Source organism: Nelumbo nucifera, chromosome 5 (genome assembly GCF_055504915.1).
Source record: "Nelumbo nucifera cultivar China Antique chromosome 5, China Antique-T2T, whole genome shotgun sequence".
Lineage (NCBI taxonomy): Eukaryota > Viridiplantae > Streptophyta > Magnoliopsida > Proteales > Nelumbonaceae > Nelumbo > Nelumbo nucifera.
Window position 1 is genome coordinate 55,488,947 of NC_142653.1, and position 72,089 is coordinate 55,561,035.

At 41.5% G+C, this 72,089-nt stretch overlaps 3 protein-coding genes across 3 annotated transcripts; 2 read left to right on the plus strand and 1 right to left on the minus strand.

The window, feature by feature from the left end:
* The first annotated feature begins 7,453 nt into the window (after window positions 1-7,453).
* LOC104596790 (uncharacterized) lies at window positions 7,454-9,779 on the plus strand. The gene has a single exon (XM_010258079.3). The coding sequence runs from the start codon at window positions 7,579-7,581 to the stop codon at window positions 9,643-9,645; it is 2,067 nt and encodes a 688-aa protein (XP_010256381.1). The 5' UTR covers window positions 7,454-7,578; the 3' UTR covers window positions 9,646-9,779.
* Window positions 9,780-16,960: 7,181 nt separating this feature from the next.
* Window positions 16,961-22,067, minus strand: LOC109114669 (uncharacterized). Its single transcript, XM_088888268.1, has 9 exons — window positions 20,644-22,067; window positions 20,148-20,242; window positions 19,529-19,971; window positions 19,313-19,411; window positions 18,729-19,216; window positions 18,394-18,570; window positions 17,603-17,897; window positions 17,300-17,479; window positions 16,961-17,197 (listed from the first exon to the last, which is right to left on the minus strand). Exons 1-9 carry the CDS (start codon window positions 22,065-22,067, stop codon window positions 16,961-16,963), a joined length of 3,438 nt encoding a protein of 1,145 aa, XP_088744394.1.
* Window positions 22,068-30,674: 8,607 nt separating this feature from the next.
* LOC104596914 (putative disease resistance RPP8-like protein 2) lies at window positions 30,675-32,876 on the plus strand. The gene has a single exon (XM_010258233.1). The coding sequence runs from the start codon at window positions 30,675-30,677 to the stop codon at window positions 32,874-32,876; it is 2,202 nt and encodes a 733-aa protein (XP_010256535.1).
* The last annotated feature ends 39,213 nt before the right edge of the window (window positions 32,877-72,089 follow it).

Genomic DNA, 72,089 nt, shown 5'->3' on the forward strand with positions numbered 1-72,089 from the left:
GTTAAATGCATGAGTAGAATCTCTAATGTCAATACACTATAAGGTAAAAATTATTAGCATATTGGTCTTTATGACCTAGGTTTCAAAATTGCCTTCTTTCTTCTTGTTGAGGGATTCTAGATATTGAGAGCAATTCCTCTTCTAGTGCTCGGTCTCCTTGCAAAAGTGACATTCATATGATGATTTGTCTTTCTTCTATTTCTTTTGCTTGACATTCATCCCCTGAGACCTCTTCTTAGCCTTTCAATTCTTCTTGCCAGATTTGTCTCATTTAATAAGCATGTCTATTGGCTTATCCTCTTTAATTAGTTCTTCAGCTCCTTGCAACATATTACCAAGCTCTTGCAAGCTAGTTGTTAACTTGTTTATATTGTAGTTCATGATAAACTGATTAAAGGATATGGGCAAAGGCATTAGTATTGGTGTCATCATCTAGTTGGGAGCCAAAAGCCTCTAGTTTGTTTATAAAACCTATCATCTTCATGATAAGTTAAGAATATCTTTGCAAACATTTATTTTATCGAATTTTCTCTGTATAAAATTGTTTAGTAAGGCATTAATGTAACACCAAACAAGAGAGTTATTCTCTTCCCATTCATGATATTTTCTTCTTATTGCCTTAGAGGCTTTATCAGGGGGGCGTTCTAGTACTAGGGCAATTTGGTCTAATTTCTTGGATGAGAGCATTGGGTTAAGGTTGCATATCTAATTCGCGTAATTAGGTCACTTGAATTTGTTGTTGTCTAATAGTTTAGTGAATGATTTGTATACCATTTCTAACAAATTGCACGAGTAATTAGTCCAAGATGTAATTATTATTTCATGTTTTATAACATATCATTTATGAGATTTTCCTCTATCTTATGAATTGAGACATTATTTATGTCTTTAAAAATGTGGAAAATCACCAAAGGTGCATAGGGCCAATTGTTTCAGCTGCATAACCCCATCACTTTTTGTGAACAATTACAAATCCACCCATCTTATGAGCTTTCCCTTTGACCCCAAGGTACTATGAGAGAGTCTTCTATTTTAAGATATGTTTCTCCCCTAATTAAGCAATTCCACTAGCTATCTCAATGAAACAGATAGCCTAATTTTGTAGTGCATCTCCGCCCACCAATTCAACTCATTTTTAGGTTAATGATAGAAGGCCTTTAGAGATATCGTCTCATGATATTCCCTATCTCGTAGCACTTATATTATCCATGAGGGAACAAATATATTAGTTCCTAAGTCAGATTTAGGTCTTACCATAGTGTCTTCCACTAACTTACATAAAGTTAGATTTGAATGGCCCCCAAATGGGCTAGGTTTGCCATGGGGTTCCTCTTTGGAGAGAAAATAAGAGAATGACCCATTAAAAGGAGATCATTTAATGATCCATGGACATCATGGCATTGATGTGCATTCAGCCATAATGGGTGTGGAAAGCCACATAACTTTTTCATGGGCCAAGCACTTATGGCCCATGTACGAATCACATTCACATAACACATTACATACACAATTTGTCAAAATCAAATTACATCTTATAAAACTCAAATCCATTTAGATTAATACATGGTCAGCCCACTAATGGACTTAATTATTTAATAATATTTACCTTAGTATATGAGCCCAACTGTAAAAAGTAATTTGGCCCATATAGCTATGTATACTAAAATGGGCTTGTCTTATTTTAATCTAGTTCTAATTAGACTTTACAAGAATAATCCAAATTGTTCAATGCAATGGGCCATCAAACCCTTGGCCTAGTTCCAAATTTGATCACTTAATTAATGATCCAAGGGGCTATTATTAGTCCCCAACCATAGGTTTGACTTATGTTAGTTTGACCAAAACTAGGTCAAATCGGCCTAGGATTTGGTACCCAAAACATGCATCAATCTACATAGATTATGATTTGAAAATTCACAATCATATTAGCAAATAAATAACAATTAATCAAATTAAATAACAAGGTCTGATAGTATGATGATCCGAATTTACTTTGAACAAATGCAAGAAGCCATCAAATTGCTATCTCCCCATCAATCTCCTTCTCTGTCTGTGATCTCTAGAATGTTTTTTTATGTAAATAAATTAGAAAACCCCTAATTTCTAATGCTTACATAAAAAAAGAGCCTAATACATTTTTCTAAAAAATAAAAGAAAAAATAATTATAGACCAAATAATAAAATAGTAGCATGGTGCACATAAAAATGTTGCCACCACCAAACCTATGAATTCAAGACTTCAGCATAGAATAATTCTAAATAATATCATAAAATATAAAGATTAATTTTCGAATCATTGGCCCCATTTTGAAAATTGCATTCTTAGAGATTATGCTTACTATGTCAAATCAACTAGGCTAGTTCGTACTAATTTAATCTTTCTTTCAAATCTGATTGATTCAGTTCAAGATATGAACCTTGTGCTCTAATACCATTGTTGGAAGGATTAGGATCCATCATATGGATGGTTAAACCATGCTAGATGGCTGGGTGAATTTCAAATTTTTTTAACCCATTCTAGGAACCAATTTCCTAGTGATTTTAAAAACTAAATTTTCTGGATCGATTTTGCATTGAATTAGACAAGATTTGAAATCAAATTGAGAGTAAGTTATACCTGATACAAAGACCATAAATTGCAACTCCCAGGGTGGAAGTTCATGCCCAATAACGATCCCAAAACTGGCATCCAAATGAAAATGGTGTAGTGTACGAGAGAAACCAATTCCTCAACTCTATTTTCAACAAAACTGCTATTCAATTTGCTTGGATCAAATGAGATGTGTGAGCTTGATTTATCCAACTTTTTTCTTGTAAAACTTAGAGGAAAAACTGATAAAACTTAGTTGTTAAAAAGACTAGATTGAATTAGAGTTTCTAGGGAAGAGGAGGGAAGAGGAGAGAGCAAGAGAGTGAAGAGAATAAGTTCTTTTTGCCCTCTTCCTCTTAATCCCCTTATATGAAGCACTATCCTATTCTAATTAGAAAATTGTCCAAATTTGGTTTGAATTTGGACTCTTTTAAGGGATAAATATTATCCTCTTAAGAGGATAGGTGCTCCATACCTAGAACTATGCACAGTTTTGACCCAAATCGACATGTTAACTAATCATATTAGTAATGAAGGGATGAGAGATCCATCATATGGATGGCTGAACCCTATAGGTAGGTTGGGCGAAATTTCAAAAATTTCTCTCCCATGTGGGAATTACATTCCCTGTTTTAGAAAATTGCACTTTCAATGATCAATTTTGAACCTAAACTAGACCAGATTTGAAACCAAAAGGTAGGAAAGGGATACACCTGATACAGAGTAGTAGTAACCCCCAACAAAGGTGTTCATGCCCAAGGAGAATAACAAAAACTACTCCCACTAAAGATGACACAGCATAAGATGGAGTAGAATCAGTAGGATGGCTCTTCAACAATAACCTGATTTTTCACCAAGAATCTGATGGAGGGCGAGTGAGCACGACTTCATATCACATTTTCTACCAAAAGATGATATCAAGAACTCTTCTTGATCACTCCTATAGGTGGAGAACGAATTGGCAATGGCGGCAATAGTAGGAGAAGGGAAGAGTAGAAGATGGCCTCAGTCCAAATATATGTTGTCTTCCCTCTTGAATTAGTAAGTCTGATGGATACTGAGGGATTAATTGGGGTTCACCCTTCTCCTCTATTTATAGCCTTAAAGAGAGGTTCTCCTAATCACTTTAGGAGTTTCCTAATCCAAATCTTGTATTTGGATCTGGACTCTCTTTAAGAGATAAGGATGATTCCTTATCTTATCTGTAGATAAAGATCAGCCCTCCTAATCTGATTAGGAGTTTCCTGATCTAAATCTCTATTTGGATCTAGACTCTCCAAGTGGATAGGGACAACCCCTTACCCTATTTGCTGATCTAAATCCCAGAACTGCCCCTCTTTAATTAATCTTATTAAGCCAGTTCGAATTGGGCTTTAAGTCCATTAAGTCCGTGTGCTCACTTATCCTCCAAACTGCTGCCTAGTTGATATCCTTATATGGCATGGGACCCAAACATTGATCTACACATCAGCCACATGGGTTCAGCCTAGCCTTTGTTAAAAGGCCTGGCCGAATTCACTATAGGAGACAGTGAACCCCTAAGACCATCACCATGGGCTCTTAATGGGCCCAACATTTACACTAAATGGTCCTTGGGTCAAGTCACCTTATAAAAACCCAAGGACTGTGGGCAGATCCAAGATTAGCTCATTAGGTATTACCCTCAATGGTCTTACACTTAACTTCTCAACCCATAATGATCAAATACTTCCCGACAAGAGAGGACCTCTCCCTCGGCTGTAAAGAATAGTGCTGCACTCTCTACTCAAATGGATCATGGGAATTAAAAACTTTTGCAAACAATTTGAATACACACACACACACACACACACGTATATGTCTATATAAATATATTTTGCAAAACACAAATTTCAACGGTTGAAATCGACTACTAACAGTTTTGGTTTTGATTAGAGAGAGTGCATCCCCAATCATTCACTTTGTCTGACAAAGGGGCTGATCCTGTCACTATGATCACCCACTTAGATGAATTCTCAAACTGTTCCAACATACCCAAGTTTTGACCCCCTCTAATGATCTCACTATTTAGAATATCAAAGACAACCCAATTCAACACCTAGTGCAGTATCATAATCGAGTCTAGGGGTCAGGTGTAACATTCCAGTTTTGCCCATCTATCTCCAAGGTCCAAGGCAATACTGGAATTCTGGTCCGATTCAAGGTTTCAAAAAAACCCACATTGCATGTACCTCAGGTCTCACCCTAGTAGTTGAGACAAGCCCCAACCAACTTGGCAATACATCAGTGTCAGCCTTGGTAGGATAAATCTCCTTAGATCTATCCAACGACTGTGAAGATTCTAAACTAACACGAGTCTTATATGTGTCCAGTTTAAGGGTATTACACATAAACATACCATAATAACATGAATCAAATATGTACTTTATTCATTTAAATGTCATAATATACATCATTCTTATTGAAGCTAAGGGCATACACTGTCTAACATGTAATTGGCTTTAGGCCCATTTGTGTTAAAGGCTCACATCCCTAAATGTTGCATAGCCACTTTATGCCTGATATTGTATGGTGTGGCACCCCACAAAGGTCTCACACAAGTCCCTGAGGGTTTAACTCCACCTCTAAAAGAGATTAGACCGAATGCACTACTTAGGGCAATAAACCCCTAAGCCAATCAACATGGGCTTAGTTTGGGCCCAACATTTACACCAAAATGTTCATTGGAATCAGCCACCTTATGAAGACCCTATGGTAATGGACTTATGTGAGATAAATCCAATTAGATAATCAGCCCTGTAATGGTCTCTTATGCTTAACCTCTCAGCCCATAATCATCAGAACACTACCTGATAGAGAAGGACATGTCTCCTGGTTGCAAGGTTCAATATCACACTCTCTGCCAGGGTGGATCCCGGGATTATAACCTTTTGTAAGAATTTTGCATTAAATAGCAATATAATGTATACATATATTTTGCAAAACCAGATTTCAAACATAGATGAAATCCATTACCGGTAGTTTAAGTTTCCATTAGAGAGAGTGTATATCCTAATATTCACTTTGTCCAATGAAGGGGCCAATCCTATCACTATGACTATCCACTTAGGTGATTTCAAACTACGTCAACATGCCTAGGTATTTGACCCTTGATGGATATCACTAGTTGGCATATCGAAGACAACTCAGTCTAACACCTAGTGCAGTACCATAATCAAGGGTCAAATACCTGGGCATATTGATCTGGTTGAATGCTTCTCGCAAGAACCCATTAGTTGTGCTTGGGGTCTAACCCTAGTAGTTGAGACAAGCTGCTGCAAGTGTTTGGTAGCACACCTTAAGTCTATCAAATGGTTGAGAATATTATAAACTAACAAGAGTCTCTTAAATGTCCAGTTTAAGGAGTAATACACAGAAACCATACCAATATGAATTTAAAAAACAATGTACTTTATTCATTTATAAATAAATATTTATGTACATCAGTTTGATTGGAGGTAAGGGCATATACAATCTAACAAAGGTTGCGTACAACTTTGACAACAACTTCCGATTTCCACTCGTTGGTAAGAATGAAGTTCAATACATGTTTATTCTGTCTAGCAAATTTCTATTCTTTTTGATAAATAAAACACTTTATGACACCTTATCAAAATATGAGATATTGGGTAGAAAACTTATGATCGGCCCATGCTAGGACTAAAGAAGAACAACTCTACGAGGCACATGTAAAACTATGAGAGAACATATTGGAGTTTTGAAAGCTCAGTTTGCAATTCTTAAAAGGATGGCACCTTTCAAATTTCTTGTTCATAGGGACATAGTCATTGCATGCTTCATCATCCATAAGAATTTGAGAAAGGAAGCAATAGTTGATAACCTTTTCAATAACTACAATTAGCCCAATATGAAACTACCTAATGAAGATGTAAAGGAAGTAGAGACAAGATAACACGACCATGGAGGGACATCTCATGGGCAAGTTTATGCATAGTTCATGATTTCATCGTGAGAGGAAACTTCACAAGAAATTGATCTTAGTTGTATACTTCAACTATTTACTAGAACTACTTACTTATTTTTAGTGTACTATTCTGATTATGTGCGTGAACAAATTTGTTAATATGTAAGGACAAATGGTTGTTAAGCATTTTCCAATCATTTGTGCATGTGGAGCTTAGCTATGTGGAACTTTAAGATATTATTTTCGTAATAACTAAATAAATTTTCATTGCTTTATTGAATTTATTAGTAATTTCAATATTATTTTAATTTTTAATTTTTATAAGTTTATTTATATGAATTATTAAATATTTTATTGTTTTTTAAGATATTATTTTTCTAATTATCAAATAATTTTCAATTTCTCTATGGAATTTACTAGTATTTTCAACACTATTTTATTTTTTAATAATTAATAATTACTTTTAGTTTTTTATAAATTTTAACCATATTATTAAATATTTTTTATTAGTTATTAAATATTTCATTACTTTCTAAGATATGCTTTTGCAAACCATTAAATATTTTTCCAATGCTTTATGTAATTTATCAATATTTTCAATATTATTTTTTTAATAATTAATTTTAAATTTTTATAAAATTGATTTATATTGGTTATTAAATATTTTATTTGTCTGATTAGTAAATTTTTTCCATTGCTTTATGGAATTTATAAGTATTTTCAATATTATTTAAAGTTTTTATTATGTATATTTAATTTTTACTTTTTACAATTTATAATATTTTAATTCTTTTAATTTTATTTATTGTTTAACAATTTCTTGGATGATAATGTATTAAATGGTGTGAACTGATGAATTCAAAGCTATCAAAGGGGTAAAGTAGTAAAATCAAACAATTTCATATTGAAGAATTGATCCACACAAAGAACATCTTTCTAGCTTTTTAGACTTCAGATTTGTCAAATGCTATGTGTAGATTCGAGGAGCTAACTTTTGAGCGAGTGTACAAGTTCTGCACTGGTCTTCACAGAGAAGAGGTGGATTATGGAGTTAATTCCTGCCAGCTTGATGAGATTGTGGAACTATTGGGAGCTCCGACTAACGGTTGTAGTCAGCCTCTCATTGCAAATCATTCTCATTTTCTTAGGTAACCGCAGAAAGTATATTACCAGAGACCTAGTTAAAATCATTCTCTGGCTTGCCTATTTGTCAGCAGACTGGGTAGCTACTGTTTCTCTCGGCATCCTTTCCAGAAACGAACAAGATTTCCTTGAAAGTTATGGTAAATTTCATCCTTTAGACCCAAAGATCGAGCTCAGCTCATTTTGGGCACCATTTCTTTTGTTGCATCTCGGCGGTCCCGATACCATCACTGCATATTCCATAGAAGATAACGAGTTGTGGTTAAGGCACTTGCTTGGATTAAGCATCCAAGTCGGAGTGGCAGGGTATATTTTCCTCAAGTCCTGGAATGGTAGCCTGATTTCGATTCTAACCATTCCAATGTTCGTCGTTGGAATTCTCAAGTATGGGGAGAGAGTATGGATTCTCAGATCTGCAAGCAAAGACCACTTTAGAAACTCTGTGCTCGGTCCTCCCGATCCGGGCCCTAATTATGACAAATTCATGGAAGATTTTGATTGTAAGAAAGCAGAAGGATTCCATGTGAGGATGGAAGAGTTGGGCGGAGAATCTCAGAGAGTGGATAGCATCAATGTCACTGATATTGACATTCCTACACTGATAGATGGAAGGCTCCCTGATTCGGACATTTTACCAGTAGCCCATTACTTATTCAAGATGTTTGAGCCCCTTTTCGCGGATCTGATCCTTAGTTTTCAGAATGGGAAAAAGAGCAGATCCATTATTCAGAAGGCATCTTCAGAAAATGCTTTCAGAATCATCGAGGCTGAACTAGGATTCGTATTTGATGTGCTCTATACCAAGGCTCCTGTTCTATACACTCCCCTGGGCTGTCTTCTTCGCCTTATCACCCTTTCTTTCACCGTTTCTACATCCCTGGTTTTCTTGGCCGCCGACAAGCATCGCTATTCTAACGCCGATGTGGTGATAACTTACCTGCTTCTGGCTGCAGCGATTTGTCTGGAGTTCTATGCAGTTATTGTACTAATCTCCTCAGACTGGGCAATAGTTTGGGTAACCAAGCACAAGATTCGAGTACCAACTTTTATCCGTCGAGTCCCTCTTCTACTCTCTCCCATAATCAACAAAAGGTGGTCCTATTCAATGGCACAATACGATCTATTGTGCTATTCCCTCCAACGAAAGCCAACTATACTTCCTGGAATCCGTTATCTGTTTCGCTTCTGTAAAGCCTTGGAGAATTACCATTATACGTCATTCGTTAATGTCCCTGGTGAACTCAAAGATTCCATCCTTCATCAGCTCAAGAACAAATCGGAAAAGGGTACAACTGATTATAGAGATTTCAAACATTTCTGCATGCCACTAGTTCAGTCTTGTATACCAGATGAAATGAAGGATAAATTCAAGAAGATCCACTGGAGTCTTGGTGTAGAATTTGACCGAACCATTCTTGTCTGGCACATTTGTACAGATCTCTGCTATTACGAAGAAGAACAATCAGGAAATAGCAATTCCCAGCGTCAAATGTGCAAGTTTGTATCTGACTATATGCTGTATCTTCTTGTCATGCGTCCCTTCATGTTGCCTAACGGAATAGGGTTGATCAGGTTCCGGGACACTTGCGAGGAAGCTAAGGAATTTTTCAGCTACAGACGATCAATAAAAAATGAAAGCCAAGCTTGCAAAATGTTGCTTAATGTGAACACTGAAGTTTCGCCAATTGAAGTGAAAGGAGAGAGAAGCAAGTCCGTATTATTTGATGCAGTTATCCTTTCTAAATGTTTATCATTTCTAGAAGCAGAGAAATGGAAATTTGTGAGCACTATGTGGGTGGAGATTCTCTGTTATGCCGCTAGTCAATGTTCTTGGACATACCATGCTATGCAGCTCGGACGGGGAGGAGAGCTTCTCACTCATGTCTGGCTTCTAATGGCACATTTTGGTACAACTAATCAATTCCAAATACCGGACGGCCACCCGAGAATCAAATTGATTGTAGAATGATAAGGTTGCTATACAACCAAGGGTTTGGGAGTTATGGGTAGTGGGGAAGGGTACCCCCGTTGTGTAGCTCCATCAAAGAAAAATTAAATAGCAATAAGGGTAAAAGATTTAAATATACCCTCAATTTTCAGAAATTGATATTGTAGGTACATGTTCACCACGACCGCAATGGCAATGAAGGCACTCAATCCATGCTATAGAGACACCCGTAACGAGTTCACAACTCGGTACAAACATGCAATGAGATCAAAGCTGTCGCAGATTTACGATGAGCTCAAAACCAACACAGACCTACGATGAGCTCAAAGCCATAACAAACCCGCAATAAGCTCAAAGCCACAACATACTTACGACAAATTTGAGGTCACAATGGACCTGCAATGAGCTTAAAGTCATCGCAAGCCTGCGATAAGCTCAGAGCCATCACAAATTGGTGATGAACAAAGTACAATGATCAGCTAGTATTGCTCATGAAAGGACACCCAATAAGATTAAGAAGGACATGTCAGACTAGCACTGACATCAACCATGCCATGCTAGTATAGGAGACCCGCAAAAGGATGTAGCACATGTGTATTATGAGAATCCTCAGACGAAATGTCTTGGGGAGATCTCATAAGACAAGTGGCAAACCCTTAGCAAGTATCCCCCTAACAACTGACACTGAATCAAAGATTCCTTTTCCAAATGGGAATTAAATTCTTTTGGCTCCTTCTTTTAGGACCTCAGGATCTCTCCTTATAAATGGAGACATGAATCATAACGGACACAACTTTGTTGATAGAAGTTCTTAGTCTATCCTTGTTTCCAGCCATCCTTTGTCCTTCAAGGAAACCACCACACTTAGCGTTGCCACATCACTCACATTAGAATCTCTAGTTTATTCCTTGATCACAAAGGATGGCCACCTATAGGATTAACCTTTCCCCTGTCTTTAATGAACAACCCAACGACCATGAGATCACCATCCCAAAGGTCGGAGACCAGATTGGTCAGGACTCCACCGAAAGGGCGACATCTAGATCTTGGCCAATAATGTGTATGACTTTGAGACCCGCTTTGACCAATTGGAGAAGATGCAGGTCGAGATGAGGAACACCCTACAGCTACTTTTGCAAAAGACAATGACAACCAAATATTCCCCATTCATGCCTGCCGGCCCCTTTGCATCTGCCCCTGCTAACCACCCTGGAAACTTGAATCCTGGAACAACTGAGCATCCTCCCAAAACCAACCTTGCACCTGTACCAGACACAACGCAGAAAACCTATTTCTCTGCCATTGAATAGCCCTATGTGGTCCCACGAGACAACATGATGATAGAGATACCCATCAGCCGCACTGAGATAAAAGAGTATGTTTAGGACTTAATGGACGAGAGCCACAACAAAGCCCAATCCACACTCGTACTCCATAATACATAACAAAGTGGTTCACCCTCAAACAAAGGTTGCCGATGGCAGACCTACACAATACAAAACAACATGCTGGAGAAGACCTTCTAACTTATGTCATGCAGTTCTAGAAGCTGACACATTTAGTCTTTGATGAGCATGCAACAGAGAAGAGTTTCGTGGAACATTGTGTGCAAGGGATGCACCCAGCCTACAAAATAGGGATCGAGAGCATTGAAGTTGAGACCTTCATCCTATAATGGAAGTACAAAGATGGAACAACACGTACTGTCACAAGCACCGCATCTCAACCAGTTTCAACAGCATCGCATTATGTGAGAAACGAAGCATATGCCGTCAACCTTAGACCTCGGAACACCAGGGGGTCTAACCAAAGGCCTTATTATCGCGGTAGCAATCAGAATCGATGGAATGGCCCTCTACCACCATACCCTCCCCCTTTCGCTTGTAGTAAGAGTGAAGTTATTATGACCATGAACAAGCAGTGGAGGATCGTGTGATCAACCTGCCACCACCACCACCTAGAGTTGACCCCGAGAAAGAAAGGCATAGAGGGAGGTGGTGCAACTTCCATCAGTTACCAAACCATGATCTAATGGACTATTTCGCCCTTTTTGTATAGAAGGTGAAATTAGATGGTTTTGTTAAGAGAAAGATGACTCAAGTTGCGACCGACCCCCTCCCTGTACATCCCCAAGGGGGTAGTATAAATGTAGTGGGAACGTTGGGAGGCAACCGCGCTGACATGTTGATTCAACGGTCCAAGTAGAGCCCAGATTTGTAGTAGTTCCTCAATAAGAAGGGGGCTAGTGACACAACACGATGACTTGCCATCAAGGCACTAGAAGAGGCCTTCAAGAGGCCTCTCAAACCCCATCACATGGACAGGTCCCATGTAGAGTTCACCCCAGATGACATGTTAGCCATAGACCTCCATCACAATCAGCCTCTGTACATCACGACCAAGAAAGGGAGGTATGGGATGCGGTGCTCATTGGTTGACCAAGGAAGTTTCGTGAATTTGATCTCCCTCCACACCTTGAAGCTTTTGAACATACAAAAAGAGACTGTTAGAGGGCTACCCATGGAGGTCATGAACTTTAATGGGAATGCATTTGTCACAAAAGGGTTGATTGAGTTGCCAGCGACTGTTGGACCATTTTGCATCAACTAAGAGTTTCAAGTAATTTCTGGAAGAACAACATGCCATGCCCTATTGGGGCGACCCTTGATACATGGCTTGGTGCTGGTCCCATCCACCTACCATCAATGCATAAAAGCCAAGCACAAGTGCTGCACTCTCAGGATCCCATTGCGTTCAACTCGGCAGAACAAAGATCCACCTCCAGGACAAAATATTTTACACATAGAGCTTGCTGAGGAAGGGGAAACCAGAGTGACCAAGGTAGAAAGCGCCCAACTACTGAACCCGGTGAATGAGCCTCTAATGGTCTTGAAAAGGAAGAAACAATCTAGGTGTGTATGGGTGATTGATGAAAATGGGGAAAGGTACTATATGTTTATAAATGAGTATAAGGATGTTGACACACTGGCCACAAAGAAGGCCATCCCGGAGGTATGATTTATTTTATTATTGCATAGTATAAATTTCAAAAAAAAATTAGTTGATCATTGTAATTTACATGACTTCGAAATAAGAAAAGACAAGCATACATATTCTAAATCTTGTCTCAATCAGAATTATTACACTACCATGAAGTCTTTGTGTAAGAACATTGTGATGGTCTCATCGCAAGAGAAATTTGACTAGACAAAACAAAACTTAATAGCCTTGAAGGTACAAAATAATGTACTTAAAATACTCAATTAGTAGTGAGAAAAATACTAAACTACGTCAGTAACAAGAACAACCTAAGATACAGTGGAATATTATGATGAACTCCACGTGCCCCCTAGTCACATGCAAGACTCCAATGGCGCTATGGAAGAAGCTCTAGAAGAAATTAACATGGCCATTGAAGTAGTAGAGAAAAGATCATTGTATGTGTCGTTCAAATTAGAGCATGAAGAAAGAAATAAGTTGTTAGATCTCTTAAGAGGTATAAAAACTTTCTTCTCTCCAATCACAAAACTAAAATACATGTCTAACACAACTAAACTATCTTTTTTTCTCATATCAATAGAATTCCAAAATGTCTTCGCCTGGTCGTACGACCAAATGCCCAGATTGGACATAGCATTAGTCAAGCACTCACTCTGCATTGATCCTAAGTTCAAGCTTATGAAACAACCACATAGAGTGTTCAAACCAGAAATAGTTCTGAAAATCAAATAGGAAGTTGAGCGACTCCTAAAAGTGGGTTTCATAAAGCCAATTTCTCACCCACAATGGTTAGCCAATGTTATTCCAATCAAGAAGAAAAATGGTCAACTAAGGTTAGTACCCAAATCCTAGCACTTTAGCTTATGACTATCAGTAAAGGACTAGTGCATTGACTTCTTCCCACCCCTACCCTAGGTGTTGTGTCGACTTCAGAGACCTAAACAGAGCCTTTACCAAGGCTAAATTCCCACTACCAAACATGAAAATCCTTATTGATGCCATGACCGGGAACTAGTTGTTTACCTTCCTAGATGCATACAATGGATACAATCAGATATATATGCATGGACCCTATAGATGCACCCCAAACAGTCTTCAAAACATCAATTGGGAACTTTTACTACAAAATGATGCCCTTTGGTTTGAAGAGTGTTGGAGCCGCATACCAAAGGGTGATGGTAAGCGTCTTCCATGATATGATGCATAAAGAGATAGAGTGCTATGTGGATGATATCATAGTAAAGGCAAAGAAAAGTGAGGATCACTTTGAGGTGTTGAGAAAAGTATTTACAAGAAGTTGGGCCTTCAACTTAAGACTTAACCCACTTAAGTGCGCATTTGGAGTAAAGTTAGGAAAATTCTTGGGGTATTGAGTTGACCATACCGAGATTCATCTAGATGAGAATAAAGTGAAAACAATCTTGGACTTGCCACCCCAAGCACTGAGTCACAATTAAAAACATTCTTAGGGAAAGTCTCTTACCTTAAAAGGTTCATCCCTGGTCTAGCACATATAGAAATACCCTTCTTAAGTTAACCAAAAGTCTACAGAGTATAAATGGTTGACATAGCATCAGCAAGCTTTTGACTAATTGAAGAAGACACTGGATAAAGCCCCAACCATGTCCCCTTCGGAGAATGGCCGATATTTTAGGTTATATATAGCATCCAACTCAGAAGCCATAGGATGTCTATTAGCCTAGGAGAATGATGAGGGAGTCGAGTGTCTGGTCTATTGCACTAGTAGAACACTAAAACCGATAGAGAAGAATTATTAACACATGAAACAATAGTGTTTGGAACTAGTTTTTGCTGTACAAAAATTCATACACTACATCCTAGGCCATAAGGTGAAACTGATCTTAAGAAGTGATCCAATCAAATACTTCATTAGCAGACCCCCACTCTCTGGAAGACTAGTGAAGTGGATGATGTAGTTAAGAGAATATAGGATCAAGTACACCCAACCTAGGGAAAATTAGATGCCAAGTAGTCACAGATCTCCTAGCTGCCTTCCCCACTAGTGATGATTTTCCCATCTCTGAAGAGATACCCGGAGAACTCCCTCTTATTATAGTAGTAGATGCAGAATGGATCCTAACGTTTGATGGTAGTAGTACCAACTCCTCCGCAAGATCCAGAGCCACATTGACTTCACCTACCGGAGACACTTCAGCATACTCATTCAAACTACAATTCCCCTATTCACACAACATCACGGAATATGAGGCACTGGTACTAGGTCTAACAGTAATAAGGGATTCTGGTGCAAAGAAGGTGAAAGTAGTATGGGACTCTAAACTAGTGATTGGAAAAATTGGAGGTAGCATGACGATAAAGGAGCTAACAATCCTTCCATACAAAACATTGATCCAAAAGTTGATCAGAGACCTAGTAGTAACCTACGAGCACCAAAACAGGGCCAAAAATAGGTATGTCGATGCACTAGCCACCCTGGGATATAAGACACAACCGAGTGACAACCCAATTACCATAACGACTTAGATGCAGTCTGAGCCATCAACAGAGAGATTTGGGCACTGGAATGAGACAAAGGACAACGCCAAAGAAGATGATTGGAGATATAACATAATACAAAAATAAGTAATCCGACGGTGGTGATGCAGGATAGCAAGATTATTTTGAAGTTTCAACTGGTGAATGGGGTGTTATGTATCAAAATGATAGATGGAGTAAGGGCGAGGTGCCTAGGACCGAAGGAAGTAGTAATGGTCTTGAATGAAACCCACAAAGCTTATTGCAAAGATGTAATGAGAACACTATATCAGAGGTTGCAAAGGTTGGGGTACTATTGGCCAAAAATGAAGGCAGACTCGACCAAGGTATAGAATGACTACGAGAAATGTATACCAGAGGTAGATAAGAATGAATGCCTTGTGCTGGGCAATGAGGACTAGCGAGACATGTAGATTGACTATATCCAAAATGGTATTACACCAATTGACCTTGTGCTGCAAAGAAAACTTCTAACCAAGGCCAAAAGGTTTTACTTGCAAGACAGAATGCTATATAGGAAGTCCTACATAGGGAAGCCTCTGCACTGTCTACATGGCCAGCGGATACAACGGCCAGCGAATGACCTCCACCCCATTATCACACCATGGCCTTTCCATACCTAGGTGATAGACCTGGTAGGCAAGATACATCCGCCTTCTAGAGGGTATTTTTTCATCATTATGGCCACAGATTATTTCACAAAATGGATGGAGGCCATACCGTTGAGGAGAATCTGTGTAGAGAATGTTGTAAACTTCTTAAGGCAACACATAGTCCATAAGTTTGGGGTCCCGATGAGGATGCTTATGGATAATGGGTTATCTAACAAGAACTAAGAAGTCTGAGACTTATTAGGGCAGTACGGAAGGCATATTCCCTGGTAGCCCTAGGAGCGATGCCATATTCCTTAGCAATCCCAGGTGCGATGACATATTCCATGTAAACTCCAAGTAGGCCTTGGCAATTCCAAGTGCAATGCCATATTCCCTGACAACCCCAGGAAGATGCTAGCAACCCCAGGAGCGATGCCATATTCCTTCACAACCTCAAGAAGGCCTTGGCAACTGCAAATGCAACGCCGTATTCCATGGCAACCCTAAGAAGGCCCTAGCAATCCCAAGAGTAATGCCATACTACTTATCAAACCCTATGAAGGTCCTAGCAACCCTAGGTGCGATGACACATTGCCTAGCAAGCCTAGGAATGCCTTGGCAACCCCAAGTGCAATGCCATATTCCCTGGCAACCCTAGGTGCGATGCCATATTTGTTGGCAACCCCGTGAAGCCATATTCATTGGAAACCCCAAGAAGGGCCTAGAAACCCCAAGGTGACGCCATACTCCCTAGCAATCCCATGGAGACCTAGGAGACACCAAGTGTAACTCCATTACTATATCAATGGCTACGCAAGGAATAAGTTGAAACCTTAACAGTCTAAGTGTGGTATCCTACCTACCAAAACCCACACAATCAGTCCTAAGAACTAGTAAGTCATTTCGTCTACATCACAAACAAATAATCAAATGCGAATGATAACACCGCATGGGGCAGGAGCAGATTAATGTGCCTGAGGATAATAGCCCTCTTATTAAACGGGCATAAATGCATGCCAAAATAACAAAATGGAATAACAATTACACATAAGCAAAAAATTATTTCCATTAGATGATATAAACACTAGATATCATAGAATAACAGGAGTGTTACATAATACAAATTTATCTTCATTCACTAATTTACACGTCTCACATCTTGGTGATCTCTTAAGACTGGCCTTTTGTTCCTGAGTAGCTACAATCTCTTCACGCTCCTCCTGTAATCATGATAGAACCTTTTGTTGGCGAGTGGCTTCATCGAGAAGAGCTGCTATCTTCTCCTCTGTCTTTGATATGCAAGCATCCACAACTTTTAATCGCTTGCGGAGCTCGTCCAACCACTTGGAAGAAATGGGGTTTGACTCCTTATAACCGGCCTTCCAGAATATGTGAGCCATACGAACCACCCACTCTTCAATCTGCTCCATCTTGAAGCCCATCGCAGTAAACGAAATGCATGTCTTCAACCATTAGGAAAATAGAGACCATGATAGTTCATCTACCGACTGGGAGATAATTGAGTTCATCAAACTCGCCATCATGTTCAAGGAGGCACTCATAACCACAGGCAGGAACTTAGCAGAAGGCAACCACGCCTTTTGAATAATCAATGATATCGTATTAGCAACACTACGCGATATGATGAACTGTTCCCGCCTATGAATCCCTTGAACTATGACAGGGTTAGATACCGCAAACCCAATAGGCACAATCTCTTCTCTTTCATAATAATCCTTCAACTCCTAGTGCATTGTTGCAAGCTTTCTGGTAAGATCCAAATCCCTGGTATGCAAATCTAGCTAATCAACTTTCGCACAAGATGGCTCAGCTGTGACTCTAGGATGTTTAGGACACTCCACTTAAACTTCAAAAGATGAAAGTTGAATGACTAAGGCATCCTCATGGACAACAGACTCCATATGCCCAATGAGGGAAGGCTCCCGCTCACATCTTGACTCGCCCATGACAGGTGCATCCACACTCTCACCAGCTACAAGATCCATGGGGGGCTGCTCTAATTCTGTGACAGGAGCATTAACTATGATACCAACGTCAATAGGCATGACATCCCCATCATGAACGTTACCCCCCTGACAAACACTTGAATCAACCACTGGAACACCCACGTTGCAGTTCTCCTCCCTCGGCAACTCTCCCTCTCTGACACATGGCTAAAGAGACTTTAAGTCTTCCACTAAACGCTTAATGGTAGATGATACGAAAGAGCAAGGAAGATATATGGGAAAATAATATTTCTTGATGATCTGAATTCAACAGGTTACAACCTATTTATAATAAGGCTAAAGATACAACTAGAGAACAAGTCAGCAACCTAAATTGGAATACAACAAGGAAAGAAAAATATGTACAGCTAGTTGGAGTGGAACTATATCTCCTAGAACTAAGGAGATAAAGATACAATCCTAAATCTAATGGAATACACTAACATCCCCCCTCAAACTCAAGATGGTAATGTATCAGTCATTTGGAGTTTGCTAACTAGAGTACAAAAGCGAAGAGGAGAGTGAGCTTTGGTAAATATATCTGCAGACTGATCCTGGGAAGGGACAGGAATAAGGTGAACAGTACCCTCGAGCACATGATGACGAATAAAGTGGCAATTAGTCTCAATATGCTTAGTGCGCTCATGAAATACATCATTGTGGGCAACTGTATGGTGCTACGATTGTCACAGTAAAGAGAGGTTGCAGATGAATGAGTGATTCCCATGTCATGGAGTAACCATCGTAACCATAATAGTTCGGAGGTAGTGTCGGCAAGAGCTCGATATTCATCCTCAGTACTGGAACGAGAGACAACCGTTTGCTTCTTACTATGCCAAGATATAAGAGAATCACCAAGAAAGAAGCAATAACTAGTAGTGGAGCGTTTGTCAGTAGGATCACTGGCCCAATCAACATTAGAATATGCGATCAAATGAAGAGAGGAAGAACTAGAGTAGTGAAGTCCATGAAACAAGGTGCCCTTGACAAACGGATGATGCGAAGCATGACAACATAATGAGTAGTGCGAGGGGCAGACATGAACTGACTCACAATATGGACAGCATACACAATATCAGGACGAGTAACCGTAAGGTATACAAGACTGCCAACTAGTTGCCGATATAAGGTACAGTCACTGAGAGGAGTACCATCAGTGGCTGAAAAATGGGCATTAGGCTCAATCGGAGTGTTAATAGTCTTAGTATTAGTGAGGCCGGCACAAGAAACAAGATCAGTGGCATATTTGGCCTGACACAGATAATATCCTGATTGGTTGGAGGAGACCTCAATGCCTAAGAAATAATTTAGTCGACCAAGATCTTTCATTTCAAACTGTTTGCTGAGAAAAGTCTTAAGAGCAGAAATGCCCTGCAAATCATCGCTAGTAATGATAATGTCATCCACATAGAGGAGGAGAAGTACACAACCCTGAGAGGTCTTACGAATGAACAAGGCATGATCATGAGTGCTAGACTGAAAACCAAACTGACAAATAGTAGAGCTGAATTTGGAGAACCATGCTCGAGGCGCTTGCTTAAGTCCATATAGAGCCTTATGGAGATGACAAACCTGATTAGGGGGATGATCATAACCAGGAGGGAGCTGCATATAAATCTCTTTAGAAAGATCTCCATTGAGAAAAGCATTCTTAACATCCATCTGAAATAGCTGCTAGTGCTTAGCTGCAGCAATCACAATAAGACTGCGAATAGAAGTGAGACGGGCTACTGGGGCAAAAGTCTCATCATAATCAATGCCATACTCTTGTGTGAACCCTTTTGCTACCAATCTAGCATTATACCTTTCAACTGAACTATCTGCCCGAGTCTTGATTTTGTAGACCCATTTACAACCAATCACGGATTTATCTGAACGCAGGTCAACTAAATCCCAAGTATGAGTGCTTGTAAGAGATTGGATTTCTTTTGCCATTGCTTTCTGCCATAGTGGATCAGTACTAGCCTCACGATAGGTACGAGGCTCGTATAAAGAAACAATGGTAGAGTAACAGTGAAAATCACGAAGAAGAATGGAAGGTTTAGTGACCCTACCAGAACGACGGAGTGGAGCATCAGAATGATCAAGGTCTAATTCAACAGAAGGAATCAAGAGTTCAGAAGAAAACAGAGCTGGAGAAACCATAGCCAAGGTAGATGCATCAGGAGAGGTTGCAGGTTGTGCAGTACTGTTAGAGCTATCAGAGGAAGTAGTTGGACCTACAGGTAAATCTTCAGGAAAAAACGAAATAGTAGGATCAGTAAAAATATATGAAGATGTCGTGGTAACTTGAAATGGGGAGAGACTTGAGAACATTTTGTGTTTCCAAAAGGTAACATGACGAGATATGCGAAGTCGTTGGGAAAGAGGATTCCAACACCGATATCCTTTATGTTCAATACCATACCCGGGAAAACAACATAAACGTGCTTTTGGTTCCAATTTGGTATGTTCATGAGGTTGTAATAGAACAAAACAAGCACAACCAAATACACGAAGATACTGGTAATCAGGGCAATGGCCATACAACCGTTCATAAGGGAAAATGTTACCAATAACAAGAGAAGGAATGTGATTGATGGTATAAACAACAATGAGGGCTGCCTCCCCCCAAAACGCTCAGGATAAGAGGAAGAGATTAAAAGAGCTTGGATAGTATCAAGAATATGCCTATGTTTTCATTATGCACGCCCATTTTGTTGAGAGGTGTCGGGACAAGATCTATGAATGATGGTTCCATTTTGTGAAAGAAATTGGGTAAGGATAGAATCTCGATATTCCATGGCATTATCAGTGCAAAATGTTTGATGATAGAGGAAAACTAAGTTTTGATCATGGTGGCAAATTGAATATAAATTGCAGGTGATTCAGATTTATTACGCATGAGATAAATCCATGTATACCGAGAGAAATCATCAACGAAGATCACAAAATAACGCGAACCACCCATGGTATTATGAGGCGAAGGTCCCCAAATATCAGAATGAATAAGATTAAAAGGTGCAGAAGAAACAGAATCACTTATATTAAAAGGCAAAGCATGATGTTTTGAAAGATGACAAGAAACACAATTAAGGGGTGTTGTTTTAACAGGACCCAAACATCCATTAGAAATTAAAGATCCTAACCTAGAGGTAGAAATGTGTCCAAGACGAGAATGCCAGACGCTAGAAGTGATAGCAGCAACAAGAGATGGTAATTGAAGCGATGATAGCTCAAACAGTCTCCCAACCTTACGGCCTGTCCCAATGATCTTCCCTGTCTGTGGATCCTGTACAGTACAACCGTGACTTGAGAAATGTATATCAAAACCAAGTTCACATAATTGTCCAACAGATATAAGATTTAGAGATAATTGAGGTACCAAAAAAGTATTAGGTAGTGACAAACGAGGTGTTGAAATAGCTCCTATACTTTTGACAGTTAAGGTTGAACTATCGGCAGTATGAACAATTGGTGCAACAGAAGGTTGGGACTTGGAAGTAAACAAAGATGAATTGGATGTCATATGATTGCAACAGGCAGAATCAAAATACCATGATGAGGTAGTACCTGGAGTGACGAACAAGATTGAATTAGAATGCATACCAGAAGCATGTTGGAGCTGGTGAAGAAGGGCTTGGAGGTCTCGAAGAGAAAATTTTGAAGAGATTTTATCAGAAGAATCCTCTGTGGCTGCAGCGGCAGTAGGACTCGAAGCCTGAGAACCCATGGATGAGGACTTTTGTCCAGATGCCTTTTTGGCTTGCAGGCGGCGGCACTCAGAAATAGTGTGACCAGTCTTCTTGCAATAATTGCAGAAACTCCGTTTTGAGGATTTAGAGGAAGTTGAAGAAGTACTAGATGTACCTGGAGTAGCAAGAACAACATCAGTAGATAGTAAGGATCGCTCATCTCGAAGTATTTTTAGTCGAGTTTCTTCAGAGAGCAAATCTTTGATCACAACTTCAAGGGAGGGCAATGGGCTACGATGAAGTAGAGTACCACTAATAGGTTCATACTCATCCCTGAGAATCATCAGAAGATGCCAAACACGTTGGCAATCACAAAGCTTAGAATAAGTAGTGGTCGCAGAGGTACTATCCCATTCAGGTTCACACTGTGCCAACTGATCCCAAAGAACTTGTAATTTAGAGAGATAACTGTGAATGGTCTGTTCAGGTTGCTGCTTCATACGGTGAAAACGCCTATAGAGTTGAAATTGATGCACATCATCAAAAATAGAATAACGAGCTTGTAAGAAATCCCATACCTCTTTAGGAGAGTCATATCTGCGAAATTCCAACTTGATGCTTACAATACAAGTATTGCGAAACCAAGTCAACATTTGATGATTTTTCCCGTCCCATTTTTCTATTCATTCAGCAAATTTATCTTCTGTTTCATCAGCAATTTTAGTGGGTTTGGGCATCTCACCAGTCACATACCGCCATAGAAGGCATCCCTTGAGAAAATTGCACATCTCTTGGGACCATAAATCATAATTTGAACCATCAAAGATAACAGTGATGGGATGAGAAATATGTTGAGCAGCTTCAGATTAATCCATGAGGAGAAACATTGAATTTTGGAGCAACACAAGTCACGGGAAATTCTCAATACTGACCTTAAACACAGGTTTCATAGCAAGCAGCTTAGGCACAAGTTTCGGTTCTGCTCACATGGGCTGCATGCTTTATTCAAGCAACGGGGAGCGCTTCTCTCCCAGGAGGGCCAGACGTGAAGAAATGGAGGGTGTGCTGTCTCTATGAGCCTTCAATCGAAGAATACTACACTACTCTCTTCACCGTCATATGGAGGTCAACCACCCTTATCTTGTTGGTCCTGATGACATCCACCGCTTCCACTCCGACGATTACGTCGACTTCCTCGTATCCATAAAACCCGAGACTCTCCTCGACCACACACACGCCTGCCACCTCAAGCGCTTCAACGTCGGCGAGGACTGCCCCGTTTTCGACGACTTGTTTGCCTTCTGTCAACGATTACGTCGACTTCCTTGTACTAGTGCCATTGTGACTAAGATAGAGAGGCGGAGAGCACAAAGGGAATGCAGTTAGTATATGACATGGTGATGGAGAAGAGAATCATCCGTGAACTCGAAAGCGGGATCTTGGAGTAGCTGAGATTTCAATTTGGAGTATACCAAGAGAAAGGTCGTACCAGTGCTGCTGTTAAGTTGAACCGCAGGGATGCAGAGTGAGAGTAGGGAAGATCAAGAACCGTTGAGCAAGAAGACGCGGAAGAGACCACCGAACTCAGACCAAATAAAAAATTGCAGAAGAGAAACGAAAACCGCAGAGGAAGCAAGAAGACGCGGATCACAACTCTGATACCATGATACGAAAGAGCAAGGAAGATATATGGGAAATTAATATTTCTTGATGATCTGAATTCAATAGGTTACAACCTATTTATAATAAGGCTAAAGATACAACCAGAGAACCGGTCGGCAACCTAAATTGGAATACAACAAGGAAAGAAAAATATGTATAGCTAGTTGGAGTTGAACTATATCTCCTAGAATTAAGGAGATAAAGATAAAATCCTAAATTTGATGGAATACGCTAACAGTAGATGTCACAGGAACACTAGCCATATTGACATCAAAAACTCCCTATGGAAAAATGAACAAGATATCATGAATATAGACAGGACAATACCACAAAGAAAAGACTAAACACAATGTATTTACACACACACCTCATTCACAACACTATTAGATGATGCTTGTGTGGTGACAAGCTTGAGGCGATCCTCCTTGACCCCTACCTGTTTCAAAATAAACGGCTACAAATATAGATTTAGTCCCAATAGGAAAGAAAAATAACAATTGTAAAGCAAACTGAGTCAGTCATTGGTACACTTACCAGTTCAAAAGTCCTTAAGTCCCTTCTCCGAGCGTGATGAGCTATTTTCTTAACCTGCCCACTTGCAATGGTGACGGTAACAATATTGGCAAATGGAGCACAAACCCCTGACAGCACGAACTCCACATCAGCCCTCTACCCCATTTCAGATGAGGGATTGGCACCATTTTGAGAAGCATCCTCTTGGAATTCATCATGGACTAGGAAATTCTGGATAAGCATGTATCTAGGCACAAATTTTGGTAGTTCCCTAGGCGTCTTTAGCTAGGTATGATTAGTAGGTAGGTTACTACTACAAGTGAGTCTCCTGCTCCTAAATTTCAGGCGTCAATTGTATGTGTATATATATGGTTGTGCCTTGCATAATGAAACAAGATTCTCCACAAAGACTATTCTTTCATGGTATCAGAGCCATAACGAAGTTGCTGAGAGAAACACCGCATTCGCTTGGCGTCAGCAGAGTCCAGACCTTGCACTCCAGTTTTTCCAGATCGGCACTGTAGCTCGTCCCCTCTATTCGAACCCAACCAAGAAGAGCAGCGGCGGAGCTACTGTTCCTCTTCTCCCTGTTCGAGCGGAACCAACAGCGGCGAGAACTGTTCCTCCTCTTCTCTCCCATTGGCAACTACGCCACTGGCAACTACGACACCGGGGATGTTGCGGAAAGCCTTCACAATCTTGGAACCCTCAGTGCCATAAACAATGAGAGGACCCTTGCGAGAAATGTATTGACGGTTCCTCATCTCACCCTTTCTTGGTCGGATCGCATGGCTATCCACATCGAGATAAGCACCGACCTGCTTGAGGATCTTGATCGCGGAAGATGTCTTCTCAACGCCTGCGGGTCATCAGTTTCAGATCCACTGCCGCTCTGGTTTTCAAGATGATGAACAGTGTCGCGATTTCTGGGAAGAACACAAAGAGGATGAGAGATGTTGCTCCATCGTGCGTTCCTTTTTTTGTTGCCATTGCCTCCGGTTTTGGGTTCGAAAGAAGACACTAATGAACAGTGGATTGGCTGCTGTTGCTATTTCCTCTGTTGATGTCTGAAATCGATCGACGGAACAAGAGAACTGGGACCCCTTGTCCCTGAATGGTATCGAAACTTGGGAATCAGAAATTGATACGAAGGACCAATGCTTCATATCAACTCGGGAACAAGAGAGAAAGCTTGTCGCTACAACTCCTCTTCCCGCCGCAGAGTCAAAATTAGAAGGAAGAAAAACCTCTGACACCTCTGTTGGTTGCCGCTGGACGGCACGACCAGTACCCCATGACTCAGTAGAGGTCTGATGGGCGGCGTGCTTGCTGACGACCGTCTTTCCTTTTTTTTTGATATGTTGACGTGAACGAAGTTGACAATGTCTGGACGGATTGACGCTTTCATGACGTCAGGGAGGGAAACGATGACGACCATTTGCAGTAGGAACGGTGAGAGTTCGAGTAAGTATGTTGGACCTTCTGGCGGACGTGACCGAAGTTCAGCAAAAACTCATGCTGCTCAGTCATTGGCAGGGCGTGAGGTGGCTGCTAATGCAGCCATAACTGACGGAGACAGGACCAGACTAAACGGTTTTAATGACGAGCAATGGCAGATTCTCGTAAACATGCTTGATGCTTACAAAACCAGGACTAATGAAAAACTCTCTGGTAAGAAAAATTCTACTGATTGGATAATTGATTCCGGGGCGTCACACCATATGACTGGAGAAATTGACTTATTGATGGATGTACGGAATATTACACCGTGTCCGGTGGGACTTCCCAATGGGAAGCAAACCACTGCAGTGAAGGAAGGGACTTTACATTTGGGTGGAAATATTTATCTACATCATGTGCTTTTTGTACCAAGAATGAACTGCACCCTTATTTCCGTAGCAAAATTGTTGCGAGAGATAAATTGTACTGTCACTTTTACTGACAAGCTATGTGTGATACAGGACCAAACCTCGAGGAGTCTGATCGGAGTGGGTGAGCAGTGTGATGGGGTTTATCATTTTAGAGGAGCAGCGCCGGTTCGGGCGAATAGAACAAGAGGTATGGATGAATGGGAGTTATGGCATCGCACATTAGGGCATCTGTCTAAACAGATATTATCTTTTCTTCCTAAAGTAGATAAATTAAATAGTAGAACTGAAGGAGATAAGCCATGTGATGTTTGTTACAGAGCAAAACAAACACGGGAAATTTTTCCTGAAACTAAACATAAAGCTGATGATTGTTTCTCTCCAATTCATTGTGATACATGGGGCGCCTATAAAGTACCTGCCTCTTGTGGTGCATTTTACTTTCTAACCATTGTTGATGATTATTCTCGTGCTGTGTGGGTTTACTTGTTATTGGACAAAAGTGAAGTAGCACATATTATTGAGAAATTTTGTGCCATGGCAGAACGTCAGTTTGGCAAGCAAGTCAAGACTATTCGAAGTGATAATGGAACAGAATTTAAAAGCTTGAAATCATACTTTGAGACTCATGGCATTTTGCATCAAACTTCGTGCGTTGGGACACCGCAACAAAACGGTCGGGTAGAGAGAAAACACGGGCATATCTTGAATGTTGTGAGAGCATTGAGATTTCAAGCAGGCTTGTCCATTGGTTTTTGGGGGGAGTGTGCCTTAACCGCCGGATACTTGATAAACAGGACACCTTCTTCTGTACTTGGCGGGAAGACTCTGTATGAGGTACTATTCGGGATGCCACCTCAATACGAGCACATGAGAGTATTTGGCTGTCTCTGCTATGCTCATTGGAGTCCTCGAGACAAGGATAAGTTTGGAGAAAGGGGTAGGAAGTGTGTTTTTGTGTGTTATCCCTATGGAAAGAAAGGTTGACGCGTATATGATGTTGAAAGAGGTGAATATTTTGTCTCCCGTGATGTAGTCTTCTATGAAAATATATTTCCATATGTCACTAGTTCAGAAGCCACTCTGGGAGACAAACCTGGCCCGGGCATTGCACCAGTTGATGCCGTAGTCAATGATGATGTTGTACACAGCCACAGAGGGAATAAAGACAGGGGGAGTGATGCAGCAAACATCTGTGATAGGGGGAGCCTTGAGAATAATGATGATGGAAGAGAGGAGGAGCACGGAGAAGAAGAGAGTGTGTAGGAAGTGGGAATTAATGGCAGTGAGGACAGAATTAATGTGGATCCAACACCACAAACGACACTAGAAGAGCAACTTGGTAGGGGACATCGGCATCGCACGCCGTCTGTTTTGTTGAAGCCCTACGTGACCTACACTTCTCAATGTTTGAAAAACCCCATTCACACTCAAGCCAACTCTGAATCAGAGTCCTTAGGTACGACTCCCTATCCCATAGCGAATTATGTGACATGTACTAACTTCTCTGCTAGACATCAAGCTTTCTTAGCTGCAGTCACTGCAGGAGCCAAGCCCACAATCTTTTCGGAGGCAATGAAAAGTGAGAAATGGAGGGAAGCTATGAGGAAGGAAATCCAGGCTTTGGAGGATAATGGTACTTGGACATTGGAAACTCTACCTCCCGGGAAAAAGGCAATAGGGAGTAAATGGGTTTATAAGATCAAATATAATTCATATGGGACGGTTGAACGACATAAGGCTCAGCTAGTTATTCTCGGGAATAGACAGGTTGAGGGGTTAGATTATAATGAAACTTTCACTCCTCTGGCCAAAATGACGATATTCCGCACTTTCTTAGCCGTGGCAGCCGCTAAGAATTATGAGTTGCATTAGATGGATGTACATAATGCATTCTTACATGGGGATTTGGATGAGGAGGTATACATGTAGTTGCCGCTAGGCTTCGCATCTAAGGATCGAACAAAAGTATGCAAACTGAAGAAATCTCTCTATGGATTACGTCAGGCTCCCAGATGCTGGTTCTCGAAATTAATAGCGGCCTTGATACAGTTCGTGTTTGTTCAATCGTATCCTGACTATTCTTTGTTCACTTATTTCAAACACAATGTTCGTCTGCACGTGCTGATATATGTTGATGATTTGATTGTTGGGGGAAATAATACTGTAGCCATTATGAAATTCAAAGAGTATCTCAGTCGATGCTTCCATATGAAAGATCTGGGTCCACTCAAATATTTCCTAGGTATTGAAGTAGCTCATGGTCCTGATGGAATATATTTATCTCAACGGAAGTATGCCCTGGACATTATCTCGGAATGTGGACTATTGGGAGCCAAACCAGCGTCAGTGCCCATTGAACAGAATCATCATCTTGCGCTGGCCAAGGGTGCTCTAATGCACAATCCGAATCAGTACCGAAGACTAGTAGGGAGGTTGATATACTTAACCATCACACGACCTGAGCTGTGCTATTGTGTTCATATTCTGGCCCAATTCATGCATAGCCCGCGACAAGAACATTGGGAGGCAGCTCTACGTGTAGTGCGATATATGAAAGCATATTCTGGACAAGGTATAGTATTGCGTTCCGATAGCGATCTGCGCTTGTATGCTTATTGTGACTCTGATTGGGCAAGCTGTCCGTTGTCATGACGATCGCTGACTGGCTATTTCGTTCTGCTGGGGCAGTCACCAGTTTCCTGGAAAATGAAAAAACAACACACTGTGTCGCGCTCCTCGGCAGAAGCAGAATATCGTTCGATGGCTGCGACATGCTGTGAATTGAAGTGGATGAAGAAACTCCTATTGTCCTTGGGAGTGGCGCATGACGAACCTGCGCGCTTATATTGTGACAACCAGGCAGCCCTGCATATAGCCACGAATCCAATGTTTCATGAGAGGATAAAGCATATTGAAGTCGACTGTCATTTTGTTCGCGATGAGCTGTGGCATGGGAACATTGTCACTCGGCATGTTCGAACCATAGAGCAGTTGGCTGACATCTTGATGAAGGCTCTTGGGAAAGAGAAATTCACCTATTTCCTTGGCAAATTGGGCATTCGGAATCTTCATGCGCCAATTTGATGGGGAGTATTGGAATTCGTCATGGACTAGGAAATTCTGGATAAACATGGATAAGCATGTATCTAGGCGCAAATTCTGGTAGTTCCCTATGCGTCTTTAACTAGGTATGGTTAGTAGGTAGGTTACTACTACAAGTGAGTCTCCTGCTCCTAAATTTCAGGCATCGATTGTATGTGTATATATATGGTTGTGCCTTGCATAATGAAAAGATTCTTCACAAGGATTATTCTTTCACATCCCCAAGTGGTCCCTTGCAACATCTTTGTTAGTAACATCCCGTACCTCAGCTTGGGGCGCTTTCTCGTCTGACACTACAGTCGAACCACTGAGGCGTCCCTCTATCGATAACCAATAAGAACGAGCAACCCTCGCTGCCCTATGTTTATTATTTATAGAGGGCAACTGCTCTACCCCTCCTTAATTAACCGCAGGCCACTTACCCTTACGGTCAGCGCCTAGAGGACACTGCCTTTCCATAGCTACTTGGGCTACTGACGCAACATGGGGACCACTAACCTCAGAAAGGGTTTCCCCACCTTGTTCAGCTGCATGGCCCGGCGGGGGTGGGAGGTGGCATCACATGTCATGGATGAGGCTCGGTCACCATAAACATGTGTAGCCCGCCAAGAAGAGCACATAAATAGCCTAGGTGAACAGAACTACAAGCCTCCACATGCTTGAAGCCAGCTAGTGGGAAATGGGTAACACTAGGAAACACCAGCCCGTAATGGCGTTGCCAAAAAACATCCTTTCCTCCCGACCTTAGAAACTATGAACCCATACCATCATATCCAAATTGGCGGAGGAGACGATCAGGTCGATACAGCTTAACTTGTGCCTCCCCGGCATGATTGAGATTGGCAACCACACCAGGCCACAAGATTAACTGAGCAAACTGAACGACAAGGATTATCGGCATCCACTACTCATTGCTGATCATCGCCCTCGGGAACATTCACTCCGATGTAGAAAGGCATGGCGTGGTAGACTAGCTGAGCATATGGACGAGGAACAAGACTATCCAACGAAGAAAACTTCAATTTGATCAAGGTGACTCCAGACCATTTCTCCCTCTTCGCGTTGAGCCACTATGACACATGTCTAGCGAGACATCCTCGCAACTGTCACCCTCGAGTGTTGCCGTACTAATAGACAATTGGAACAACCAACAGGGAGTGACACTCAATTGGAAGCACTCACATAGAAACATAAAAAGAAAGGGGGCTCGCGTCCATGATCTGATGGACTATATGATCCATTTGGTCGTGCAGTACAGATACCCGAGGAACATATAAGCCAACGGAAGATAATGACCGCCGGCCGCCATAATGGAAAAGGTGTAAGGTGGCCTTGGGTCTGAAGATAAAATATTCCACCTAAATGGGTTATTTGCTTAGTTGCCTAGGTTGATTTGATGGGTACACATGTCAGATTGTAGAGTGGGGACTAGTTGTTAGCCTGCGTAGACCACAACTACCACTTCTATGATCTTAGTATCTTACAATGTGTTGCATGGAGAGCGTCTTTGTATATCTTGCATGCTTGTATGATAACTTCTTCTTTTATCGGTGTATATCCGTGGTCATGTTTTTACTCTATGATCTAGTCTTCACATGTATTCTAGTGAGGAATCATGATTATCTTATAGAGATTAATAAATATAACTAATAATAATAATAGTAACGTTTGGCAAAACTAATAAGCAAAATTTAGGCTTATGAAATTCCTAATTGGACAAGCCAGACCCATTGGTATTTTAAAAATAAAAAATTCAAAAAGGAAAACAAAAGAAATCTAAAAGGGATGAGGGAAAGAGAAGAAGCTGTCATGGACTACTACGTTTGTAGTTACATAAAATAGATTTTTACTAATTTAAAATCCACTTAAGTTGAATTTAAAAATAATAAAATTAATACAAAATTTGTCGACTCTCAATTTCTCTTAACAAGTAGCTAGCCATGGTACCATTACAGGTCCCAACTGTTCAACACGGAATGGGAGCCTTATGCTTCTTGTCTTTCGTTTTAATCATCTGAAGGAAGTAAAACAGATCCGAATTAGGATCCATAAGGTTTTCAAGGTGAAGATGCACTCCAACGCAAAACAAGATACAATCTTTCCTATCTGTTGATGGAGCAAGATATAATTAGGATAAAGGAAAAGATCATCGATGGGAATGACCAGCCCTACGTGATCTCTATTGTTGGTGGTGGAGGCATAGGCAAGACAACTCTAGCTGAGCAACTTTACAACCACGAGGACGTCGCGGATCATTTTGCCTGTCGTGTTTGGATCCGTGCATCTCAGAAGTATGACAAGAGAGGGATTTTACGGTACATGCTTCAACGGGTCGCCAAAGAAGAGACATCGAAACAGAGGCATCACGATTTCTTGAAGGAGAACAGGTATCTGATAGTCTTAGATGGCATAGAGGCCATAGAAGACTGGGATGCTTTAAAAGAGGCATTTCCAGAAGCAAAGAACGGGAGCAAAATACTGCTCACGAGTGGATGTCCAGAAGTTGCTAAACATGCTGACCCTGAAGGTTATATTCACAAATTACGGCTGCTAAGTGATGAAGAGAGCTGGGAGATCTTAACAGCCCCGCAAAATAGGGGATCCATCCATCCAGATGTTGCGGAATTTGGAGAGAAAATTGTGAAGATTAGCAATGGTTTACCTTTAACAATTTTGAATTCCAAAGGGGTTTTGTCAACCGCAAAAGGAAACACGGTTTCAGACGTTCTTGGGAGTGCAAAAAGGCTGCTCGGTGAACTTACTTCATCGTTAGATAAAAGTAAAACTCCATGGTCAGATGTCATGGACCCAGTTCCTCCCGACGAGTTAGGGTTGAAAAAGTTTCTCGATTATTTTGCTCTCTTCCCCCAAGACTTCGAGATCCCAACAAGGAGGTTGATTTCGTTGTGGGTTGCAGAGGAGTTGGTGAAGCAGATTGACGACACACCTCCTGAAACAGTTGCTGAGAAATTTTTAAACGACTTGATAAATCGGAATTTGGTTATAGTAGTAAAGATGAGGTCCGATGGGAGGGCTCAGAGGGTTCGTGTGCCCAACGTTTTAAGACAACGCTTACTAAATTGCGCTCATTCTAATCTTGGCGTAAACCTTGTTAATGCCTCAACGCCTTCAGCTACTGCTCGAATGTATCGATTTGTTGATCATTGTGAACCCAATGACACGCAGTTAGACCAAATTTATGCTGACAAGAAACCTTCCTGGGAATCGTACAAAAATCTCCTATCTTTTTGTTCGTTCGACTTTGGAAAAGGAGATGGTCCCGGCGAGATGATAGGAAACTTTCTTTTCAGGGGAATTGCTCAGAACTGCTTTCAGTCGCTTTTAATCCTTGACCTAGAGCGCGTATATAAGCCCAAGCTACCAGAGGAACTGGATGAACTAGTTAAGTTGAGGTACCTTGGGTTGAGATGGACTTACTTGGACACGATACCAAAGTCCGTAGGCAAATTGAGATGTCTTCAAACGATAGATGTAAAGCACACTTATATCAGCACTTTCCCTAGTTCGATTTGGAAGATGAGAGGACTCCGACATCTATACTTGAACGAGAGTCGTCTGGGTAGGTTTGATCATCAACCTAGCAGTCGCTCGGTAAAGAATCTCCAATCGCTATGGGGACTATTTGTAGATAAGGACAGTCCTGTGAAGGATGGTCTGGACAAGTTTACTTGTCTTACGAAATTGGGTTTGGTTTTCCAATTATCGGTCCATCAACAAGATGCACTGCTCAGGTGGATTGAGAAACTGCATCTCCTTAAATCCTTGAGGTTAAGATCCAAGAATGAAATGGGTAAGACTGGGCCTTTCTGCTCAACTCTGAGTTTTAAGAACAATAAGGATCTCACTGACCTCTATTTGCTGGGGAGCTTAGAGAAATTATTGGAACAGAATGCCTTCCCGCCAAACCTAATAAGTCTCATTTTGTCAGTATCCGGACTCAAAGAAGATCCAATGCCGACATTGGGGAGTTTACCCAAGCTAAGGTTCCTTAAGTTATCAAATTCCTACACGGGAAAGTGCATGGCCTGCTCTTCAAGGTGTTTTCCCGAGCTTCGAGTATTGAAAATCTGGAATATGGAGGAACTGGGGACATGGAGTGTAGAGGTAGGAGCAATGCCGAAACTTAAAGAGCTCGAGATTAGATCGTGCAGAAAATTAAAGAAGCTTCCGGATGAACTTAAGCGCATCACCACTCTTCGGGATTTCAAGTTGTCGGATATGCCTGAAGAATGTACCAAAGGTGATAATTGGGTTGAAATGGTGCGTATTGTTGATTGGAATGTTGGGGAATGAAAAATAAATAACTTTTGCTCGGTCGGTTGAAGTAACTTGGTATGTTTAGTTCTTTTGTGTTTTTCTCATGGGTAGTTTAGCTTATTTGCACACTCTGAAGTAAGTGGTTTTCGTGTTCGTATAGTAATTTGAGAACATCTTCTAAGCTCAAGTTTTTTGAGTTTAGTTGACCTCATAGCAAATTGAAAGAGTTCCTATCTTGCTCACAACCAGAAGATCCTTTCATTCTTGTGTTGGAAAGTAAATGCATCACAACTTCCCCGATATGATACAAGTTTTGATTTGGAAATCATATATGAGAAATCTGTGGAGAAACTTTTGTCTCAGCGAAAGGGACCCTTTTGTTTAGTGACCGATGATTTTCAGAGAAGTAATGGCGGATTAGGGCTGCAACCTTGAAAGGTATTCGATTGTCAATTATATTCCATCAAACTCTAATTAGATTTCATTTATAATTGGATCAAATATGGATCTACCCTATCCCATCTGATATAACCATTAAATTTGGATATTGTGTTTTTACTAAATTGTCATAAGATACTTGAAAATAAAATAAATTGTTATAGGTTCAAGTTTCATACAAGTAATTTGCAATTGATTTTGTTCGTGAAATACAATATAAAAGTTATTTTTAGATACAACAAAATAGTCCACATCAGAATTCTTTCCACTTTCTCCCTTCCCCTTTCATATTTCTCAACTCTCTCTCTCTCTCTTCCTTCATTATCCTTCCCCATCCATCTCGTTAAGGCACATCAGCAAGTCTCTCCTTACTCCTACTAGCCCCTACTTCTCAAATACCTAAATATCTTCCTAAAATCTCTCTTTTCTCTCTCTTAAATCTTCCTAAAACATCTCTCTCTAATGGACCCACGCTTTCTCCCAAAATACTCTCTTAATTACTTTCTATTCATTTACTTGGGTCAATTAGAGAGAGACAATATGAACTTTTTACGAGTATAACATGGGCCCCATCTGTAAGTTTGGCGGGTTGGGCCGGGTTTATGGTCAACCTAGGCCTGGCCCTAAAATTTGGGCTTAAGACCCGAGCTCAAAGTCGAGCCTGATTTTTCCAACCCGAACCCAGCCCACCCTGCAATTTGATGCATTTGGGTTGGGCTCGGGTTGGTCAATGAAACCATTCTAAAATTGTACATATACAAATGTATTTATGCATATGTATGTATGTATATAAATATGTATACAAATGCTATATATACAAATATGTATGTGTATATACGTAAATATGTATACAACATTTACATATATACACATATATATGTATAAATATATATAATTGGCCAGGCTCAGGCCGGGTTTGGTCTACCTAAAGGTTAGGCCCAAGCCCAGCCCGAGGACTGAAAATCCAAGGCTAGCCTGTGTAAAATTCCAAGTTAGGCCAATTCGGGCTCGGGTTGGGCCCGGCCAAGTTGCACCCCTAACTAATGATGTTAGTAGTTCATAAAATTATTCACTTAATTTTCATTTAAAAATGATTAACATAGTGGAAATTTCAAAATAAGTTATTGTTTTTAAATTAATTACAATAATGTTATACTAAATTTATAATAACAAATTCTTTCATTATTAAAAATTATAAACAATAATAAACTTACCATAATATCATAACTTAAATTGCACATCATTAACAATTTACTAAATAATTAAATTTAATAAAAGTAAACATTAATTTAAGTTCAACTTTAAAATAATGAAAAATAAACATAAGTTGGGTTCAGTATGGTTTGACTTCACCCTAAGCTGACCCTCCAATACTTCTACTTGAACCCGACTTAGTGACATATAGTTTCCAAGCCAAATCGAACCCTATAAGGGTTCAACTTGATAGCAACTAGACTTTCATCTTTTTATTGTATGTTTCTATAATGTATTTGAAAACCGAAGAAAAGATGGCAATCTAATCCACCTTTACTTGTATCCTCCCCAAATCGAACCCTATAAGGGTTCAACTTGATAGCAACTAGACTTTCATCTTTTTATTGTATGTTTCTATAATGTATTTGAAAACCGAAGAAAAGATGGCAATCTAATCCACCTTTACTTGTATCCTCCCCAATCGATGTGATTTTTTTAACCATTGATCCGGTTTAGATCAGGTTACAAGGAAACTCAAACTTCGTTGACTAGGAACAAGGTGGGGTGGTATTTGTCCAGCCCATCCTGAGTCCAACCCTAATCCCCCAAATAGATAATGTATATGATATATTATTTTATATTATATTTTATATTTCATATATAAATATTATAATATGACACCTAAAATATATATATAATATTTTATATTATGTATGGTATAAAATAGATTTTATACAATACAATCAACCTTAATAATTAAAAATAAAACATTAATGAAAATTAATACAACTTTATCAAATAATACATACACAAAAATAATTCCTACGATGGATTTATTTTGAGTTTACCCAATTAGGAATGAAATAAGACTCCTTCTCAGGGATGCAAATGGATTGGATCAGATTCAAATAAAGGGCATATCTGAATCCGATCTGACATTGTTCATTGTGCACCGATTCAATCGGATTTGATAGGCCTCAATCTGAATTCGAGTGCTATAGGGGTGATCATTTCAACCTAGCCCCACCTAGGCCTGTTGTGGGCTGCATATGTTTAAATATATGTATTTTATATATAATGTGTATATATGTATAAATGTTATTTTATTTTATGTTATATATTTTGTATTTAAATATTACAAGATGACACTTATAACACGAATTACATAATATTGTATAATGCATAAAACAAAATTATATGCATATTATAAACCATTTAATATAATTTATTACATATATGAAATATTTTATATAAAAGACATTGGCCCAAAATCAAGCCCTGGCCTGCCCAGGCTGGCCTACAATATTTCATCTTTTTCTTTTTGTTTTAACTAAGAAAAATCATAAAATTATAAAATAAGTAAGGAAAACTATGTAATTATTTTTAAATAAATATTATGTATCTAAAACTAGTTATTATATTAACTGCGCCTAATCTACTTAACATAATTCAATGAAGTAATTAGTTTAACATAATTCGATTAGGTGAAATAGTTAATCTATTAAATTTAACTTAATTGACCTAACATGATAAATCTAATTTAATCAATTAAATTAACTAACAAAATCAAAATAACTTAATAAATATAACACAACTTAATTTAATTAATACAAGTTTATCTAACAATACAAATCCCAATAATGCTTGGGTTGGAATCAGTTTCTTTTTTTCTTTCCAAATTGAAAACATCACAAGGGTAGTTCAATTTGGATTTTGTTTCACAAAGCTCATGTATCACACAGCCCCCATAGATTAAACAAGTCAATTGAATTAGTGTAGCTTAATTAGTTAGTCAATTGAATTAGTGTAGCTTAATTAGTTTATATTCAAGTAACAACACTTGAATGAATCATACTTGTACATGATTAAGTTGATTTACAGGATAAATTATAAAGAACCCATTATACTATAGTGTCAGCGACAAATGCCCCCCTTGAACTTTCATTTGCGACAAAATACCCTGGTCATTAAATTATGTGATGGAATGTATTAAATTACCAAAATTTCTCACCCTTTTGTCTTAGCCCTAATTGGCCAAAAATACCTCCATTTTGTCCTAACAAAACCAGCTAAAATAACAAGAATCATTTCATTCACAGAAAAAATGGGTTTTTTTTTTTTTTTTTTTCATTTCACTCATGAATGCCTTTCATTTTAAAATATAAAAACTATCAACTTCTTTCTCCAATAAATCAAGGAAAACCAAACAAAATCATAAATTTAGATCCTTTAGAAAGAAACCTCTACCATTTCACTTAAATTTTGAATCCAACCAAAAATCTACAACCATAAATTTATATTTAGAAAATTAGTCGAATCATAAATCATTCAAATAAATAAAAAAATGGGTAGTTTGGAGATCTAAAAAGTTTTAAACAGCTAAATGAGAATTTTTTTTTTTGAAATTAATTAACAGAAATCTCTAACGGGAGGGTATTTTCACAAAGTGAAAATTCAAGTGATTTTTGTCACAAATGAAAGTTCAGAGAGTATTTATCACTGACCCAGGAGTTGTTTGTAAATTACCCTAACATTTATAGAAAGGGTGAGACTGTGAGAGCTAAACTTCTAATAACTCCCCCGGCAAATATATTCTTCTCCCATGAATGATCTGTAGATCACATGCAAGTGATTCCCTCTAACAACATTTCAAGGAGATTCCGCCAAAATCACCAAGTTGTTATTGTCGAATGCCGGAAATTTATGCTGGTGCTTGATACTGTCCTCAACTCAATCCACCTTGACTCTTTACAATTCAGTGGGTTACCTTTAACCCAAGTCACCTAACCCACCCTGACCCTCTTTCCCTTAATCCTAATGGATCACTTCACCCATATGACCAGCTTCTGAAATGAGTGGATACGTAGATGGATTAGATGTCTCAAATGAGTCTGGGTCAAAATTGCCAGCGCTAATCTCATCGAATCATTTACCAAGAAACTATAATAAAATTGTTTATTGGTGCTGGTTTGGTCAATTATATTTCTCCATATTTTATTACTGAAAATGGACTAATTAATACATGTCGTGGTCTTTTTGATAATGAATGGAGTCGGTCTGCTTTCAAATAAGAAAAGAAAAGGACAAAAAAAGAGCTGTGAGGAAATAGTTTAAAAATCTAATGAAAAAAATCTCAATTCTAAATAAATAGTATCAGATCAAGAAAAACATGGCAATTCTTAAATATATGAATTTGGAGATCAGAGGTAATTAAAATGTAGAATCATTTTAACTAATGAAATTCCCAACAAGCAAGTGGATAGACATTAGGAATTGACCAACCACTATTAAAAATATAAAAAGAAAAAGACGAAAGAAATGTTGAGCTGAATTATTTGAATATAATTTTTAAACATGAAAATAATAGTTTAGTGATGGAAACATGTGGTGAGCAATCCCAGCCTTATTGAATAGGAATATGCAGCACATCTCACCTGTAGATTACGAACTGTTGTCTACCAAAACAAAAGGAAAAGATAATAGGCAATTTTCCCCATAAGCTCATCACTTGTTAAATGGTATATACATTTTAATCAAGAGACGGTAAATTATAATATTGAATCAGTATAACCTTTTTCCGAACATTGTTTTAACAAACTAATATTGAGTGCAAGCACGATCAATGGATCGGGTTTGGATTAATCAAAAGCAATTTGAACGGATTAAAAGGACCAATGAAACATATTGACTAGATCCATTTATAACATATTTATATTGGATTGGGTTGCATTGAACTAATATATGGTCCATATATTAATAGAAGATAAGAGTATGGGAGTCAATGGACCAGGTTTGGTCGGACCCAATCTAAATTAAAACCAATTTTCACAGTTAGGGTGGTCCAGACAATAAATTGGACCATAACAAAGTAGTTCAAAGTATTTGTAAGTACATGTAGCTCAGTATTGCATAGATTGCGATGAGAACCTTGAGTCACAAATTCACAAGAACATAGTTGGTTAGAACACAGTTGCGATAAGCATCTCGTCTACCAGTGATCCGATAATCCTTAGGTGCCATAGATTCCCTAGTGGATCCAAGGATGATCTAGGAAGCAAATGCAGGTCATTCACACCTACGGTAAGTTAAATACACCACTCATAGTTGGTAAGAACTACAGAAACAAAGTATGTTTCCCTACTCTCCGCGATGAGCCGCAGATACTCACTTCACCATGGCTGCCAAGTCATCTAAAAATGTCAGCATCTTTAAGGAACTTCATTCCTACCACACGGCCATAGGAAAATGTAGCCAAGACATACTACATAAAATCCAAAGAGAAGAGGAAATCCTAATCCCAGAAGAATTTCATTGGACACGTAGCAAAGTCGGAAGTCCCAACAAAATTTACCCAGTAAAAGTTAGAGAATCATGATCCTCTTTCCTGGTGGGGAAAAATCTTTATTTAAACATTTCTCATTATGGCTTCAGGATCTTTTCTATAAATGGAAGACCCGAGAGCGCATGGACGAGATTGTCTCTGAATTCCTAGCTCCCCTAACCCTCTCAAGTCTCAAGTCCTCTTACTCCCCGTTACTTCGACAATTCCTCTTCCCTACACCTCCACATTTTCTTACATCATCATTAGCACACGAGGTCATCTTCGTCCTTTGAGAAGACCATCCCACACTGACATACCATTCCACTTACGATATTCATCAATTCGATTGGACCCGGCCTATTTATTCATGGACTAATATGAAGTAAAAAAACAAAAAAAAAGTGAATCCATATGAAGTAAAAAAAATGTTCACGTTCATGACAGCCAATTCATTTCATTGCCAAACAGTGAAAAGTGTTTTCTTTTATGATTCGTTGACAACAAAAATGGCATGTAATTTCATTTTAGATGGTGTTTTTGCTCATTAAAACACCAAAGGGGAATTAAATTATTCCATTTGCAAGTGGTTTATGATCTAATGCGATCTGGTCACTCCTAACTGGAAGGAGCCTCGCTCTTACCTGGCAACGGACAACACCTGAGAAGGAGAAGATGAAGGATTCCTCGGGAGCTCGCCCGGCGGGAACACTCCGATGCTTAAGTTAGAACTATGAGAGTAATGTCGAGCTAAGAGTGGAGATGTGCACTACTCGATTACCAAAAATTCAATTACCTTTTTCTTGGGGGTCAGAGCCCTTATATATTAATGCGCTACAAATCGGGTGTAATCGCCTCTGGCTCTCTGCTACAGCCGTTATTCGTCAGACTGGTTTGATTGGCGTAGGTATCTGTTGCAGGGTACGGTCCTGTCACTTGAGAGACGTTATGCAGAGCTGGCGTGTATGCCGCCTGACATGAGACGTGGGCGCAGTCCTCTAGACTGGCAGGTGCTGCACCGTCGGACAAGAGACGTGGGAGCAGATTGAAAAGCATGGTCTTGTTGGATAAGACGTTTCCCGAAGACTCTGGGTTACTCATTAGCGAGCTCCTTTGTAGCGAGCTCCCTTGTAACGAACTCCTTCGTAGCGAGCTCTAATAGGGAGCTGCCTTGCAGCAAGCCGTTCTGTAGCGGGCTGTAGGGAGCTGTAGCGAGTTGTCTTGTGGCGAGCTGTTCTGCTGGGGTTTCAGCGAGCTCATTACGCCAAGTTGTGGCCAGGCTGTCATGCCGAGCTGTCACTTACGTTGAGTCATATCCATGTGTCCCTAAGTTAGGAGGTCGGGTCAAATCACCCTCCATCAATTGTCCCCCACTCCTCGGGCTAAGAGTCTCACTCTGGCACGGGGAATTCATGAAGTGATGGGTGGATTTGACCCATATTCAAAACTAGGTTGACTGATTGCATGATGTATACGCGTGGATGTCAGGTGACTTCTAGATTTTTGGGTGCCAAAAAACGCGCCAAACTGCCTTCAATTTGGGAAGACGTGCAGCCGTCTTTACTTCAGATTCGGAGGACGTGCGGCCGACGTTATTGTAAGCCGTCGGATCTGCTTTGATCGAGACCATTGGTTTTTCTGGCACAGCGGCTAGGAGGGCCCCAGGCCTCATTTTCTTTACCCCAACTTGCCTTGCATTCAGTTTTGAGGTCGCGCCTTTGCATTGTTTGCTTGATCTCTCCCCGTTTCCGTCGCTTTCTTAGTCCACTTTTCTGGTGAGTCCTCTATTCTGTCCAAGCAATGTCTAGATATCCGTACCACGGTGGCTTTTCCCGAGACGGTAACCAGGGCGAGGTCCCCTCGAGCTTGGGGGGAGCATGGGGGTTCCTTGAAGGGCAGGCTCCGGAAGCCCGTGAGGCCTCCAGAAACGCGGCTTCCACTTCCTGGAGTCGGGAGCCTGATAGTTTTGGCCCTTCCTCCATGTCCATGGAGAGGCTTCGGGCCCTAGTCTCTTATTATAACCTCCCTAGGGATCTCATCTACAGCCTCCCATTGGGTAACTATCCCTGGGAACATGGCCACGACGAAATCGTGGTCTTTGAGGAGCAGCTCGTGGCTGGTCTCCGACTCCCTCTACATCCTTTGATAGTGGAGGTTCTTACCCATTTTAATATCACTATAGACCAACTCCATTCGAGCTCAATCCGGAATGTGGTTGGGACAATTTCTTTGTTTTTTGAGTATTGTCTTCCTCTTTCCGTTGATATCTCTGCCACTATCTTGTCCATTAAGAATGCCTCCCCTGGAGTCCCTCCAGAGAGGCGCTCATACTACTTTTCCCCTCGTCCTGGTTTCAAGTTCCTTCACGATTTGCCAAATAGGATCCCAGCCTGGAAATGGGGTTACTTTGCAGTTCGCAACCCCAAAGGGTAGCCCTTTCCGACCCAGTAGAGGGCCGCCATTCAGGATCCGGGCGTTGAGCTGAACCCGAAAGTTCGGGAAACACTGCAGTCTTGGGTGGGGGTAGGCTTCCTCTATTGGGACTAGCTCATGTAGGCCGGCTTGAGCCCCGGTAGGTCACCCTTAGGTCATTTTTTTTTTGAGTCGGACTAATGCCTTGTGATTCTTGCAGCCGACATGTCTGGTGTGGATGCGCATTGCCTTCTGTCGAGCAACCAGAAGCGCAAGGCAAAGAGGCCGTGCCCCGACCAGGTGTCCACTTCTGGGGCCGTTGAGTTTGAGGCTGCGGACCCAGCCTTTGTTCCATCGCCAGAGGTCCCGCCTGTGTCCTTTGAGGGAGTAGCTGCGTGAGGCGGCGAAGAAGAAGAAGAAGAGGTCCCACCTCAGGAGCAGTACCCTTCAGCCGCGCGGTCCGGCCCCACCGTGTTCCCGCGGTTTCCTACCGAGGGAAGGGACAAAAGCGTCACCAACTACCTCGTGGCCTCGCGGAGGAGCCGGTGGGTGATCACTCATGATGAGGTCGCGAGCTGGGCCGGGATGCACCATAGGGAGCTCGCCAAGTTGGCCTCGGCTCACTACATGATGGTAAGTGCCTGCTTCTTCCCTTTTTCTCCCTTCCTTCTCTTTTCTTTCTCCCCCCTTACTTACTTCGGCTTTCTATTGCAGCTGAACTCCGCCATCCACGCCATGGCCTATCTGACTGCTATCCACTCCCAGGACGCCGTCAATCAGAGGTCGAACGTGCAGAGCCTCCAACGCAAGCTCGACTGGGCCCAAGAGGAATTTCTCCTAGCTCAGAAGGGGAGCGAGGCCTAGGAGCTGCTCGTTAGGGACCAGGAAACACGGATCTCCCGTCTACTTGAGGAGAGTGCCCGTTACAGGGAGGAGTCTTCGAGGGTGGCGGCGAAGAGGGAGCTTCTTCGCCAGCAGGTCCAGAGCTTGGAGTCCACACTCCATGAGAGAACCCGCAACTTCGATGCCGCGGTGGAGGCTGAGCGTGCTAAGGTGGTGGAGGACTTCATGGAGTCCCAGCACTTCCACGATCTCCAGGTCGAATACGGCTCTAAGTTCTACCGCTTGGGGTTCAAGCTTTGTCGGTGGCTGATCTGGAAGAAGTTCTCCGGCCTCAACCTGGAGGGCGTATCAATGAGAGACCTGGCGCCAGAGACGGCGGACGCGGCGAAGGAGGAGGAGCCCGACTCCCTAGAGGAGTGTGATGAGGAGGTGGGGCCTTGAGGCTGGTTGCTCTCTTTTTTTTTTCTTCTGATAAATGATTCTCTTGAAGTGGTTACTCCCGGACGACTGAGCCCGGTTCTCTTTCTATTTTGATGTACTTTCTCAGACTGTTAAGCCCAGTTTTTTCTAGTAATGAAATGTTTCTTTTTCCTATTAAGTATTTGTGCGATTCTTTCTTTTGCCGAAGTGACTATTTCACCCGAACTGCTAGGGATAAGCGCCCGAAGTGGGGTTTCCTGACTATCGTCATCCCGAGTTATTTCCCCGTACTTAGTAGGGATGATTTTATAATGTACACCGAGGTGATCAACATAGTGAGCATGTGCCCGACCTGTATGGACCTGGGTTATTTAAGTTGAAGTCTGTTGTCCCTAGCGGGTCCAACTTGTATATCGGGGCGGACTATGAAACATAGGATCAACACCCGAGCTGCCTACGCCCTTGGTATTAATACTTAGCCTATGCCGACGAAGCGGTTAGGTCTTATATGGTGTCGAGGTCTTTGTTAGCTCAGTGTTTTAGCCCTTAGGCTGGGGGAGTGACTTATGGTCCACTCTCCTAGAGTTTGCCCATGCCATAGAGGTGACTGGGTCTTATAGTGTCGAGGTCTTTGTTAGCTCGATGTTTTGGCACTTAGGCTTTGGGAGCAACTATAGTCTACTCAGCTTATAGGTAATACTGCCTTAAGTTGACAATATTCCATGCCCGAGGTACTTGTTTCCCTTCTAGGGTTTCGAGCTCATACGTTCCTTCCCCGAGCACCCGTTTTACTCGGTAGGGTCCTTCCCGATTTGGCCCGAGCTTACCAACACTGGGCTCGGGCACCATCACCTTACGAAGGACCAGGTCACCAACGCAGAGGTTCCACTTCTTGACCCTGGCGTTATAGTACCGAACTACTCTCTGGTGGTAGGCCGCGGTCCTAATGTATGTGAGGTCCCGTACTTCGTCGAGTAGGTCGAGGTTGGTGCGTAGCTCGTCTTCGTTTGCCTTGTCATCATACACTTCCAGACGTAGCGTGGGGACTTCGATCTCGTCTGGGATAACTGCTTCAGTGTCATAAGTGAGGTTGAAGGGAGTCTCGCCTGTTGTGGTCTTCACTGTGGTCCGATAAGCCCATAGTACACTGGGTAGCTCATCTACCTAGAGTCCCTTAGCTCGGTCGAGGCGTGCCTTCAGTCCGCGAAGAATGACTCTGTTCGTGACCTCCGCCTGACCGTTTGCTTGAGGGTGTGCTACCGATGTGAAATTTTGTTGAATCCCCATATCTTTACACTAGTTCTAGAATTTGATATCCTCGAACTGCTTACCATTGTCAGAGATTAGCACTCGGGGTAGTTCAAAACGACACACTATACTTTTTCAAAAGAAGTTCTGCACATTCTACGCCGTGGTCATCGTGAGAGGTTCGGCTTCTACCCACTTGGTTAAATAATCAATTGCCACCACTAAGAACCTCCTTTGTCCTGTCGCTGGCGGAAATGGTCTGAGTATATCGATCCCCACTGTGCGAAAGGCCACGGGCTGGTGAGATACTTCAGGTCGGTGGCAGGTTGGTGGTGGACGTTGGCGTGCTTCTGGCACTTGTCACATCTTCTGACGAGCTCGATCGCATGTGCCTTCATTGTTGGCCAATAGTATCCTAGTCATAGCGCTTTCTGTACGAGAGCCCTACCCCCCCAAGTGTCCACCACACAGGCCCTCATGAGTGTCGCGGAGCACGAGCTCGGCTTCGGAAGGTCGCAAGCAGCGCAGATAGGGCAGCGTGTAAGATCTTCGGTACAGTCATCCGTCTATTATGACATATTTGGCCGCCTGATGCTCCACCCTTCTAGCGGCATTGCATTCTGCGGGGAGGGTCCCGTATAGCAGGAAGCTCGTGAGCAGATCGATCCAGCTTGGCTCTGCTTGAACGACAGGAGCGACCTCCTCTGCCCCCGCGAGAATGCTAGGCCGAGGCAAGTTCTCTATGTACACGGTCCTCATGGTATTATCACTGGTGTTGGCTAACTAGGACAGGGCGTCACCCTCAGCGTTCTCTGATCTCAGGATTTGCTTGATGAAGTGTGACAGGAAGTTGAGGAGAGCCTCTCTTACTTTGGCTAAGTAGGCGATCATGGTTGGCTCGCGGGCTTCGTATTCACCTATAACTTGGTTGACCACGAGCTGAGAATCACTACAGACGATGATGTGTTTGGCTTTCACTTCGCTTGCTAGAGCCAACCCGGCTAGTAACGCCTCGTACTCTGCTTCATTGTTGGACGCCGCAAACTCAAAGCGTAGCGCATACTCCAGTTTCACCTCGCTCGGCCCATACAGAATGATTCCAGCTCTGCTGCCCTGTTGGTTGGACGAGCCATCTACGTGAAGGATCCATGGCTCCTCATCCCAGCTCGGGTTTGATCTAACTTGGAGAGAAGCTGCACTAGTTGCTACTTCACGGTGCTCGAGCTCAACCGGCCTAGGAACCTCGGGCTCGACCGGCCTGGGGACTTCGGTGTTGAAAGTACATTCCACGACAAAGTTGGCTAAGGCTTGGGCCTTGATAGCAGTTCGCAGCTTGTATTGGAGGTCGTACTCGCTGAGTTCGATGGCCCACTTCGTCAACCTACCAGAGACCTCGGGCTTGAGTAGGACTTGCCTCATAGGCTTGTTTGTGAGGACGACGACAGTATGAGCTTGAAAAGACGGGCAAAGCTTCCGAGCTGCAATAACTAGAGCATACGCCAACTTTTCGATCTCTGGATATCTCATCTCTGTTCCCTGCAACACCTTGCTAACATAATAGATAGGTCGTTGGACTCTATCTACCTCTCTTATTAGTACCGAGCTGACCACCTCGTCACTTGCAGAGAGGTACAGCTCCAAAACATCACCCTCCTTAGGTCGGGTTAAGACCGGGATACTGGCGAGGTACTTTTTGAGCTCGTCGAACGCGAGCTGGCATTCTTCGGTTCATTCAAAGCCTTTGCTTTTAATTGCCTTAAAGAAAGGCAGGCAGCGATCTGCTGATTTGGACATGAAGCGGCTTAGAGCGGCTATGCGGCCATTCAGCCTCTGAACCTCCTTCAATTTTCGGGGTGGTCTCATATCTAGGATGGCCTTGATTTTTTCTGGGTTGGCTTCAATGCCACGCCAGTTGACGATGTACCCTAGGAATTTACCCGTGGTGATACGAAGACACACTTGTTTGGATTTAGTTTCATGTTAAACTTACGCAGAATTTCCAAAACAGAATGCAAGTCTTGTATTAAAACATTTGAAAACTGAGTCTTGACGACCATGTCGTCTACATAGCATTTTATTTTCTTGCCAATCAACAGCTCAAACAATTTATTTACAAGTCTTTGGAACGTTGCCTTGGCATTTTTCAGTCCGAAGGGCATGACCTTGTAGTAGTACAGGTCGAGCTCAGTTATGAAGGCTGTCTTTTCTTCGTTAGCAGGGCCCATCCTGATTTGGTTGTAGCCTGAATAAGTGTCTAAGAAACTCAGCAGCTCATGCCCTGAGGTCGCATCCACCAGTCGGTCGATCCTGGGGAGTGGGAAGCAGTCCTTTGGGCAAGCTCGGTTCAGGTCAGTATAATCGACGCACATGCGCCACTTACCGTTAGCCTTTTTTACCAGAACGGGGTTGGCCACCCGCTCGGGTAATGGACTTCCATGATAAAGTCGGCTGCGAGGAGCTTCCCGACCTCCTCGTTAACTGCTCTCCAGCGCTCCGGGGCTAAGTTGCATTTCTTCTGTCTAACGGGCCTAATAGTTGGGATCGCAGAGGCTCCTCAATTGAAGCGCTGATCTAGAGTGTCCGAGTTGGGTCCTCTGCCGAAGTTGGGACGGAGGCGGTCTCTTCTGTGGGTGCAGCTCGCTCCTCACACTGCTCCGCAGGTCGCTCCAGCTCGAGGTCATCTGCCACCTTGGCTTTCCCTTTGAGGGTGGCGACGTAGCACTTGCGAGACTCAAGCTGATCACCTTGTGCCACCCCAACTCCGAAGTCTGTAGGGAACTTCATCGCCAGATAGTAGGTGGAGACCACCGCACATAGGGCGTGGGTGATGGGCCGACCTATCATGGCGTTGTACGGGGAGGGAGTCGCGACCACCAAGAAGTCATGGTTGAGCCTCACTATGCTAGGCCAGGTGCCGACATCCACAGGTATAGTGATTCTCCCCAGGGGCCTAACTTCCTCTCCGCTGAAGCCCATCAAGGGAGTATTTGTAGGCTTGAGATCGCCTTCTTGGAGCTGAAGCTTGTCGAACGCCACCTTGAAGAGAATGTCCGTCGAACTGCCAAAATCAACGAGGACACGCTTGACTTCGAAGTCGTTGATCCTTATCTTCACAACGAGCGCATCATCGTGGGGGTAGTGGACCCCGCGCGCGTCATCCTCACTGAAGAAGATCGAGTCTTCTGTCCTTGGCCGCTTCGAGGGGTTCTGGTCTTCCCTTTCAATCTCGCGAGCTGATGTTCGAGCTGCAGCCCGCGATAATCGATCCTCCGACGATCACATGGATAGTCCCCTGAACTGGTCTCTCTTCCGGGGGCTGCCTCTGTGGCTGCTCTATTTGCCTGCTGAATTCGGGAGCGTCTTTGCTTTGCTCCCTCTACCGACCTGCTTTATTATTATTATTATTCTGTACAAAGTTTCTTAAGTATCCGTGATGGATGAGCTCCTCTATCTCATCTGCGGAGGTTTTTACAACTCTCGGTACTATGACCGTGATCTTTATGGAAGCTACAATACAAATTTTTATTCCTTACATTAGGGTCCCCTTTCAACCGGGGTGGCCACTTCACGTATGCGGCATCCTTGATCGCCATAAGGATCTCGGCCCGCTTCCCATTCAAGGGCGTGTAGTCTGTCCTCTCAGCTGGTGGAGCTCGGAAGGGCTGACCTGGCCTTGCTCCCCGAGCTAGGTCTTTCTTCTTCTTACTGTCCCCTTGGGTCTGGGGCTCGACTTCTCTCTTTCTTTTTTCAGGGATCTACTCACCCTTCTGGTTGATTTTCTCCTTTGTCCCTATAAACTGGTCTGCGAGCTTGAGGAACTCGGTTAACGTCTTGGGCCGATTAACAACCACGTGCCACTTGAAGTCTTTGTGCGTGATGCCTCTCTTGGCCGCGGTGAGCTGAACTACGGGGTCCAGGTTGGGTATCTATAAACAAGCGTCGTTGAACCACTTGATGTAACTTTGGATAGATTCTCCTTCCCTCTGGACTTTGCCAAGGAGGCTCTCCTGGGTCCTCGGGCACCCTTGCTGATGACGAAGTGAGAAGTGAAGACTTGCACGAACTGCGCCCAGCTTCTTATTGATCCGGGCGTGAGGTTCCTGTACCATGTACGGGCCACTCCTTTGAAAGTGGTGGAGAAAGCCATGCACATGCAGGACTCACTGGCCCTTGCCAAGTGCATCTATGATTGGAAGGCGTCAACATGGTCATTTGGGCCGAACAACCTGTCATATTTGTCCAGGGGAGGCAATTTGAAGTCCTTGGGCATTGGGACGACCAAGAGTTCTAGAGATAGAGGGGATGGTACAGAGAGGAGTGGAGTAGCTTTTATTTCACCCGAACTTACCTCTTCCTTATCCTTGAGCTCGGGCAGTTTGTGTGTTGCAGTTCGGCGAGCTCGGCGACGTCTCCGCTGTTTTATGCGGGCTCCGCATTAGTGCTGCTGGCCTTGGTATTGTCTGGCACAATTTTCGCAGGTAGGTGGACGGACTACTGGTGATGGCTGCGGATAGAGGGGTCTTGCGTGGAGTCTGCGGCCAAGACCTCAAACCGGTTCTCCACAAGCGGGGCCACGAACTCAGAAAGCTACGGTGATGCAAGCCTGGTAGGGTGGGACCCTTTCGACCTGACTGCACGCGGTGAGGCAGGGGTAACTGGTCTTTCCTTCCTCCCGTGGAACGAGACTTGACTCTTGAGAGGATTTTTGGTCTGAGAGGTCTCTCCCCGGCGAGAAGAATGCTCGTTCTGGTGGCAAGGCCAGACTTGTTGCGTGGCCTGATGCCGAGGAGGAAGGGGCTGCTGGGTCTGAGGCAGCAAAGGAAACTGCTGCTGATAGTGATGCTGAGAAAGTTGGTGCAACACTTGCTGCTGATATAGTTGGAACTACTGGACCTGTTGCATTTGAGCTTGCATGGCTCGCATGCATTACACCAGGTCTTCAAGCTGGTTTTGGGCTGTCACAGAGGGAACAAGGGAGAGTTCGGTGAAGGTTGTTCCAACCGTGAAAGGGAGTGGAGCATTCACGGGTGCCATTGTCTGAGGCACGTTCAGAATGGGAACTCCATCTGCGGAGAGTGGGATGGTGAACTGTCAAATACACACCGTTGGGACCTGGAGTTGCTCCCCAGCGGTGTTCATTTCTGCACTGTGTGCGGTGTTGCTGGAAGAAGCCATGAGAACTGAAGTCTGCAAAGTTTTGGTGGAAGGCTTTTTGAAGCGTTCCCACAGATGGTGCCAAATGATGTAGCGCGATCTAGTCACTCCTACCTAGAAGGGGTCTCGCTCCTAACTGGCAATGGACAGCACCTGAGAATGAGAAGATGAAGGATTCCTGGGGAGCTCGCCCGACGGGAACACTCCGATGCTTAAGTTAGAACTCTGAGAGAGAAGCTTCGAGAGTAATGGCGAGCTAAGAGTGGAGATGCGCACTACTTGATTACCAAAAATTCAATTACCTTTTTCTTGGGGGTCAGAGCCCTTATATAGTAATGCACTGCAAATCGGGTGTAACCGCCTCTGGCTCTCTACTATAGCCATTATTCGTCAGACTGATTTGATTGGCGCAGGTATCCGTCGCAGGGTACGGTCCTGTCACCTGAGAGACGTTATGTAGAGCTGGCGTGTACGCCGCTTGACGTGAGATTTGGGCACAGTCCTTTGGATTGGTAGGTGCTGCGCCGCCGGACAAGAGACGTGGGAGCAGACTGAAAAGCATGGTCTTGTCGGATAAGACGTTACCCGAAGATTCCGGGTTACTCACTAGCGAGCTCCTTTGTAGCGAGCTCCCTTGTAACGAACTCCTTCGTAGCGAGCTCCAATAGCGAGTTGCCTTATAGCAAGCCGTTCAGTAGCGGGCTGTAGCGAGCTATCTTGTGGCGAACTGTTCTGTCGGGGTTTCAGCGAGCTCATTACGCCAAGTTGTGGCCAGACTGTCATGCCGAACTGTCACTTACATCGAGCCATATCCATGTGCCCCTTAGTTAGGAGGTCGAGTCAAATTACGCTCCATTAATTTCAACTGGCTGATACATAATCGGATGCAACTAAACTACCGAAAAGCAATAACAAAACAAAGGAGTTGTTTGCCCGTGTATGGTATTTTATACCAGGGCTTTTACTTGTTAAATTGTCTTTGTTCAGGGCTTTCAATTGGATGGGCCTCAATCATTTATTAACATTGAACAGCCATCTTGCTTAACTAAAATTGGCAACCAATTTTGGGCGATATTTTGAAATTAACTAATATAAATATACCACGCCTAGAATGTCAACAGATTCAATACAAACGAAAAAACAGTCGAAGAGTGCACATTGGAGTTTGGACAACTTCAAAGTATCTTATATGGCCAAAAAAACTTGTGCATGCTTTTTCAGGGTACCATTTTAAGTGTTGGAATTGAAAGCTGACAGCTTGACATTATAGTTAAATTATAATTTTCTAAAAACTTGTTCTATTTATCTACTTAAAAGCTTGGGCAAGTGGGTTTATAAAATAGCAAAAGAGAGAGGACAACTTCCAAGAAGTCAGCCACTGCATGAAACCAGCATCATATCACATAAAATATTAAAAGAATGGTCCTAGATGGCTCTAAAATTTTAAATAAGTGGGATTAAATTCATTTTTAAATACCTTAATTAATTGTTTGATCTCTCAAACTTCCACTTTGGAGATTGAGGCCAACAAGACATGTCATTTTAAAGCACTGACTTATTAACGCCTACACCCGAAGTCATGATGACAACTGTACAAAAACCTTTTGTTTCGGGGATGTTTGGAACTGCAGCCGTTTTCACGTTGGATGCACTTTAGCCTTTCAACAAACGTTAATATATCTTATTATTAAAAAATTGAATATGTCTCGAAAATTAGGACCCCACCATTTTATGCATGAATGAACTGTTTTCCAGTAACACCGATAGCCTAAAGAGCTCTTGGAACCAGAGGACTTTAAGCATCTCAAAGAAGATCTTTCTAGGATTCTCAGCATCCCCTTGGGCGGCTAGGAGTAGTTTCATCCCTGTCAATGTGCTAACCTTTCAAATCCTTCCGGTGATTAAAAGGGATCTCCAAGGTATGGAGGAATCATGCTTTTGGTCCAAGTACTTCAATGATAAAAGTGGGTATAGTTCCTTCATTGTATGGGTACAGCTGTACAGTTCCTTCTGGTTCATGTTTACTCAATGAAATGGGATGCAAGGATCAATGTGGAGTTATATTTGTTTTGCTTCAGATTTTATGGTGGTCCTGCAAGAAATCCAATAGTCAAAAGGCCTGGGGATCCATTCAATACTTTTTTCATCGGTCTAAGTTACCAAATGCTGGCAGAAGTCTCTTGATTGATTTACATCATTGGTGCCAAACGAGAAAAGAGTAAATCAAACATAAAAAAGTGAACCGATTTGTATTTAACAAAACCAGTAGAACGTCAATTTACACCTTGCAAATTTGCATTTACTTCGTTTCCAAACACAGCCTTAGGTCTCGTTGTTTTTTGGGGAAATGGGAACGGGTAAGTTGATGGGTCTCATAAAAAAGAAATGAATTTATGTTTGTCTTTTAGTATTAATTAGTTATACAAAAAAGAATCATTTTCAAGTGGCTTATTTATCTAAATAAATAATATCATCCTGAGAATAATTATTTATTCATTTAAAAAAATATTAATATATAATTGACATAATATTATCCCTTTAATAATGTCATCTTTTAAAATAATCATTATATAATTTTATCTTAGCAATAAATGAACACTGATAAATATATATTTTTATCTGGCAAGGTTGTTGAATGAATTTGGTTTGTTGGCATGAAGTCCTGGCAAAGTTGGAGGAGGCCGGATCCGGTGGACCCTTCGGTTCATGGGGTGTGTGAACCCTCTAATAGGAGGGTTGCATAGCGCCTTTTCAGCTCTCCTCTATTCCGTTACTCTAAGAAACAATTAATTCACCATTTTCCTTGCCAGTGCGATTCAACCAAACAGTAAAAAATGAAATCAATCACAAGAAATCCAAGCTTTTCCCATAAGATGCAATATTCTTGACAACATTTCAGGCATCACTCAAGCGGCGGGATTTGGCTTGGTTGGAATGCATAAGAATTTGAATGTCCTTTTCCTTGGCACCTTGGTCCAGGTTATTAAACAAAGCAAGCTCTATGGAAATTGGTGATGATGGGTTTATGATCAGTACGTTTATGCAAATATCAGTCCAAAAGTGCAACAGTTTAACTGACGAGGGTTTGAAAGAGTTAAGCAAGTTTACTTCGCTGCTCGAGAGTCTGGTACTGGAGGAATGTCGTTCAATTACCTAAAATGGTTTAGTTCAAGTGTTCATAAATTGTAGTGCAATGTTGAAGACATTATCATTGGTAAGATGCATGGGAATAGCAGATGACATTTCAAACTCGCAAACAACTTGGCTTCCACAATATCCTCATTTGTATTCTTTAGCGCTGAAGAAATGCCATAGGAGTGGAGACTTATTCTTGTCATGGATAGGGCGTGCATGCATTCAGGTTAAGCATTTCACCCTTGTGGGATTGAAGTTGATCACAGACCAAGGGGTCATTAACCTCATCCAGATGCTCAACGCAAACATAGTACAGAGCCTAGTGAGCGTGGATATGAGTGGGTCTTTTGGTATTACGGATTTGAGTGTCTACGCCATAACTAGCATAGTTGGAGAGAAGCTTCAATCTTTGATATTAGACGAGTGTGAAAGATTGAGCGACTTAAGCTTGAAATGATATAAGAGTGTTGCCCATGTTTGGTAGACCTGGGGCTGTCTAGGTGTTGCATTAGTTTAGAAGTGCTATCTCTGGGTTGTTGCATAGGTATTACAGATCGAAGCTTGAGTTACCTTGCAATGATCCGAGGAAGTTCGGTGGAATAGTGAGGCCACTGCTGATGGTCTATATAGAGGAAGAAGATAATATTTGAGATGAAAAATAGGTTTCCAAGAAAAGGAGAAGGGGAAGAAGCTTATCAGAGGTTATTTCCTTGTTGTTGGCTGAGAGCAAGCCGTCCGTGCACGGTGAAACAATGTGGATGCCGTCAGTGGTCTTGTGTTCTTGAACTAGGGCTCAGGTGAAAATGGGGGAGACGGGGAGTTCAAACGAAGGGGGAAAGCTTGGCTTTCTCCCTTTCGATTGATTTCATGTTTTATTGCCCGGTTGAACCGTGCTGACTAGGAAAACAACGAATTGAGTTAGAGTAACAGAATAGAGGAGAGCCAAAGAGGTGACGTGCAACCCTCCTATTGGAGGGTTCATGCGCCCCATGAACCGAAGGGTCCACAGAATCCAGACTCGAGTTGGAGTGCCTACTTTGTTTTGTCGTTCATTTTTTGTGTTAGTTGGCTAATGCTCTTCCTTATGATTGGCCCTCATATTTTTTGTTTTGTGCCTTCCATCTCTTGTATATCGTATTTTCTTTTTTAATTTTTTATTTATTATGAAAAAAAGAAATGATGTTAGACTGCATTTGATCTACAGTTATAGGGGTATGGAATCGGAATCGGAATGGACTATTCTAATTCCAACTTCGGGAGTCCCAACCATCTCGGAAAGCACTGAACTCTGGGGACCTCAGATGGTTGAGACTATTAAAGCGAAACATAGTAGGTTCTAGAAGATTGTCAGCTATCTCCGAGCTCTCCGGGATCACGACGCGAAACTATAGGCCTTATCTGTATCCTGCCTAAATCGAATGGATACGATAAGCACTATTAGCTAGCACGTTATCCCCCTATCAGAGTGGAATGGACTCTCACTTATCTAGCTTGAAGATCTCGGAAAGGCTTCATGAGGCCCATGACAACTCAACTATTTAAGGGCACTCACCCCATAGTAGAAGGTACGCGCTATTATTTTCTAACTAGCTCTCATACATTCAAAATTTTAGCTTGCATACACACTTGACATACTAACTTAAGCATCAGAGCGACCTCACCGGGTTAGTCACCCTGGGTTCTCTGATCCCTTTCTTTTGTAATTTGGGCGATCCACTTGGAAACCGACATCCGAGCTGCCTTATAGCTAGGAGAATCTAGATCACGCACGATCAATTGGTGCCATCTGTGGGAACTCGATCAAAAGGTTAACCTTACTTCTCATTTATCACCTTATTCTATTTCGATGACATCTTCAAGCAACATCAGCAAGGGCATTGATATGGATGTCACTAGGGGCAAGACCACCCAGCGTCACTCCCTTAAGGCTCTTCAGTGACCATTGGATAGTTCACTATCCCTCTCACTGCCTCGGGAATATCCACCATGTTGATGCAGTAGATAAGTCAGTAGGTGAACGTCTCACTGACCCAGGTAAACACCACCTTCACGGAGTCCTCGGTAATTCCTCTTGGGGTCGGGTGTCACCAATTCAATGACCTAGTTTAGAGAGTCCGAACCATGTAGATCCAGATGCAATAGATGCATCAGTTCTAGCAGTTTCACCAATACTACTTCTATCAACAGTACCGGCAACAGTTTCCACCTCTACAACCAAACCAGTAACTAGGTCAGTATCAAAACCATGGTCAAAACCAAAATTAAAACCAAAACCAGCACCAAGTCTATCATCAGTAGTAGCACCAGGGTGTATGCTGATCTCCTCCTTGGGGTGTGGAAAACTCTCTGGTCCTAATCCGTCCTCGGGACCGGACCCCACGTCAAGGTAGAGTCGACGATCAGCATACACCCCAATCTTCTTAGAGCCCCAAAGACAAGCCTGAAGTCAGCCAGCACATGAGAACTAGTCGGCAACAACACTCGCGGCATGAGAATCGCAAGTTGTGGCTCATTGATAATTAGCTCGGAGCACGAGGTGCAGACTCGAGACGAGACCCCTCGGCTCCCCATAATAGCTAGGAGGGATCCCGTGACAAAGAAGAGACTGGAGGAAAGAACCCTGTTCCACCTTGCAATAGTGTTCGGGAGGGAGAACATACCAGGGTTGAAGTACCTGATAACATAGAAGTTAGTAGCACCAACGTGGAGCCAACAAAGAAGCAGCAGTGGCGACGTCGCAAGACTCGCCGGTCTTCTGCCAGGAATGACCTGCCAGTAAGGAGTAGCTGCTTGCTAGAATGAAGCAGGGACAGGGAGGAAGTGAGCTCGGTAGCTGCATAGCCAACTCCTGCCTTGTTGAGCCGACCCTCCCCCATGTCACCTGAGCTACTAGCAACCCCGATGCTGAAGGACTTCAAGGTACCCCCGTTGGAAAATTGTGATGGATGTTTCGACCCCAACGACCATGTAGACGCGTTCCAATTTTAGATGCATCTAGCTGGAGCAGATGAATCATGCATGTGCGTGGCCTTCTCCACTACTTTCAAAGGGCTAGCTCGGACTTGGTACAGGAACATCGTGTCGGGCTTGATCAAGAGTTGGTCTCAGTTTGTTGATATGTTCACTACCCATTTCATCACTAGTAAGAAGTGCCCGAAGTCACAAGAGAGCCTTCTGAACGTGGTCCAAAGGGAAAATGAGTTGATCTAGAGCTACATCAAGCATTTCAATGAAACATGCCTGTAGACACCGGATCTCGATCTAGTAGTTCACTTCACCATAGCACAGAAGGGAGTTATACACAAGGAGTTCAGATGGTACGTCGGAGTAAACCACCCGAAGAACATCACAGAGTTCCTAGCATTGGCAGAGAGGTTCATAAGCATAGAAGAAGAGCTAGGCCAAAATCCAAAACGCCAACATGGCGAGAAAAGGAAAAGATAAGAAGAAGGAACAAGTAGTAGCAAGCACAGAAGAAAGAAGAGCAAATCACCAAGGAGAAGTAAGTCACCTCTTTCAAGAAGTAAGTCTCCCTTTCAGAGTTACAAGTCAGGTTAGCGATTTAGGACCCCTCTTGTGGAGAGAACGACCTATACCCCCCTCAACGCGAAGCGAGGAGAAATCTTTCTAGCGACTAAGGACTCTTCCTTCCTCAAGTGGCCACCTAGGCTGCGGGGACACCCGATGACCAGGAACCTGAACGTCTATTGTCATCTTCATTGGGACCATGGTTATAGTACAGAGAATTGCGAGAATCTCTACGATGAAATTGAAGAGCTCATCCGCCATGGGTATTTGAAAAAATACATCTTGCGCAAGGGGAGGGAACAGGGGGACTAACAAGGAGATCAGAGGAGAGACGCTTCGGAGTCAAGCAGGTAGAATGAGCAGCCACCTCGACCACTACCTGAAGAAAGATCAATCACCGGCAGGTCCATTGTAGCGGGGTGTACTACAACACCCGAGAAGACTACGATCAAAGAATTGGAGCAGGGAGTAGAGAACCCACCGAAGCGACTTCAGGTGGAAGAGCCCATTATTTCACTTAGGATAATGCGCGTGGGATACAATATCCTCATGGCGATGCTCTTGTAGTTAAGCTCATCTTTAATGATTTCGAAGTAAAGCTGATCTTGGTGGACTCTGGGAGTTCGGCCGATATCCAATTCAAAGGGACCTTCGACAAGCTACAACTGAAGTAGAGCAACCTGAAACCAATAGATACACCCTTGCTGGGGTTCAGCGGTGAAGAGGTCAGACCCATTGGATGAGTTAAAGTATTAGTGGCGGCAGGAATGTAGCCAAACTTGGTGCGATTTGAGCATACATTCTTGGTGGTCACAACTCTGTCCCCCTACAATGTGATCATAGGTCGGCCCATCCAGCCTACCTTATGTGCGATAGTATCAACAAACTACCTGGCGATGAAGTTATCGACGAGTTGCGAGATAGGGGTGGTATGAGGAGATCAGCTCGAGTCTCAAAAGTTCTACATAGCTGTGTTGAAGGGCAAGGAGAAGTTTGTTAGACAGTTTTGTATGCCCTTAACTTCAATCAGAATGATGTACTTTATGAGTTTATTGTAAATGAATAAAAGTGCATATTTGATTCATGTTCCCTTGGTATGTTTCTGTGTAATACTCTTAAACTGGACACTTGATGAAACTCGTTTTAGTTTAGAATGTTCACAGCCAATGGATCGATCTGGGGAGACCTATCCTGACAAGGTTGACACTATGGTGCCACCAAGCCGGTTGGGGTGGCCTGTCTCAGCTGCCAGGGTGAAACCCTAGGCACATACAGTGTAGGATTAATTGAATCTTTGAACTGGACCAGATTTCCAGTATTGCCCTGGACCTTGGAGATTGATGGGCAAAACTGGAAAGTTACACCCGACCCCTAGACTCGACTATGATACTGCACTAGGTGTCGAATTGGGCTGTCTTTGATGTACCATTCAGTGAGATCCTTAGCGGGGGTCAAAACCTGGGTATGTTGGGATAGTCTGAGAATTCATGTGAGTGGGTGATCATAGTGACAAGATCAGCCCCTTTGTCGGACAAAGGTAATGATCGGGGATGCACTCTCACTGATGGAAACCAAGACTGTCGGCAGCCGATTTCAATCGTTGAGATTTGTTTTGCAAAGTATATTTTATATGAGATATAAAAGTATATATATTATGGTTTCCTAAATGTTTGCTAGAAGGTTTTAATTCCCGGGATCCATATAAGTAGAGAGTGCAACACTGTTCCTTGCAGCCGAGGGAGAGGTCCTCTCTTGTTGGGCAGTGTATGATCATTATGGGCTGAGAGGTTAAGTGTAAGACCATTGAGGATAATACCTGATGGGCTAATCTTGCATCTGCCCACAGTCCCTGGGTGTTATAGGGTGGCTTGGCCCAGGGACCACTTAGGGTAAGTGTTGGGCCCATAGAGCCCATTTGATGGGTTTCAGGGGGTGCACTGTCCTTAACAGTGTATTCGGCCAGGCCGTATAACAAAGGCTGGGCCGAACCCATGTGGCTGATGTGTAGATCAATGCTTGGGTCCCACGCCATACAAGGAAGCCCAACTGGGCAACAGTTAGGAAGGTTAAATGAGCACATAAGCTTAATGGGCCTAAAGTCCATTTCGAACTGGGCTATTTATTTAGTTAATAATGGGGCGAATTCTGAGATGGATTAGTAGATAGGATAGGGACTTGACTCTATCCACTCAAAGAGTCCAGATCTGAATGTGATTCAGATCTAGAAACCTCCTAATGAGATTAGGAGAAAGCTAATCTAATCTGCAGATAAGATAAGGGTTTATCCTTATCACCTGAAGAGAAGGCTGATCCAAATATGATTTGGATAAGCAGCTCCTAATGGGATTAGGAGCTGATCTTTTAGGTTAACAAAAGAGGAAGGGGGCGGCAGCCTTTAATAGACACACATCGGATTTTCTTCAGTGCTGAAATCACAAGAAGAGAGAATTCTGCACCCTGCGAATACTCTCTTGCCGCCTCCCTGCTCTTGCCGCCCTGTTTTGCCAGTTCGATCTCTAGTTGTGGGAGAAGTCAAGATTGGATCTTGACATCAGTTCTTTGAGAAAGGATTGAAAGGAAGCTGTGTTCACGTACCATCCTGCTGATTCTTGCGTAGGACAAAGTTTTTGGAGAAGAACACTGCTGATTCTGCTCCATCCTGCACTGCGCCATCTTCAGTGGGAGCACTCTTTGGATCCTTCCTTGGGCGCGAACACCTTCGTTGGGAGATACTACTTCACCGTATCAGGTATAATCCTTTCCTACTCCTTCTGGTTCAGATATGGTTCAGTTCATGGTTCAAGAATGATCCTTGAAAATATGATTTTCTAAAATAGGGAATGCGATTCCGAGTTGAAGGGAGAGAAAAATTTTTGAAATTCGCCCCTTATTCCACATTCTTTGGGCGTCCATGGGATGGATCTCTCATCCCTTCAGTGGTATCAGAGCCATGATTCAAATCTTGAACCAATTTGTTTCAGATCTGAACCTGTGCAAATGGGCAGAAGGTGTTCTACCCGATTTGCGCAGATATGGGTTTTGGGAAATTTGTTCCCAAAATTAATGGGCGAATAATCTGAAATTAATTTTATATAAATCTATTTATTATTTAGAATTGTTCTTTATGATTTTCTTGATTTATGGGCTGTTCGTACAAGAGGAGATCGAATTCTTGGTTTGCGCAGGGAACCTGCAAGTTTTGCAATTTCTTGTTTTATTCATTACATTTGGTCTGTAAATAATTTTTTTTTATTTTCTAGACTCAATGTATTAGGTATTCGATCTGATGTAATCATTAATAGAAATAGGATTTCTATTTATTTTATTTTGGATCGAAGATGGCGGCGCAGAAAGGGAGATTTCGCAGAGAAGGAGATTTCGCAGATGGGAAGACTACAATCTGCGATTTGCAGTTTATGAATCTGCAAACTGTGATCTAACCTCTGTTTTGCAGGATGGATTGTGCGAACAGCCCTGATTGACTGATTCTTGATTTTTTTATCAGTATTTAATTTCAGATTATTTTCTTGAATTAAAGATTTAATTAAAGATCAAACCCTAGACCCATTCGGACCAAGATTGGTTCAAACTGTTTGGACCACATCTAGGGTTTAATCAAGGCTGAAAGTCAGCCCTAAATTTCCCACTAATGGGCTTGAGGATTGATGTTTAAATAAATGGTTAATCCGGCCCAACCTGTAAAGGCCCAGTTTTAAATGGTTAAAACTACTAAAAGCCCACTTAAAAACATAAAGCTATATGGGCTGAACCATTCGGCCCATATACCTAGATAATATTAATGGTTAATATTATGGATTTAAAATGGGCTTCAAATGGGCCTTATAGATGATTAATTGATTGGATCAATTTATCCCTGCATGTGATGTATGGATGTGTGATGTGCTACGTACATGGGCCATAAGTTCTTGGTCCATATACAATCGACAATGGCTCTTGCCATACCATGGCTGAATGCACATCATTGCCATGGTGTCCCTTTTGGTCATTGGATGACCTCCCTCAGTGGTGGGCCCCACACCTCATCAAGAGGTCACGTGCGGAACCCTAGCCGATTTAGGCCCACCGAAATCTAGCTTTATGAAAGTCAGTGAGAGCCACTTTGGTTTGACCTAAAATTAGAAGTAGGGCGTAATTAACTGTTCCCTCCAGTTAATATCAGTGCATGTGATAGGGAGATTCATATGATGAACTCTCTAAAGGCCTTCCATCATTAGCATGAGGATGGGTCCTTCAGTAATGAGGAAACACACCAGAAAATGGGCTATCCATTTGCTGTTGGGCTTGTCTAAGTGTTTCATAAGATGATAGGGGCGTCATAGACTGATGTGGGAGGGGCTTCACCAGAAAATGGGAACTCTCTCACGGTACCTTGGCGTTCACGAATATGATGGGTAAGCACTCACTGGACAGAAAGGTTTACCTAAAAACGGCTATGAACCTTGTCTGACAGAGGTCAAAGGGAAAACTCATATGATGAGTGGATATGATCCTTCACAGAAAGGTGGTGGGGTTATGCAGATAAAACAGTTGGCTGCATGCACCCTATTTGATTTCCCACATTTCCAGAGACGACTCGTAGTCTCCGTCACTGAGAAAGGAGGGAAATCTCATAGATGAATAAATGGAAATGGAATGTAGATTAAAATCCATATCTATGAAATGAACATGAATCAAATTAGGTTGTGGACTGTTGTTTTCTCTTTTATCAGAAAATGGCAAACGGATCATTTGCAAAATTGCTTGATGACAACAAGTTGAAGGGCCCAAACTATGCCGACTGGTACATGAACCTTATGCTGGTCCTAGCTTCTGAAAAGCTAGACAAAGTGGCAAAGAATCCTACCCCGGAGCGTCCGGGTGATAGGGCTTCTGAGGCCCGAAGGAGAGACTATCAGGAATGGGAGGAGAAAAACTCCCTTGCCCGGTGTTACATCATTGCTTCCTTGGACAACCCAATACAGAGGCAGTTCGATCAGATCGAACTTGCCAAGGACATATTGGACAGTCTCAGGACAATGTATGAAGAGCAGAATCATTCTACTCGACAAAAGGTCTTGAAACAGTTCATGACCGCATAAATGTCCAAGGGCCAAAAAATTCAAAACCATTGTCTTCGGATGATGGGATACATCAATGAACTGGAGGCTCTTGGATCCGGGCTGGACCTTGCGACTTAGATAGATGCTATCCTTAATTCTTTGCCTCCTTCCTTCAATCCGTTCATCATGAACTATAACATGAACAAGCTGAATGTCAACTTGCAAGAGCTTAGCAATATGTTGCAAAGAGCTGAAGAACTGATTAGAAAGGATGAGCTTGTAGCTATGCTTGTTGAAGCTAGCAAGACAAGCAAGAGAAAGAGGAAGGCAACGAAGCCTCAGAAGAAAGCCACTAAGGGCAAGAAGCAGAAGAAAGACAAAGCATCGGATGCCTGTAACTTCTGCAAGAAGACCGACCATTGGAAAAGGAACTGTCCTACCTACCTGGAATCCAAGAAAGGTAATTTTGAAACTTGTGTTATAGAAACCAATTTATTGGTAGCTTCTGCGTCCTGGTGTATTGACTCCAGGGCTTCAACTCATGCATGTAACTCACTGCAGGGGTTCAGGGTAAGCAGAAGGCTGAGTGAAGGAGGAGTCACACTCTACTTGGGGACTAATGCAACTGTTGCAGCCACGGCCATAGGAACCGTGGAGTTATTTTTTAGAGAAGGAACAATTGTACTGAAAGATTGTCTTTATGTACAAAATTTAAGGAGAAATTTGATTTCTGTTTCAAAACTGTGTGCAGATGGTTATTGTGTCTTCTTTAGTAATACGATTACTATTAAAAGAAACAATAGATTCATCACATACGGGGAACTGGAGAATGGTCTCTATGTTCTACATCCTTCTCTAGAAACTAACATAACCGAAACTACATCGGCTAAAATCCCCAAGAAAAGAGCTCGTGATTCAGTTAATCCCACGTGTCTGTGGCATTACCGACTTGGCCACATCGGTGTTGACCGAATCACAAGGTTGGTAAAGGATGGTCCTTTGGATTTTCTAACTGTAGAAGATCTTCTCACCTGTGAGCCTTGCCTACAAGGCAAGATGACGAAGCGGCCATTTAACGGTAAGCCTGAAAGATGTACAGGCACACTTGACCTAATACATACTGATGTATGTGGTTCCCTGAGTGTTAGGACACGGAATCAACACGTGTATTTCATCACCTTCACAGATGATTTTTCACGATATGGTTACGTGTACCTAATGAGACACAAGTCTGATTCCTTTGAAAAGTTCAAAGAGTTTAGACAAGAGGTTGAGAAACAGTTAGGGAGAGAATTTAAAGCCCTTCGATCAGATCGAGGTGGCGAGTATCTCTCTGACGAATTCAGGGACTACTTAAAGGACAATAGGATAGTATCACAATTAACTCCTCCTGCTACACCACAACTTAACGGTGTTTCAGAGAGGAGGAATAGGACATTATTGGATATGGTCCGGTCGCTTCTCATACACTCTGAGTTACCCACATCCTTTTGGGGTTACGCATTAGAGACTGCGATTTACGTGCTGAATCGAGTTCCAACCAAATTGGTTTCAACTACTTCATACGAACTTTGGACCGGAAAGAAACCAAGTGTCAGACACTTGAAGATTTGGGGTTGTCCAGTGCACGTTAAAAGAACGAGTGTAGACAAGTTGGAATCCAAGACCAGCCGTTGTTATTTGTAGGCTACCCAAAAGGCTCTGTAGGTTACCTATTCTATAACCCAAGTGAGCAGAAAGTGTTCTGCAGTCGAAATGCACAATTCTTGGAAACTGATTATATCCTGGACACCCATCGTCAGGAAATTGTTCATGATGAGAAGAGCTCAGGAGCAGTGGGAGATGTCCCACAAGTTCTAGGTAGTGACCAACCTAGAAGATCCACTCGGGTATCCAGGCCACCAGTCCGTTATGGTTATGACCAGGATAGTTACCTGGTGGAAACCTTGACTAGTGAGGAGGATCCCGTGACTTACGCGGAAGCTATGTTGGACATAGATTCCCAGAAGTGGGTGGAGGCCATGAGAGCAGAGATGGACTCAATGGAGACCAATGGAGTTTGGACTCTAGTAGATCCGCCCTCCGGGGTAAAAGCAATAGGTTGCAAATGGATTTACAAGAGGAAGAAGGGCCCCGATGGTAAGGTTGAGACCTTCAAAGCTCGTCTGGTGGCAAAAGGGTACACTCAGAAAGAGGGCATCGATTATGAGGAAACCTTTTCGCCTATGGCCATGCTTAAATCCATTAGGATCTTGCTAGTAATAGTAGCATACCATGATTATGAGATTTTGCAGATGGATGTCAAAACTGCATTCCTGAATGGAGATCTTACTGAAGATATCTATATGCAGCAGCCGCAAGGCTTCATTGCTGCGGGTCAGGAAACCATGGTATGTAAACTTAACAGATCCATTTATGGACTTAAGCAAGCTTCTAGAAGTTGGAACATCCGTTTTGACTCTGCTGTCAAATCGTTTGACTTCAAGCAGAATCCGGATGAACCATGTGTCTATAGAAAGTACAGTGGAGATAAGGTTACCTTCTTGGTTCTATATGTAGATGACATTCTACTCATTGGGAATGATGTAGGAATGTTAACTACGGTGAAAGTATGGCTATCACAACAATTCTCCATGAAAGATCTTGGAGAAGCGTCCTATATACTAGGTCTTCGACTCTATAGATATAGATCGAAGCGGATAATAGGATTATCCCAATCTGCTTACATTGACAAAATAGTCAAGAGATACAGCATGGAAAACTCCAAGAAAGGAAATGTTCCTTCAGGCACGGAGTCACTCTCTCCAAGAAGATGTCTCCCAAGACATCTGAGGAGATTGATGGCATGAAAGACGTTCCCTATGCCTCTGTCATAGGGAGCATCATGTATGCCATGCTGTGCACTCGTCCTGACATAGCTCAGGCAGTCAGTGTAGTAAGTAGATTTCAGGCCAACCCAGGGCAGGAGCATTGGACTGCTGTGAAAAACATACTTAAGTACCTTCGAAGGACAAAAGAGTTTTGTCTAGATTCAACGGTAGCTCACTACAGATCCAAGGGTATACAGATGCCGATTTCCAGTCGGATCCAAATGATAGAAAGTCTACATTTGGATATGTTTTCATGATAGGATCGTGTGTTGTTTGTTAGAAAAGCAGCAAATAGGGGTCCACTGCAGACTCCACGACTGAGGCAGAGTACATTGCCGCAAGTGAGGCTGCTAAAGAAGCCGTGTTGATGAAGAAGTTCGTTCACGAGTTGGGAGTAGTTCCGTCCAGTACATCACCCATCCCGTTGTTGTGTGACAACAATGGAGCCATTGCTCAGGCTAAGGAGCCATGAGCCTACTCGAAGTCGAAGCACATCGAGAGGAAGTACCACGTACTGTGGGAGATTGTTGGTAGAGGGGACGTCCTGATTCAAAAGGTAGCGTCAGCGGAAAATGTAGCAGACCCATTAATGAAGCCACTATCACAGAAAGTGTTTGAGAAACACCTGGAAAGCATGGGACTCCGGCCAGTACCTGATTGGACCTAAGTGCAAGTGGGAGTTGTTAGACAGTTTTGTATGCCCTTAGCTTCAATCAGAATGATGTACTTTATTAGTTTATTGTAAATGAATAAAAGTGCATATTTGATTCATGTTCCCTTGGTATGTTTCTGTGTAATACACTTAAACTGGACTTGATGAGACTCGTGTTAGTTTAGAATGTTCACAGCCAGTGGATCGGTCTGGGGAGACCTATCCTGACAAGGTTGACACTGTGGTGCCACCAAGTCGGTTGGGGTGGCCTGTCTCAGCTGCCAGGGTGAGACCCTAGGCACATACAGTGTAGGATTAATTGAATCTTTGAACTGGACCAGATTTCTAGTATTGCTCTGGACCTTGGAGATTGATGGGCAAAACTGGAAAGTTACACCCGACCCCTAGACTCGATTATGATACTGCACTAGGTGTCGGATTATGCTGTCTTTGATGTACCATTCAGTGAGATCCTTAGCGGGGGTCAAAACCTGGGTATGTTGGGACAGTCTGAGAATTCATCTGAGTGGGTGATCATAGTGATAGGATCAGCCCCTTTGTCGGACAAAGGTAATGATCGGGGATGCACTCTCACTGATGGAAACCATGATTGCCGGCAGCTGATTTCAACCGTTGAGATTTGTTTTGCAAAGTATATTTTATATGAGATATAAAAGTATATATATTATGGTTTCTCAAATGTTTGCAAGAAGGTTTTAATTCCCGGGATCCATATAAGTAGAGAGTGCAACACTGTTCCTTGCAGCCGAGGGAGAGGTCCTCTCTTGTCGGGTAGTGTATGATCATTATGGGCTGAGAGATTAAGTGTAAGACCATTGAGGATAATACCTGATGGGCTAATCTTGCATCTGCCGGCAGCCGAATTCAACCGTTGAGATTTGTTTTGTAAAGTATATTTTATATGAGATATAAAAGTATATATATTATGGTTTCTCAAATGTTTGCAAGAAGGTTTTAATTCCCGGGATCCATATACTTGATGGGCTAATCTTGCATCTGCCCACAGTCCCTGGGTGTTACAGGGTGGCTTGGCCCAGGGACCACTTAGGGTAAGTGTTGGGCCCATAGAGCCCATTTGATGGGTTTCAGGGGGTGCACTATCCTTAATAGTGTATTCGGCCAGGCCTTGTAACAAAGACTAGGCCGAACCCATGTGGCTAATATGTAGATCAATGCTTGGGTCCCACGCCATACAAGGAACCCCAACTGGGCAGCAGTTAGGAAGGTTAAATGAGCACATAAGCTTAATGGGCCTAAAGCCCATTTCGAACTGGGCTATTTTTTTAGTTAATAATGGAGCGAATTCTGAGATGGATTAGTAGATAGGATAGGGTCTTGACCCTATCCACTCAAAGAGTCTAGATCTGAATGTGATTCAGATCTAGAAACCTCCTAATGAGATTAGGAGAAAGCTAATCTAATCTGCAGATAAGATAAGGGTTTATCCTTATCACCTGAAGAGAAGGCTGATCCAAATATGATTTGGATAAGCAGCTCCTAATGGGATTAGGAGCTGATCTTTTAGGTTAACAAAAGAGGAAGGGGGCGGCAGCCTTTAATAGACACACATAAGATTTTCTTCAGTGCTGAAATCACAAGAAGAGAGAATTCTGCACCCTGCGAATACTCTCTTGCCGCCCTATGTTGCCAGTTCGATCTCTAGTTGTGGGAGAAGTCAAGATTGGATCTTGACATTAGTTCTTTGAGAAATGATTGAAAGGAAGCTGTGCTCACGTACCATTCTGCTGATTCTTGCGAAGGACAGAGTTCTTGGAGAAGAACACTACTGATTCTGCTCCATCCTGCACTGCGCCATCTTCAGTGGGAGCAGTCTTTGGATCCTTTCTTGGGTGTGAACACCTTCGTTGGGAGATACTACTTCTCCGTATTAGGTATAATCCTCTCCTACTCCTTCTGGTTCAGTTCATGGTTCAAGAATGATCCTTGAAAATATGATTTTCTAAAATAGGGAATGCGATTCCTAGTTGAAGGGAGAGAAAAATTTTTGAAATTCGCCCCTTATTCTGCATTTTTTGGGCATCCATGGAATGGATCTCTCATCTCTTCAAAGTTGGCAGATGACGTCGAACTGGAGCAACCAGCAGAGTACCGATCTATACAGAATTTGAGAATGTTAGAATCAGGATGCTTAACTAATTTTGTAGGGAGGATCTTGAGATGGGAAATATCTCTATAATCAGTGTAATTTTAAGGCTACATTGCTAAGGGACTAGCAATGTTTAAGTTGGGGGTGTGATAACTTGTATTTTGATGCCTTTAGGGCATCGTTTTAAGGGTATTTTCGACCTTAGAATAGTCAAAGTATGTCATTTTTCCAATTAAATTCACTGTTGTGACCTCTGAGAGTCTTTGTACAAATTCTAGGGAAAAATGGGAAGTTTTTATGGCTGAAATATAGATTTTGGGAAGCTGGCGTGAAGTCCAACTGAGAGAGGGGGTGTTTTGTGAAAAACTGAAAGCAGGAGGGCGCCTCCTAGCTACTAAACCTAGTTTGGCGCCACTCCTACTGTATTAGCATGCTCCCCACACCTTACCATACCCTAGGGCGCATTTTAACCCATTCTTTTGACCCTTAACATACCCTAGCCACCCCTAACTACTAAATCATCACCTTCCATCCCTTCTAATCTCCACCATCCAATGTAGGGCACTCTCTTTTTAGCAATATAACCCTAGGAGCCACCTAACTTCTAAACTTCACCATTCAGCCTTACACAATATTGGGTGCCTTCTCCTTTTCTTCTCAGCCTTAGGATCACCCTAGAACCATCATAACCCTTCATTCTAAACCCTAGGGCACCCATATTTTTGCTAAAACCCAGTTGCTGCCCCCCTCTTTCTCTCTAATTCCAGTTATATCCACCATTCTCTATAAGAAGGACCATAGGGGCCCTGGAGAAGGGGTTGGTCAATTCACCCAGTTAACAAGGCTATGGTTTCTTGAGGAGTTCAAGGGTTGTAGAAGGGGAGGATGCCCAGTTCTTGTCAAGAGGGGTTCATGCAAGTTGTTCAACCAATTTGCAACTACCGCCACTGGATCTGATCAACCATTCTTTTATTTTCTGTTATTTATATTTCTGCAATCTTTTAGATTTAATTCTTTTTCATTTCTCTATTTTGCATATCTGAATTCGTTCGAGTTCGAGGGTTGTAGAAAGGATGGATGCCCGGTTCTTGTCAGGAAGAGTTTCTGCAAGCTATCTGGCTGATCTGCAACTACCGCTACTGGATCTAGATTTGGGATCATTTTTTTTATTTCTTTTACTTCCTTTGTTGATTCCCATACTTTATTAAATTCTAATTTTTATTTATTGCCTTGTTTAAATTTGAAACATTTAATTTCAGCAATAATAGATTTTATTTTCATATTTTCTGCCATTCCCGGTTGCATTCTCTTATCCAAATCTAAGTATATATTAATTTTCCACTTGCTTCCCTGTGGATACGACCCATTCTCACCCATTTACTACGTTAGTAGTTGTTTGAGAATCGAAAAAATTTATAAATATTAAACTGGTATTTTGAAGTGGTTAATGACACGCTTCCGGACACACCAGCGAACAACTCTGAACATAGCTAGTAAGTTTCTTGCTTAAATAATTTAGATCATTTCAATTGGTCCGCGGTAGAAATGCCCGGCACTGACCCTAGTGTGATCAAGGATCAAAGTATCAATATCGGGTATCATATTGGACAACTTGGATATGGATACAGATACAGATACACTTAGGAAACGCATGGATACAGATAAAAAATATAGAAATGTGTGGATACACTAGGGAAATGCACAGAAATTCCATAAATATATTAAAAACATTCACTTTAATGTCAAAAATATTATAAATAATATATAAGTATATAGGAGCTGTATATTTTAGTGGTATATATGAAGAAATATATTGCAACCAATATAGCTAGATGCATAGATATTATGCAATTTTATTGATAGTGCGCCGGTTAAGAATCTAAGACATTATTTAAATTCTTAAAAATTAATACATGTACAAAGCCATTATTATTTTATTTTTATTAAATTCCAAGGCACAAAACATATACAACTATTCTATTTGAATTACTATACCAATATTTCCATTTTACTATTTTTATTTTTTAACATTAACAAAAAATTAATTCACAAATAAATATATTATTATACAAAATTAATATGTTATGTTCATTTGTAAAAAATAAATATGTTATTATAAAATGTAAAGAAAAAGTATTAATTAATAACTTAAAAAAATATATAATCTTAACTTAAAATATATCAAATCTATTAAAATTTTGAAGATATATATATATATAATATAAAATTCATAAATTTTAATTACTAAAATAACTATTCATTTATTAATATTTTTTATAAAATTTCTAAATTATAAAATTATTTTATTTTTATATAAATTTTGAAATTTAAATTCAAATTTAGATTTTGAAATTTAAACTCAAATTTGAATTTTTAAAACTTTATTATTTATTTTTTTAAATTTGAAATTTATATTTTTTAAATTTAATTTCAAATTCAGATTTTGAAATTTAATTCCTGAAATTTAAATTGAAATTTGAATTTTTAAACTTTTAAAAAGTGTAAGCAAATCAACCACACGACCTAGGGGCTGACCTAGGGTTTTGTAAACTAGTGGTTCAACCAATGTGAATCCTCTTAGGTTCATTTGGAATTACACTACTTCCTTTGGTTAGCCTGGTAAGCGGTGAGGATGTAGGAGGCTCCCCTTGCTCTCGCAAGGACCTAGTTAAATAACAACAAAACCCGCTTTGGCGTAGCCATTTAACCTTCTTCCTTAAACACCAACCACCAGTTATGGAAAGTAATTACAAGCTTTCCTAAAATTCAGCACACCTTTGAACCAAGTGAGAATCTTTCGTAAAGGATCTTGCTATCCAATTTTTAAATTCGGGTTTAGGGTAAACCACACATGAAGGGTGGTGATTTTTGGGCCAAGGAAGCGTGATAAAATCCGCACCTTATCTTATTTAAATGGAATTGCCCTTAAGTAGATTAACGGGAAGACAAAATAAACAAAGCAAATGCAACTAACTACAATGCATGAACAAGTATCTCTAAAACACAATTCAGCAATATAACATAAAAGAATAAAATAAACTATGCAAACGAAGCAATTAAAATAATAGAAAGAAATAAAACCTAACACATTCACAACTAACAAGATAATATTAACAATTAAACAAACCTATATGATGCATGCTCTAGCATATGTAACCCTAGATGATGGAATGCAAATGCAAAAAAACATTTTGAATATTAATTAATTTTTTTTTATTTTTTCAATTTATTTATTTATTTATTTTTTTTGAAATTTGAAAATTTAAATTTAAATTTAGAAATTTGAATCAAATTCAAATTCAGATTTGAATTAAAATTTAAATTTAAATTCAAATTCAAAAATTTAAACAATTTCCTATTTAACGATTAATTATTCAATTAAATAACAAAAAAGGGAATTAAATAATGCAACAATTAATTATAACAAACAAAAATAAAATAAATAATTATGCTAAGAATGAAATTAACTACTACCAAAATAAATTCTAACAAGAAAAATTGCTATTCTAAAAATCAAACCAAAAATAAAATAAAAAAAAAGAAAATTATGCAGCAATAAATAAAATAAAATAAAATAAACAAATTTTTTTCTGTTTTTTATCGAAAATAAAAGAAAAACACTAACCTATTAAAATAGAAATACAAACAAGAAATTAAAACTAAGGACGAAAAATAGATCTAGAAACAAAACGGAAGAAAAATAATACTAAAATAAAATAAATCGAATCTAACAAAAAAAATAATTAAACATTTGAAAATCACTATTCTACCAAAAAAATAGTTCAAAAATAAAAACAAAAAAATAAAAATAAAACGGATGATTACACCTGAAGCACAATCCAATTTCTCTTCTCTTATCTTCCATCCCGTAGTCCTGCAATGATCCGGTACCCCACCTTTCGCTATTGCATCCTATAGAATCAAAGAAAAACAAAAATTAAACTGAGATAACGGATAAAGTAATAAAACAAAAAAAAATAATGAAACAGATTCGGATAAAGCAAATAAAATTTTTTCTCCGTGCTTCCCCGACAACGACGCCAAAAACTTGGTGTGTCCAGAAGCGTGTCATTAAACACTTTGGAACACTAGTTTAATCATTTATAAAAATTTTCAGATTCTCAAACAACTACAAATGTAGTTAATGGTGAGAACAGGTCATATCCACAAGGAAGTGAGGAAAAAATTAATATATACTCAAATCTGGACAAGAGAACACAAGAGGGAAGTGAAAAAATATAAAAAATAATTAATTAAACTGAGAAAATTATAAAATTAGAACACTATTGAAAGTTAAAAAGTGTTGAAACATAAATAAATTAACAAAAGAAATGAAATAAAAATCTGTAATCCGATCAGTGTTAGCAGTCTTTGGATCTCTCATTTGACCTTCGAACTTCTTGAGCTAGGCCTTCCGTCTTATCTGGCCGAATTGTAGATCTGTAGAAAATAAAACGAAAATTAAAACTAAAATAAAGTAAAAGTGATTGGAATCCAATTCCAGAGGTGGCAGTAGTGGTGTTGGCGAACTGCAAGTAGGAACTCTTCCATCTTACCTAGGGCAGAATCCAGCCTTTTCTTAGGAGCCCTAGGGTCCTTTATATAGAGAAGGGAGGATAGAACTGGGATTAGAGAGAAAGAGAGTGGTGGCAACTGGGTTTTAGCAAAAATATGGGTGCCCTAGGGTTTAGAATGAAGGGTTAGGATGGTTCTAGAGTGATCCTAAGGCTGAGAAGAAAAGGAGAAGGCACCCAATATTATGTAAGGCTGAAATTTAATGGCTAAAGGCTGAATGGTGAAGATTAGAAGTTAGGTGGCTCATAGGGTTAGAATGCTAAAAAGAGAGTGCCTTAGAATGGATAGTGGAGATAAGAAGGGATGGAAGGTGAGGATTTAGTAGTTAGGGGTGGATAGGGTTTGTTAAGAGCGAAAAGAATAGGTTAAAAGGCGCCCTAAGGTTTGCTAAAGAATGGGGAGCATGCTAATACAGTAGGAGGGGCATCAAACTAGGTTTAGCAACTAAGTGGCACCCACCTACTTTCAGTTTTTCACGAAAACACCCATTCTCTCAGCTGGACTTAACACTAGCTTCCTAAAATATGCATTTCAGCCATAAAAATATCCCAGTTTTTCCTAGAATTTGCTCAGAGGCCCTTAGAGGCCACAACATTGCTTTTAATTGGGAAAAGAACACATCTTGACTATTCTAAGGCCGAAAATATCCCTGAATTGATGCTCTTAAGGCATCAAAATGCAGAATTATCAATAATGCATTTGGATACTTTACTCAAAATGATAGTGTCATTGTGCCATTTCAAAGGTGTCCCGTTGGGATTTCTCCATTTTTTTTTATCATCCCCATCGTTGTCTTGGTGAAAATGAACTGCATGTACTTAAACCATTTTTATTTTTTATGAGAGGGATTTTTTGTTTTTCATTTTTGCATGGGAGAGAGCTTTCATTCACTCTTTATGGCTGAACATCTTCAGAAGAGGAACTCTAGCCACCAATCGTAGTCCCTAATCCCTATTGACTCCACAGTCCACCGGAAAAGGCACCATCCCTAATCCCTATTTCTATCATCGATTTTTGGTTGAACTTTTCAAGGATCACCGTTTGGATTGTAACTGAGTTCCCACCGATAGTGCTAAGTCATTGAGACAATCCTCTATTTCTTCTTTGCTTTCACTCCCCAATCGCCATTCGAACTCTGGTTGCTGATTTGATTAAAAATAAAACTATTTTACTATAAATTAAACTTCCCTTGTTGAAGCTTCTTTCCCATTTATTATAACCCAAAACCCGAAAGCATGGTAAAGCATGGTAGCTATGACTAGAGTTGATTGTGA

What these genes read in the sequence shown, in the direction of transcription:
- LOC104596790 (XM_010258079.3), top strand. Translation starts at nt 7,579, where the DNA reads ATGGAGTTAATTCCTGCCAGCTTGATGAGATTGTGGAACTATTGGGAG.
- LOC109114669 (XM_088888268.1), bottom strand. Translation starts at nt 22,067, where the DNA reads ATGTTGACTTGGTTTCGCAATACTTGTATTGTAAGCATCAAGTTGGAA. An exon ending in ATGATCATCCCCCTAATCAG is followed by an intron (nt 19,217 to 19,312) that starts GTTTGTCATCTC and finishes TTTGGTTTTCAG; the next exon opens with TCTAGCACTCATGATCATGC. An exon ending in TTCAACTTTCATCTTTTGAA is followed by an intron (nt 17,480 to 17,602) that starts GTTTAAGTGGAG and finishes ACAATGCACTAG; the next exon opens with GAGTTGAAGGATTATTATGA.
- LOC104596914 (XM_010258233.1), top strand. Translation starts at nt 30,675, where the DNA reads ATGGAGCAAGATATAATTAGGATAAAGGAAAAGATCATCGATGGGAAT.